Here is a 72,089-nt window from a genome sequence, read left to right on the forward strand (position 1 = left end):
CTATGGTAAAACACAAACTTTATCAATTTTCTATAAAATATATATTTATTACATTTCGCATACTTCAGGCGCGGTTAAAGGTTTGATGGTAGGGATGGGTGCTCTGGAGAATTATAATTAGCGAAGACCTTATTTTGACGCAAAATTGGCTGTTAATTTACTTTTATTACGTTTTTTTTTCAGAGTGTCGGAGCGAGTAACGTGCACCCCGCTGTAATTGTTTACTTTGAACGAGAAAGAATGAATCTAATCTTGCAACTAGAGGTGTATAAAAGTGTTAAATAACTTGTCTATTTTTATCAAAAAACTTACGAAATATCTATAATTCTAATATATTATCACTTACATGTAATCGACTGGCGATCTCAGATCCCATTATTATAGCTTTGAATAATTATCACGTGTTATGTATGTGTATACTTGTGTACAGAGAATTAGGTATAATGAACTATGTATGTATATTTCTTTCTATCTTGTTCACCATTGTAAATTATTACTTGTATTACTTGTCTGCCTCTTGTTACAGTGTAAACTGTCTAGAGTGTTAATAAAAGTTGAAGTTGAAGTTGAAAATTTGATTCCTAATAAGATGCAAAAAAATTATGAAAACAGGAAACTTTATTCATATATGAAGCTTAAACCAAATTTATGTTTTGAAGACTATTTAAGAACATCAAACTTTACTTATAGAAAATTAATAACAAAACTAAAAATTAATAACCATCAATTAAATTTAGAAAAAAGAAGACATTCTAATATGCCTAGAGATCATTCAGAGATTATGCATTAAATGTAACATATTAGAAGATGAAAAACATTTTTTTTTAGATTTTAAATCAAATAGGGAACTGAGAAACAACTTTTTTTATTATTTGGAAATAAACTTTACTGTTTAAGATTTGTCTGATGAAGAAAAGGTGATGTTTATGCTCAAGCCATCATTACAATCGCAAGTAAATAAATTGAGGTCCTATATTGAAAAGTCATTAGAACTGAGGACAGGGGACACTGGACTATTTATTGTTATTAAATAATTGTGTATATACTTATTTCGTATTTGTCAAAAAGATATTGTTTAAAGTTAAAATGGCAATAAACATTTGAATTTGAATTTGATTTTTTTATAAAAATTAGAAGATGTGGTATGATTGTCAATGAGACAAATTTCCACCAGATACATAATGGCGAAGAAGTTACTTAAGGATGTTTGCTTGTCATGTTTTGGATTTTTTGTCAAGATTTTCGAAATCCTCTGGTTTTATCCATTTGAATGCCTTAAAAAAATTTGTTTGCCCATGAACCCCCATTTTTCTCTTTAAATTTTTTTTACATGTTCAATTATAAGCCATTTGTAAAAGTTTTATAAAATTTCATTTATTTTTTAGTAGTTTTTGAGAACTGTAAGTGATCAATGATAAAGCTATGAAAAATCAAGAGAAAACGTTTTTCCCGCCAAAATTCCAATGGCTAATATCTGACACATTGACCCCTATATTTTTTTTGATTTTTTGATTCCTCAATTGATCCCCTATCAATATATACTAGTTTTATGGAAAGTTATTTATTTTGATACTGAGCAGCAAACATCCTTAACTGTATGTGTTGTTATACTACTGTCTCATGTTAGAGGGATCATTGTTTATGTTAGGCACGTCACATACATTTTTTGTATCAATCCAAAGCCGATAGAATGCAGTACAGTAGTAGTCTAATGCTGTTCGATAAGATTCGGTAGTAAGTTTCCTCTATTGACCTGTTTTACATTTTGTTATTCCGGAGCCGTTTATAGTTATATATATGGTATGGGTTTTGCTCATTGTTGAAGGGCGTACGGTGTACTGTAGTTGTATGAGGATTGGTCAGTGTTGAAGAGCGTACGGTTATCTGTAGTTGTATGAGGATTGGTCATTGTTGAAGAACGTACGGTGTACTGTAGTTGTATGAGGATTGGTCAGTGTTGAAGAGCGTACGGTGTACTGTAGTTGTATGAGGATTGGTCAGTGTTGAAGAGCGTACGGTTATCTGTAGTTGTATGAGTTTTGCTCATTGTTTGAGGACGCACGATGATCTTTAGTTGTGTGGGATTTGCTCATCGATGAAGGGCGTACAATGATCTGTAGCTGTATGGGTTTTGCTCATTGTTGGAGGGCGTACGGTGATCTGTAGTTGTACATGTTCTTGTCATTTGCAATTAGTCTTTTGTTGATAGTTGTCTCAATTTCAATCATACGACATCTACTGGTTTTAATATCGAAAACTGCGCATTCACAATTCCGGTGAAAATAAATTTTCGCGCGGAAAAAAATAAGCATGCAAACCAACAGCTGAAAATAAGTAGCCAATCCGCAAAATATCATCCTGTTCCCCACTTAAATCATATGGTCGTCCCCTAATATACTTTATATCGACAAGAAATATTTTATATATATCTGCAATTAGGTGAAAAAACATACATTTATTTGAAATATTGAAAACTAAACAGATATTTTTATGCCACATCTGTCAGGAGCTTATTGTTCAGTTGTTGTCGTTGGTTCATGTCTGCCATATTTGTTTTTCGTAAATTGTTTTTGTTATGAACTAGAGGACGTTATTTTTTTCGTTTGAATTGTTTCACATTTTTCATGTCGGGACCTTTTATAATCGACTATACCGGCGGTTATAGGTTTCTCATGGTTGAAGACAGTACGGTAACATTTTATTGCTTACTCTGGTGGATAGTTGTTTCATTTAAAATTTCCACATTTTCTTTTTTTTTTTTACATAAGTCGGTATACGGGTTCGATCTCGATCCTTCAAAAATTACTTTTTTTGGTCATCAAAGAATTTAGTGTAAAAGAACTATGGACAGATTAAACTAAGAGTCTCCACATCTGTTTATTATAGCTTAAACATATTTTTTCTAGTTTATTTATAAGTAAACTGGGACGCTGGCTATAAAAACACCTTTCGGACTTTTATTCAGTTTGTGGATGAATCGACTTACACTTATCACAGTGAAATCGGTATATTGTTTACATATGAGATACGAAAGTAGTTTTACGAAAGTAGTTTCGGCAACATGGTCTATCGATGTGTCAACCAAAACACGGCTGGTAATCTACACACGCAGAACATTTGGTTCTGCAATGAAAACCGTGAGAGGATTTTCCGGTTGTGCTTGAGTGGAGTAATTGTCACCGCTTCAAAAGGTATGTACATTTCTAAATCTCAATTTTCTTATTCAACTGATCAAAATATTGAAAATCAGAGAATGCTATATGCTGTGGTGAATACTTTAACGAAGAGATACATGTATCATTCACTGTTGTACGTAGAGTTGAACTCTTACAAAATCAGTTGCCCCACGAGAAATTGCCTAAAAAAGTGACATTTCAATTTTGAAATGGTTCTATTTACAGACCTACAAGTTCACATTTAGTTTTTTTTTCGGGCAATGGGTATAAATATTGTTTTTGGCGGCATGTACCGTGTCCGGTGTTGATAGACGTCTTAATAATTCCAAAAACTACATTTTTTCATTAAGTCATGCGTGAGGGGATCGGTTCTGATTGAGGACATCGTGAATGCGTGAGGGGAAGGACACACATTTTTTTAATCTTTGGCTTTGTGACTTTTGTTGACTCAATAAATGTGATAAATGCTGATTAAAAAGCACAGATTTATCCTTATACTTTAATAGATGTAAACTGATCACTGATTCAATGAAATCAAACTATTAATTGCTTGTTCAATTTCAGAAAATGCCATTGTTCAAAGGTAAAAGGAAAAGAGGACTAAAATTGACTCTCTACAAATAGCCATGGAGATACAAGTTATCCCCGACCTCGAAGCGAACTAAACCCTCTGGGAGTAATCCTGTCGTCAAATATACGTCACAGAGACCACCACATTTATTTAAGAAAAGTATATCGCCGATCAAAACTTCAACACCGATATATATTAGACGTAATCTGCTCACCCAAAATCACGAAATTTTCGAAAAAAAAGGCAGATATACAATATTTATTATTCACGAACATCGATGAAAGCAAAGATAATCTCGAGGAGGACCATAAGGAAGTGCATGTATTAGACAAAGAAGAAGACCACGTAGTAGACCACGAGAAAGACCACATGGAAGACCTTGAGGAAGAATATAAAGTTTTTTAAAGTGCTTTAGATAAACTCTCAGACGTAGGGAAAAGGGAAAGATTCTGGATTTTTTTTTCATAAGTACAGATTGGACGTTTTCCTTTAAACAACAATGCAGTCGACCTGTTTTTGGACATTGTTTAATGGTTTGAAAAGGACGAAATAAGACGAATGAGATACTCCCCATTATTAAACCTAGGTTCCCACAATTTATTTCATAGTTCAATCTCATAAACTTTTCTAAGCACACATAATAATTACATAATAATTATTATGTGTTTTTTAATGAACAATGTAGCCTATTTTAGGTAAATTTCTACGACTCATAGCTTGAATATAAAGATATAATTTGTACATCCCCTCACGCATTTACGATGTCCTCAATCAGAACCGATCCCCTCACGCATGACTTAATGAAAAAATGTAGTTTTTGGAAATATTAAGACGTCTATCAACACCGGACAGCGTTCACGCCGCCAAAAACAACATTCATACCCATTGCTCTTAAAAAAACTAAATTTGAACTTGTAGGTCTGTAAATAGAACCATTTCAAAATTGAAATGTCACTTTTTTAGGCAATTTTTCGTGGGGCAACTGATTTTGTAAGAGTTCAACTCTACGTACAACAGTAAATGATACATGCATCTCTTCGTTAAAGTATTCACCACATCATAGCATTCTCTGATTTTCAATATTTTGATCAGTTGAATAAGAAAATTGAGATTTAGAAATGTACATTCCGTTTGAAGCGGTGAGAATTACTCCACTCAAGCACAACCGGAAAATCCTCTCACGGTTTTCATTGCAGAACCAAATGTTCTGCGTGTGTAGATTACCAGCCGTGCAAAAGAGAAAAAAAAGATTCCAACGGACCAATCACATTCACGTATTTGTAAATATGCAAATTATATATAAACCCTTAAATTTTATAACTTTGATCTATACATTGAACATTTATTTACATTGACATCAAAATACTGTGACGCACATAGAAACTCTTGACTTCTCCCGTCCTACCGACATTAAGCCTCGTTCTGAGGACGCGTCCGTTCGTCTGCGTGAGGTGTATGTATAAACAGCAACGTCAGCAATACTTTAGTTTAAACAGTATTTATTAATGAAAAATGTCAAGACAAATATTACAATGTTACATAAAGTTCAAATATGGGATTCGGAAACAAATTTGGAAAAACTTTTATAAACCCGTCTCCCTAAAAAAAACCAAAAAAAAAAATCTATTTAACATACAATATTACGTGCCAACAGTATATTCATTTTATGGTAGCATATGATACATTGAATAAATAAACACACACACACACGCAAAAAAAAAATAATAATACAAAAAATACAAAAAATACAAAACAAATAAAATAAAGGAAAACAATAAAAAGTGAGGGAAAAAAACAAAAAAAACAAAAAAAAAAACAAAAAACGACTAAAACAGTCAACTCTTATTTACTTTTCTAGACAGTCACTGGAACCAACACACACGTTCGACCACAATCAATTACAACGGACAATCCACTCGATTTTACATCATATTTAAAAAAAAAAGTATAAATATATAATATATACATGTATACATATACTAGATTAACTTTCAAAACGTTTTGTTTTATTTATGTATTCAGAAACTTTATGAAATATTTGCATATTGTCCTCGTCAGCTTTTAGACCATCCCCATATAAGATAATCTTAAGATTAAAACAAGAGATCGTCCCGATAGTATCCCTTCGAATTTCATTATATTTTGGACATTTGAAGAAATAATGAGAAGTAGTTTCTACTCGACCACAGGAACACAGTGCGTTCTCGATTAGATTTTTTTTAAATAGATGGTCCTTTGGAACACTACTCTGGAGCCTTATTCTTGCTAAGCATATCTGTTCTCTTCTACAGCCGAAGTGAAAATACAATGATATTTTATTAATATTTTGAGAGAGATAAGTCTTAAAACCCGATTTTGATTGATTTATACGGATGTCGTCAGGAATATTGTTCCAAAGGTTTACTACGGCTGGTAGAAATGACTTTTGATAATAGCTTGTTCTGCATAATACAGTTTGTAAATTTGAAGACCCCCTGGTCCTGTGGCCGTGTAGATCTAGTCTCTGATTTGGGACTAACACTGTCTATATTAACGGGACTGGTCACTTATAACAATGTCTATACAAATTTGCCGTCGCTGATGTCACTTGATTTCATAGCAAATCATTTTACATTTACGAAGTATTTTTCATAACTATATGTTCAAGTTTGATGAAGTAACATTTTTATGAAATTTTATACATTTTGTCATTGCAAAATGCTTTTTTTGAAAAAGATTTCTCGGATAGTTTTTAAAATATTGACCTTTGAACTTTGAGGTATTTTGTTGGTAAAGGAGTAGGTCCGGTAAGGCCCATTTTTGGCCCAAAAATATAACAGTTTTACAAAATTGTTAAAATGTAAACTTTTAGTTATTTATTGGACAGTTGAATGCTTCTGCTACATAAATATTGGCTGTTTTTGACAATACAATGCACATACATCGGGTGGTAGCACCATTAAGTCATGCTAAATTACTGAAATCTTCAAAATTCTATCATTTTAGTTAAATTTTAGACGGTTTCCGTGTAAAACGAAAGTGGCCGCATTCGTGTTCATCCTTAATATTGCAATGTAAGTTGTATTTTATGATAATACATAACATATATCATAAGGTTGTGGATGAACACGGATGCGGCCACTTTCATTTTTGACAAAAACAATCTGAAAAGTGACGTTTTTTGGCATATTTGAGAGATTTTTCATATCAGTTAAAATCTTTCACATTAACTAATTGAATCAAGTGAAATGGACACTTAAGTGTTTAAAAAGTGGTCAAAATCTTTCGTAAGATGAAACTGAAATTTGAGGCCAAAATGAGTCCTTACCGGACCTACTCCTTTCGAGTGGCCGCCATCTTGTTCAATATGTAACCCCTTTTGCACGACTGGAGTGTTCTTCAAAACGATATGTCTCAGTTTAATAATTTAACATCATGGGAGGTGTAGTTATTTAATTAAAATCAATAGAGACGAGTCCCGTTAGTATAGAAAGTCCCTGGTCCTTATCAAGCATTGTAGAACCTATAACATAATTGTATTATTTTAGTTCCTGACCAATTCCAAATAATTATGATGTCTTGAAAGGCTGTTTTATTTTATTTTTTTCAGTGACGCATTCCTGCGTCACAGAAAAAATAATATTCAAATAGCCTTTCAAGACGTCATAATTAATTGGACTATTCCTGACCTGGCAGCGTAGGCATATTTCAAAATGGGCGTAACCTTAGTATGAATATTTATAAGTGCTACCGACACTTGTCAAAAATCTGCTGCTCATCCTGGTCAGAAATCTTAAAAACAAAGATTGTATTGAATAGGCATGCAATATTAGCCTGTTGACGTTAAGCAAATTAGAATCATTTAAAACTAAATGAAGATTTGCAATCTCAATAATATCCTCATTTGTCACATTTAAGTAACAATAAGTTTTGACAAATATTCCAGAGTTTGCATTTGTATCAAACTGTTCATTGTTGTACCCTCAAATAAAATAAGAAAAACTTTTTGTCAATGGATTTATGAGTTTGAACAGCGGTATACTACTGTTGCCTTTATTTAGCCTGTTTAACTTAAAAGGGGGGAAAATATTCATATTTTCGGACAACTTTTCTAAAAGAGAGGTCCTCTTATTTTCGATAATAAAGAAGACTGATGTCCACGAATATTCCAAAATTCATCTTAAATACAATATAATTGTTATTACACAGGAAAATTCCTAGAGATTTAAGGCTATATACACATTGTGATGTATTAGATGACAAATTCCATTTTTTTAAAGTTAAATTAAAACAAATTCTTAATCCTGAAACCAAACAGTATAGTAACAAATCATGATTCTTTTTTTTTTTCATTCACTAAGACTGAGGGCAGGGAGTCCTAGAAAATATTTCAATCTGTGTAATTTTATATATATGTAGAGAGATAAAAAAAGAACATGATAATTGTAAGATGATATGTATTGTTTGTGTTCCTTGTTTGCTATATGTGTTTTTGTAAGCCACTGGCCCATATGGGCGTATAGTACTTTGTAAATACAGTAAAGTTATAAATTATATTAGATTGTTATGTTTTTAAACTTTGTTTGCAAGAGAAAAGAGCCACCAAATCTATATTGGAGTTTTGCCTTTTAAATTCAAAGGAATACAGTAAAGAAATACTTTCAATTCGGACGAGCATGGCAAGGGAGAATTTAATGTTCCTTTAAAAAAAAATTGTGTTGTTCTCAAAGTTTCAAACATATATTGTAAACAGACAGCCTGTAATTTAGTGGTTGTCGTTTGTTGCTGTATATCTTATTTGTTTTCGTTCATTATATTGTACATAAATCAGGACGTTAGTTTTCACGTAAAGAGAAAAATGACTTTAAAATTTAAAGAATACAGAATTGAAGGAACCCCCAAAACCCCACCCCGTCCCACTCCACCCTCCAATCCAGACCCTCTTTATTCCTAAAATCAATTTAGAGTTATGATAATTATTACATTTATATGAATTTGACATTCAAAGGTGAGGGCCCTCATGGGGTTTTTGATTATGTGATTACTTGGCCGTTTTTTTAATGATTATTTGATTATTAAGCCAAATATTTCATGATTATTTGATTACCTAGGACTGTATTTTTAGTTTATGATTATTTGATTACTAAAGATAAGCAAATATTTAATGATTATGTGGTTATATTGGCAAAAAAATGGTGATTATGTGATTACTAGGACCCCCCCCCATGAGGGGCCTCAAAGGTCTGTTATGTATTATCTATCCAGTTCATACCGCAAAATGATACCGGGCCAGTTATGTTTTGTTGTCGATGTTTACGTTTTTCGTAGACTAAAATTATATTGTCAACAGCCTGACATGTGTCTTGAATAATTACGTCATAATCAAAGATTCTTTTTAAGAAGTCATTAATAATACATGTAAGCTGACCTATAGTTGTTAATTTCTATGTCATTTGGTCTCTGGTGGAAAGTTGTATCATTGGCAATTATACCACATCTTCGTTTTACTTATCAAAGTTCTGGGTTCTTTAAGTTTAATTTAGAAAAGATGCCGAAATAAGTGGAATTTTTGCGCAGTTTTGAGAAATTCTAAAATTTTGTACAAATAACCGTCAAATACCAAAGAATTCCTGAAAATAGTTATAAGTCCATTCCAGTCTTCTAATTTCTTAGTTTTTTAATTGACTTTCTGGTTTTTGTGTTAATCGATAGACACTTTATAGTAGGTTTTCGTTCAAGTAAATTTATGTTCAACCATCTTTTAAGTTTTAATTCTTCTATCCACCCGCGTGGGGAGTCAATGTAATTTAACAATATGCAGTATAGAACCTAGACTACTCACAATTTCACATAGTTATTCTCCGAAACTCCACATATTTTAGCAAGAAAATGAAAAGTGCACTTCACATGGGTAATTTCAACCGTTTCGGAAATTTCTCAAACCTAGCATACATGTATATCGCATTATGTGATCATATTTAATGAATCAAAAGAGTTGTGTGATAACAAAATAACGTCAGCCAATTAGAAGACGCGTTACATCCAAAATTAAATATCAATGAGACAGCAAAATAAAAACGAAATAATAAAAAGACATATAGAGGTATTTGGTCTAAGGTGATCATTTGGAGGAAAACGTATGGATTTCGCTTTTGAACTTTATAAGACTAAAAGTTTCAGTACTGAAAAGAATCGATGCGACACCAAATTGTTTAAGTAATGCATAGCCGAATGTTCTAGAAGTGACTTAAGAGAAGTATTGTGTATTGTAACTCACAGGGAACCAAATGGGAAATATGAAGATATGATGTGTTTCGTTTTTAAAGGGGCACTAGCTACGAGATATATAAAAAATCTAAAGTTTGATTTTTTTGGTTCAATCAATAATGAAAGTTATTTGAAATAGTGAAATAACAATTCGCTTTTTGCAGCCAAAAAAGTTCAATTTTGTCAAATTACGCTAAGAAACATTGATATTGATAATTAGGTTTTCACTTGCAAGTGAATGAGTCGACCTCTTTAAATCCGTATTCATGTGAACTTCAATTTAACCCCTAGCTAGAGATTGACAACGCATGCAATGTACGTGTACTGGTTATTTAAAGAAAAAGAATGTCAACAATGAAAGTGAAACTACGGCAAATCATTTGATTACTAATTCGATGCACATAAAATCATTCTTATACGGTTAAAAGCAATGAGATACATATTTTTAATCTATAAAATAAAAGCAAACAGACCTATAAAAATCCAATTGCACGTGTTGGTTTAATCTATTCATATCTTTATTTATGTTTACATCGCTTATATGGTTATCTGAGGTCAAATCGATAGTTAATTAGATGGCGTCTGGACTAAAATACACACGAAACGAACCTATATTTTATCTACCCTATGCTCTGTAAACTGTTTAATTTAGACTTTTGATAGTGTGGATAAATGTTTTACATTGTTATAAATCAAATATGAGAATTTGAGTCAAATCGGTGACCATGAAATTGACAGCTAGTGCCCCTTTAATGGTACTTAGTGTACATAATGCGACATACACTTTATACCGTCCATCATGTCCATGTGACGTTTTTCTTACTTGTTTATCAAGGCTGATACTTGTTTGGTTCAGGTAAGATTACGATTTTCAGTTAATGTTGCTTTTGAAAGAAAATTTGTCATAAAAGCTTTCATCATTTTCGTAATATATGACTTTTAAAATGTATGCATGTTTCTAACCATTGGTTTTCATAACAGCATATTAAGCATGTAAATACTATGTTCGTGTATTGTAAAAATAACTCACAAAACAAAATCAATTGCTGATTTTATAATTATATTAGAATTACTGATTTTATTTGAGTAGATAGATATGATATTATAAGATTTTTATTAACGAAACAACTGTTATGATAATTTTAAATTCTCGATCATATCGTTAAATATGTAATACGGGCAAGGTCAAAACTGCTATTTATATGTTATACTGAACTAAACAAGTATTGCACTTTTCAAGTTGTTCGATTATTTGTATTTTAATGGTGACTGTACAGTTGTATTCGCCTAACTCATGTACTTTCAAATTGTAAGCATTTACTTGTAAGTTTTCATGTTATCAGTATTTGTTTTCCATAAAAGTAAAAAGCATTATCGGTAGAAAATTGCTTTCTTTAAAAAAAAAAAAGAAAAGCAATACGTGAACCCGAGACAGCTGACGCACCAAAAACATGTTGCTCATTTTTTGTGGGTTTTTTTTTTGGCTTTAGATTTAAATAATTGACTGAATAGAATAAGGTAATGATGATGTAAGACACCTTTATTGAAATATGTAATTGTGTGTAGATTCTTACACAATTCACTTAAAAGCACGAGTACTGTTGAATATTAGTTGTAAACAGAAAAGTGTATACTATATGAATTTACATTTTAAGGCTTGACTATTTTATTTATTCTTGGGAGTGTACATCAGTTTTTCTTCGTGTTTAATAAACAAACAAAGTCCTAATCCTATTCAATTCTTAGTTTTTGCAACTGAATTTCTAAAGCAAATTACACAGAGCAATCGCAATATAAATTTAAGCACTCAGTTTGGTAAAATAATCTGGATGTATTTATTTCATCTGTCATATCTTCATATTTTGTTTCCTTGATGGCTTCAATTATTCTTATAATCATTATTGAAGCTGTCGTCTTTACTCATGGTAGATTCTGTATATAGAGAAATAGAGAGTCCAACTTCCATGTGAAGTGTAACTGTGGCATTCAAGTTATAAGACGGTTTTGAATTTTCTTTTTGAAAGTAACACACCAACTCGACTATGAACTCTTATACTGATAATTATTTTGATCTTTTAAAACATCTCAAATTTTAATGATTTCCTGAAGTTACTTTAATCAATCCAAATATTCTATAGGAAAAACTTAGTTCTGAAGAAGTTTTATGAATACCTGAATATGCTCCCAAAAAAATCAATTAGTGTAAAAAAAGATATGTACCCTATGTAGATATATAAAATTGTATAGATACCAGAATTAAAATGTTGTACGCCCGACGCGCATTTCCTCTTCAAAAGACTCACCAGTGACGCTCGAATAAAAAATGTTAAAAAAGCCAAAAAAAAAGTACGAAGTTGAAGAGCATTGAAAAAAAACATCTGCGTTAATCTATTTATTCCTTGGGAAGTAAATCTTTAGTATTTCTAATATTTCAAAGTTTATAATAGGACAGTCGCTCAAAAAAAGAAAAAGTAAAGAGAAACAGCTAGAGGTCAGAATACCTCAACTAATGATGACCATGATTCAACGTCACATGTCCAGCTTTTTCTGCCGTGTCCTGCATTTAGATAAGAAAGGCAAGACTTTACAGTACGCGAGTGAAATTTATATTTATGCATGCACGAGGTTTTCTTGCGCAGCGGAAGGAACAGTAATTGGAAAGCATACGCACTAATACTCTGGATTATAATACGCATTTGCGTCATCACGTTTATTCTATCTATGCTCAAATCTAATGCTAGTTGAATTCGGATATCAATCTACCTACCTCAAGTGTTTTGACTCCGGATTCATGGGCATTTTTAATCCGAGATTTTTGTAAACGCAAAAGGATGTTATATAAAGTAAATAAACCAAGACGGGTGATAGCTGTTCAACACAATGCATACCCAATTTTCAAAATCGCACCATTGAAAAGATTAGGATGCTATTAGATCCAACTATAAAAAAAAAACAAAAAAAGCATTGAAATTTAATCAACATACATTTCTGTTAATGAATCATTTCCGAAACTTTTTAAAGATAATATCAATAAAAATTAAAAAAGGTCTTTCCACCCGATATATTTGATATGAAAATAATAATATCCAGTTTAACATGTCATTTGATAGATTATTGTATACTGATTCCCAAAAGTTATGGTTTCTATACACTTTTGTTTGAAATACGGGAGATACTATGTTACTTCCGGTTTGAAAAATGTAGTTTCCGCTATTACTTGATAGTTTACTTGACACTGATTCCAAAATATATGGTTCTATATACTTTTACATTAAATTAGACATAGCTACTTCCGGTTAACACAAGGTCATTTCCGGTTGGATTTTTCAAAGTCATATGGCTTACAACCTAATGCAAAAGGCTTTATTATGTATACATACGAAGTAAAAGCAAAGGTCAAAATCTAGAACATCAAATTTACCTATGATCATGACCTCAATTTCAAGGTATTTAACCAAGAACCCCAAATCAAAATACTAGGTCTTTATCATATATGGTTAATGAGTTATATCACAATAGGCGTAATTTTAATATAATAGTGGTGAAAACTTAACAATTTAATGTCTGCGTACCCTTTCAACCAAAATGTATGTGTTACAACATTTCGCAACTAACAATTTAGCAAAAAATATGTTGTCGATATCCTGTACAGTTTTTGAAAAGAAGTAAAAATAAGCCCAAATCAAAATTTAGAATATGACCATGACTTTTGACCGTGACCTATTTTGTTATTTTTTTTACCAAGAACCTCAAATCAAAAGTCCCTAGGTCTCTATCACTTACGGTTTACCAGTTAGAAATGCATGTCACTTATATCAAATACATAAGGGGGAATATATTTCGGAAGATTCGGGTGTTGGGGGTTAGTGTTTTCTAATATTACAGAGGAGTCGGGTGTTGATGGTTAGTGTTCTCTAATATTTCGGAGGAGTCGGGTGTTGGTGGTTAGTGTTGTTTAATAATTCGTAGAAGTCGGGTGTTGGTGGTTAGTGTTGTCTAATATTTCGGAGGAGTCGGGTTTTAGTGGTTAGTGTTGTCTAATATTTCGGAGAAGTCGGATGTTGGAGGTTAGTGTTGTCTAATATTTCGGAGGAGTCGGGTGTTGTTTGTTAGTGTTGTTTAATATTTCGAAGGAGTCGGGTGTTGGTGGTTCCTGTTGTTTAATATTTCGGAAAAGTCGGGTGGTGGTGGTTAGTGTGGTCTCATATTTCGAAGGAGTCGGGTGTTGGTGGTAAGTGTTTTCTAATATTTCGGAGGATTTGGGTGTTGGTGGTTAGTGTTCTCTAATATTTCGGAGGAGTCGGGTGTTGGTGGTAAGTGTTGTCTCATATTTCGAAGAAGTCGGGTGTTGGTGGTTAGTGTTTTCTAATATTTCGGAGGATTTGGGTTTTAGTGGTTAGTGTTGTCTAATATTTCGGAGGAATCGGGTTTTAGTGTTGTCTAATATTTCGGAAAAGTCGAGTGTTGGTGGTTAGTGTTGTTTAATAATTCGTAGAAGTCGGGTGTTGGTGGTTAGTGTTGTCTAATATTTCGATGGAGTTGGGTGTGGTTTTGGGTGTTGGTGGTTAGTGTTGTTTAATAATTCGTAGAAGTCGGGTGTTGGTGGTTAGTGTTGTCTAATATTTCGATGGAGTTGGGTGTGGTTTTGGGTGTTGGTGGTTAGTGTTGTTTAATAATTCGTAGAAGTCGGGTGTTGGTGGTTAGTGTTGTCTAATATTTCGGAGGAATCGGGTTTTAGTGGTTAGTGTTATCTAATATTTCGGAGAAGTCGGGTGTTGGAGGTTAGTGGTGGTTCGTTTTGTCTAGTATTTCGGAAGAGTCGGGTGTTTCTGGTTAGTGTTTTCTAATATTTCGGAGAAGTCGGGTGTTGGTGGTGAGTGTTATTTAATATTATGGAGGAGTCGGGTGTTGTTTGTTAGTGTTGTTTAATATTTCGAAGGAGTCGGGTGTGTGTGGTTCGTGTTATCTAATATTTCGGAAGAGTCGGATGTTGGTGGTTAGTGTTTTCTAATAATTTGGAAGAGTCGGGTGTTGGTGGTTATTGTTGTCTAATATTTCGGAGGAGTCGGGTGTTGGTGGTTAGTGTTGTCTCATATTTCGAAGGAGTCGGGTGTTGGTCGTTAGTGTTTTCTAATGTTTTGGAGGATTTGGGTGTTGGTGGTTAGTGTTCTCTTATATTTCGGAGGAGTTGGGTGTTGGTGGTTAGTGTTGTTTAATAATTCGTAGAAGTCGGGTGTTGGTGGTTAGTGTTGTCTAATATTTCGGAGGAGTCGGGTCTAGTGGTTAGTGTTTTCTAATATTTCGGAGAAGTCGGGTGTTTGTGGTTAGTGTTGTCTAATATTTCGGAGGAGTTGGGTGTCTGTAGTTAGTGTGTTCATATTTTGAAGGAGTCGGGTATCGTTTGTTATTGTAGTCTTATATTTCGGGAAGTTGGGGTTGGTGGTTAGTGTTGTCTAATATTTCGAAGGAGTCGGGTGTTGGTGGTTCGTGTTGTCTAATATTTTGGATGAGTCGGATGTCTGTAGTTAGTGTGTTCAATATTTATGAGGAGTCGGGTGTTGGTGGTTAGTGTTGTCTAATATTTTGGAGGAGTCGGGTGTTGGTTGTTCGTGTTCTCCTGTATTTCGGAGGAGTTGGTAGTTGGTGATTTGTGTTTTCTAATATTTCGGAGGAGTCGGGTGTTGGTGGTTAGTGTTGTTTAATATTTCAAAGGAGTCGGGTGTTGGTGGTTCGTGTTGTCTAATATTTCGGAAGAGTCGAGTGTTGGTGGTTAGTGTATTCATATTTTGAAGGAGTCGGGTGTTGGTGCTTATTGTTGTCTAATATTTCGGAGGAATCGGGTGTTGGTGGTTAGTGTTGTCTCATATGTTGAAGGAGTCGGGTGTTGGTGGTTCGTGTTGTCTAGTTTTCGGAAGAGTCGGGTGTTGGGGGTTAGTGTTGTTTAATATTTCTGAGGAGTTGGGTGTTGGTGGTTAGTGTTGTTTAATATTTCTGAGGAGTCGGGTGTTGGTGGTTAGTGTTGTTTAATATTTCTGAGGAGTCGGGTGTTTGTGGTTAGTGTTGTTAAATATTTCGGAAGAGTCGGGTGTTGGTGGTTAGTGTTGTTCAATATTTCGGAAGAGTCGGATGTTGGTGGTTAGTGTTGTTCAATATTTCGCAGGAGTCGGGTGTTGATGGAGAATGTTGTCGGAGGAGACTGGTATTGGTGGTTTGTGTTGTCCTGTATTTCGAAGGAGTCGGGTGTTTGTTTTTGTGTTGTCTGATATCTCGGAGGAGTCGGGTGTTAGTGGTTAGTGTTGTTTTATATTTTGGAGGAGTCGGGTGTTGGTTGTTAATGTCGTCGGAGGAGTCAGGTGTTGGTGGTTTATGTCGTCGGAGGAGTTGGGTGTTGGTGGTTAGTGTTTTCTAATATTTTGGAGGAGTCGGGTGTGGTGGTTAGTGTCGTCGGAGGAGTCGGGTGTTGGTGGTTAGTGTTGTGTTATATTTCGAAGGAGTCGGGTGTTGGTGGTAAATGTGTTCAATATTTTGAAGGAGTCGGGTGTTTGTGGTTAGTGTCGTCGGAGGAGTCGGGTGTTGGTGGTTAGTGTTGTGTTATATTTCGGAGGAGTCGGGTGTTGGTGGTAAATGTGTCCAATATTTTGGAGGAGTCGGGTGTTGATGGTCAAGATTGTTCGATATTTCGGAGGAGTCGGGTGTTGGTGGTTAGTGTTGTCTAATATTTTGGAGGAGTCGGGTGTTGGTGGTTGGTGTTCTCCTGTATTTCGGAGGAGTTGGTAGTTGGTGGTTTGTGTTTTCTAATATTTTGGAGGAGTTGGGTGTTGGCGGTTAGTGTTGTCTAATATTTCGGAGGAGTCGGGTGTTGGTTGTGTAAGTGTTAAGTGTTGTAAATAATTCCGGTAATTATTGTTATTCATGTTATTGTAGTTTATATATCAAAGCTTGTAGCCATGGTAACGAATAAACTCGAATTGCAAATACTCATATAAACACAATATCTTAGGACAAGAATTTTTCGTGGATTACTGAAAAGTTTATAATTTAAAAGTATTTTTCCTCGTAAAATTGTTTGTGAAATTGATCACAGTGAAGCATTCTTATATATGATGTTTTGAATACAAATATGTATTAATACATATTTCAGGTATCACTATGGCTACTAATACCACTCTTTGTGAACCATGTTCAGGGCGAAAGATAACCAAACCATCAACATACTGGTGCTCAGAATGCGAAGAAGCCATTTGTGATGACTGCCAACAACATCATAAAGTATTCAAAGCCACACGAAGTCACGAACTCATACCAATTGCCAAGTACAAATCTATTCCGTCCTTCATTACTGATATACAGCATTTATGTACGTATCACAATGAAAAGTATCAACAATACTGTGTTTCGCATGCGTTACCTATTTGTTTTAAATGCATTAAAGAACACCAGAAATGCAACGTCATTCCTCTTGATGAAGTCACTAATAACGCTAAGACATCCGGACACTTTCAAGATTTAGAAACAAGACTGATGGACTTATTACAAAACATTGATATAATTAGGAAGGACCGAAAGGCTTATTTGGAAAGTATTGAAGAAAGGAAGGAGATACATCTTGCAGAAATTCAACAAATTAGAAACCAAATCAACAAACATTTAGACAAACTTGAAAAAGAAATAATACAAGATCTTGAGAAAAAAGAGTGTCAATGTAAGAAGAGTAATAAGATGATTTTATCAGCAGTTCAAGCAAAAGAAAACTTGATAACAGAATATCAGAAAAATCTCCAAAGCATCAAAGAACATGCTTCCGATCTTCAAACATTTCTAGTCATGAGAGATATTGAGATGGCAGTTTTTGAAAATGAACAATATTTACAATCGTTGGGTGAAACAAACAAATTCGAACCAGTCGACCTGATTTTTAAAGTAGACCCAGGGTTGATAAATATCTTGGACATTTTGAGAAATTTCGGATCATTTGAAATAAAAACGCAGTTTCAAGTGACACCAACGAAGACCATTAATGATTTGAAGTTAAGGCTACAGCAGGAAATTACAACATGTGGTGAAACAGTGAGAGGTTGTTGCATGTCATTTAATGACGAATATCTCTTCACTGATTACTGCTGGAAAAAAAAGCTTAATGTTATCGCGTCAGATGGTACATTTAAATATAATATGTTGCTTAGGCCTAGTGATGGGTTTGACATGATATTTATCGATGAGAAAACAATCGCTATAACATCTGGAGATTCCTATAAGCACATCGGAATTGACATAATATATACCGAGAGCCGAAAGAAAATTAACTTCATCAACCTTCCTGATCGTCCATGGGGAATCACACGTGATCACAACTCATTGTTTGTATGTGTTGAAGGATGTGGTATATATAAAATAAACACTGCGGATTATACTACATCTCACGTGATCAGTTGTAAATTGCCACCATTTTCCTACGTATCTGTATTCGACACCACGATATACTACACTGACTGGTATGATCACAGTGTAGTTTGTTGTGACCGTAATGGATCACGTGTTTGGGCTTTTAAAGATTTTTCAGTTTTGAACTTCCCGAGAGGCATCGCTGTAGATAATGATGGAAACGTGTTTGTTGTCGGGGAGACTTCGTCGAATGTTGTCATGATATCAAACGATGGAAAACACTACAAACAAATTCTCACCATAGATGATGGTCTACGTGAACCGTCAGCTATTTTCTTTGATAAGCAGACCAGGAAACTTCTTGTTGCGAACAAAAAAGAAACTGCTTTCCTTTACAGTGTTACTTAAAATGATTGATATTAATAAGTTTTATATGACAATTTGCCTTCTTTTGTTCTATGAGGCATGACATCTTTCAATCTGTAAAAATGATTTTTAACAATGATCGATGGAATCAATTATGTTTGTAAATATTTTAACCTCGGTCTAAATAAAGATATGAAATTCCGATGTTAGTTGTCGAACGGCTTTGCGTATATATAAGTCTGTATTTCAAACGAAGGAAAAAAATTAAAGAACAATCATTAAAACTTTTTATACTTAAATTTTTGATAGATAATTTCAATCTTGTAAAAGTAGACAGCAAATCTAAGAAATGCATTAATCCTGAAATATTACAGTCTCTAAAATTATTCCATACTATTCCAAAAAATATTTAAGTTTATTTTGATTGATTAACAATCAATTGAAATGTATCGTGCTCTTATTTAGTCATTGTTCCTGTAAAATTCATCAAGTTTAGATCGTTAATAATATATTGACTCATGTTTGAGATCAATTCTCTCAAAAAAGAGCACAAACATCCAAACAAACTTGTGTTAGGACTCTTTTAACTTGCGGAAAGCTGTGCACTGTAGGTCTATATTCAAAGCCTCACTGGTGTTTAATAAGTGACAAAGCCAAGTTATGCAAAGATGAATGTTGTGTTTAATGGATTGACGTTTGTACTATACTTTGGGTCCTTTTTGGTTTGATTCGCTCTTTAACAGTGGCCGCGAGCATCTTCGTAGAGACTTAACATCAATTCTCTGTAATAATAGACCAAATATGAAAAATTTTGGCCAGATTAATTTTTTTCGATTACTTTTTTTTAAAGTTGAAATGGTCCAAACTAACAGTCAAATTGAAAAAAAATCTGTATAGTCTGGTTGCCATGGAAACAAAGTGACATCATATGTATATATTAGTATAGCAAGGAGAAATGGCTAACATTGTATTTTGTGGTACAAATGAGATAAAGCATAACATTTTTTGTTATTTTCATTGGTATAAGAGACCATTTCAATCATTTAAACTGCTAACTGACACATTTTTTGAATAAAAACAGTTTTTTGATACATAAGGTGGTCCACTTAACACAAAAATCGGCATGATTTTTGCCGATTTTTGGCATTTTTTACCGAAAACGCAGAAATCCTCACATAAAAGACTATAAAATATAAAATTATGGATGTTTTGTCAACAAAATGGTGCAAAAAAAATTTTGGGTAAATGTTGCAGAAAGTTGCCAATAGAGGAATTCTAGTAATTTTTAAAAAATGAGTTATTTCCCCTTTTTTAAAATCTTCGTTCAAGAGATAGAAAAAACCTATATTCCACACATAGTGACATACTAATTATAAATGTTGCCTGTCCATTTTTAAAACAATTTTCGGACATAATTTGTGACATTTATTACACTGAAATATCAAGAGCTATCTGCACAGAAATTTTCAGATGAATTGGATAACCGGTTGTTGGGTTGCTTCCCCTGAATTGGACATTTTTAGGAAATTTTGCCGTTTTTGGTTATTATCTTGAATATTATTATACATAGAGATAATCTGTAAACAGCAATAATGTTCAGCAAAGAAAGATCTACAAATAAGTCACGATGACTAAAATGGTCCGTTGACCCCTTAAGGAGTTATTGCCCTTTATAGTCATTTTTTACCAATTTTTTCGTAATTTTTTGTAATCTTATACAAAAATCTTCTCCTTCAAAACTACTGGGCTAAATTTAACCAATCTTAGCCACAATAATTATTAGGGTATCTAGTTTAAAAAAACGTGTGCGATGACCAATTCAACCAACCAAGATGGCCGCCATGGCTAAAAATAGAACATAGGGGTAAAATGTAGATTTTGGCTTGCCCTGTGATATTCAGATGAATTGGTTAACTAGTTGTTGAGTTGCCCCCCCGGCCCAATTTGTAATTTTTAAAGGAATTTTGCCGTTTGTTGTTATATTGAATACTATTATAGATAGAGGTAAACTGTAAAAAGCAATAATGCTCAGCAGAGTAAGATCTACAAATGAGTCAACATGACCAAAATGGTCAGTTGACCCCTTTAGGAGTTGTTGCCCTTTATATTCATTTTTTTTTTAACAATTTCATTAATTTGGTAAAGAGGTAAGGCCAATTTCCCCTCAATTCTTTTCATTTGATAAGATAGGTAAATCATTTTTTAAATAGCCCGATAGATGCTAATTATATTACATTAAAATACGTCACATCATCTATTTCCATACCTTGAACAGGTATTCCTACAAAAATCAAGGCCAAGACTATTGATTTTTTTTATATTGATTTTATCTAATTGTTAGCACCCTACATGCGCATAAGGTACCATACTATGTAACTTGTCAAGACGCCAAATAATATTGAACAAATTCAAATGGGATGTTGTTTTTCTCATTTTGAATATATGTATATCTGTATTTGACCTGGTCTTTTAAGGTTTAATTGTCGATAAGATAAGAGAAGATAAGATAAGATAATATATATTTTAACCGGAGAACATCTTACATCAGCTGGCCATAGAACACCTTGTGTTACTAACAAACGTTATATGGCCTTTTCTGGCATTTTAACAAATCGACCCTTCGTTGTAATACAGATGCAACAGCTTCTTGATGTTTTACCTACTGGCAATCAAGATTTGTATGTAATTGATTTGTTCTGTGGTGTTGTCGTATTTTCTGATGACTTAGGTACCAGTGTAGGGACGGTAGTAAGAATTAAAAAAGGTTATGTACAGGCACGGGTACTTCTTCAGTTTGACGGCAGTTGTTCCTTGCATATATGTTATCAATGTAAACACATGAATATAAATTAAGTCAAGAGTATGGACAGTCATAGGAATGCACGCAATAAGCGTTTTTTTTTTAATAAAATGATTTATACTCTATAGTCAAAATGAACCAGAATGCCTCTATAAATTAAACAAACATTCGAAAAAATATGAAAGAAACATTAAAATCTAATATAACAACACAAAAATGCAAAATGTCTTAACGAGATTCGAACCCTAGCTTGAAATCAATCTTTCATTTGTAGTTCTATGCTCTACTGATTGAGCCACCGCGGTTTTTGACCATAAGTTTCTTTATAAGGAGCTATATCGGTACAATTTAGAGATGTTACATTTTTTTTCCATTAAAAAGTTTGTTTTTTTTATTTTTGTGTTTTATGTTTGTTTTTATATAATAAGGACACACTAAACCAATTTCATGTTTGAGAGAAAATGTAGTATAAATTGTCACGAAAAACATAACTATTTTTGGTTTGAAATGTTCTTCTTGGGGGATTCCCTATTTTTCCAACCTAAAAACACCCTAAATTCCGCATATTGAACTCTCATTCTTTTTGAGGGTTAAACTAAATATTTATCACACATATAATATATGTAAATCGAGATATTGATCAAAAAGCATTTTTATTTTTTGTTTTTATAGTAAATTTTACTCTGTTGGCACATTTTGAAATTGGCCCTCCTGTGAAAAAAAATCCGGACAAATTGGCCCTACCTCTTTTTGTAAATTTTTACAAAGTATTTTACTCTGTAACTAAAGGGCCAAGTTTATTATAGATGGAGAAAATTGTAACTAGCAAGAATGTTCAGTAAAGTAAGATCTACAAACACATCACCATCACCAAAACACAATTTTGTCATGAATCCATCTGTGTCCTTTGTTTGATATGTACTCAAGGTGAGCGACACAGGCTCTTAAGAGTCTCTAGTTCTTATTTTTGTTTATAAAATATATTGTTTAAAAATATTTTTACAACTGTATCATGTGTATGATACATATATTGATGTGGAACTAAATGGGTATTGACTCAAACCTTCAATACAAAATGATTTAAAGTTCAAGCAATTTAAAGTTCAAGCAATTTAAAGTTAACACATTTATTAAAAATAACTTAAATACATGCGGAACTTATCATGTTTGGCCAAAGACGATAAGTACAAATGTATCTATAAAGGCAATTATCAATTGTCTATATATATGACAAACAAACAAAAAACACTTAAAAGAAAATATCAAAACCATTTTTCTTTTAAAAATTATTCAAGTATGAATACGAAAGAACACCAGTAGCAAATTAGCATCTGCCTGATGTACACTTCATCCCAAAATTACGGTTTTTCAACAAAGATGTAGTATTTTGTCCTCTTACCTTTACTTTAAATTGAATTGAAGAAAAAAAAATTAACACGTTATATGTTCAGTCTTGTTTCAAAAGAGTTTTTACTTAATTACTCAAAGTATACCCTGTAAAATAAATTGATTCTCAAAATCCCCAATTTTTAACATAAAACCCAAATTTTCCATAAATATAATGAACCTAGTAATGAACCCATTTTTTTTATCTCTGTATTTAAAGAAAATCATTTGAAGTATCCACACTAAAATTCTTTGATGTTAGTGCCTCTCTATTTCTAATTTTTTTGTGCAAATTTTTTTTTTTTTATGTCATTACCCCCCCCCCTTTTTTTAAGGTTTTCTTGAAGGTTTTTTTTATTGTCAACCATAGGCCAGTCATTTGAACAAACATATTCAACAAACACCAACATCAATATAACATGTAAGTTGGTTTATATGTTTGAAATTGTCTGGTTTGATAGCAAACATATGAAAAATTGGCCTACATGAACAGTTTACACCCCTAATATGACCCAATTTGAATTATCCGCCATCGATTTAAAATATGTTTACCCAGAGATATTTTTTCATTAATGATTAGCTAAATACCTAATCTTTAAGTGTAGTGAGTCATGTTTTGGCTATATTTCTGCAAAAAAAATGTTTCAGGGACCAAATTTGGTCGAATTTTACTCTTTTTGCTTAAGGTAGCAATAAACAGTTAGGTAAAAATACTAAAATTTGCCCTCATGAATTTTACCATCCCCTTTTCATTGCTTTCTTGCAATATCAAGCTTACTGTTTGTGTCATATATGGGCATATGCATGTAATCAGAATCTTCCATAGATTTTATATCCAGTATATAAAATGGTTAAATATAATTTCTTTTCGGTGTATCCATGGCATCAATCTGCATGTATTTGTTATAAAATTTTGCAAAAAGGGGGGAAAGATGTCACATATTTCCCCAAAATTTGGCTAAAAGTAGAATTTCAATCACTTGAAGTAATACCTTTTCTGAAACTGTGTACATGTATCATTCAGCAAATCCAATGAAAATCATATGTCTTTCGTCTCATTTTTTTGTAAAATTGCGTCAAAAACTTCGTGTAGAAAAAGAGTGTTTGTAAACAGTACATTAATTTCTGGACCGATGTCCGGTCTAGCTATGAAAATACGGATTGTCAAACAAAAAACAGCCCATAAAATATGTAAAAAATAATCTTGGTGCACTTATAAACCATCTTTGAAGGCTAAATTAGCACTCATCTGTCTAAAAATGAATTTTATTACACAATAACTTTCCTATTTGAAAAATCCACAGCGGCCAAAATGCGAAACTAAACTCCTAACTGTGTATTGCTACCTAAGATCCACAGTACCTAAAATAGCTATTAGCTCTGATATTTTATACTGTATTTAACCGTATATGATTTACTTAAATAAATATTTTTTTATAAAGCATATTCTGTTGTTAAAGCTATCTGCCATAATAAATGAGCTGTTCATAATTGAAATTTGGTCATTTTGTGGTACATTTTTCCTTGGTTGCAATATTTGTTCTGTCTATTCGAAATAGCATAAAAAATGAATAACATAAAAAATGTGGTGCACACTGTTAAATAACCCGCTACGCGCGTTATTCAGTGTGCACCAAATTTTTTTATGTTATTTCTTCATAGACAGAAAAAATATTACAGTCATTCCTTAAATAAAAACATACTTTTGTAAATGTAATGGTTTTAAGTATGATATAATGTGTTTCGTTTTTTATGGTACTTAGTGTACATCATATGACATACATATAAACGATATCATGTGACGTTTTGCTTCCTTGTGATGAAAGCTGATACTTATTTGAAGATTTGATTATGGTAAGAATACGATTTATTTGAAATTGTATATACATTTTTGACATATCACTTTTAAAAGGAAATTTGTCATTACAGCTTTCCTCATGTGTTAGAGATATGACTAAACTTGGTTTCAAAATTTAAAATTGTTTTAACACGGGGTTTGTTTAACATCTCAAGCATGTAATAACAAAAGCAAATGGTGATTTGATAATTATTTTCAAAATTGCTGATTTTGTTTGACTAGATAGAGATACTAATAGTATAATACATTTGTGTGTATAAAGCAACAGTTCTAATTGTGTAAATGTAATGAGGGCAAGGTCATAAAATGCTATTTGATATGTTATACTGTACTAGATAAGTATTGCACCATTTTTTCGACTGTATAATTGTGTTACAAAAAAAATGTAACCTTACTCATGTAACTTTAAATTAAAAACATTTACTTTCTTGTTATAGTAATCATCTATACTACTAAAGGAAGAGATCGATTTCATTGAGCTACAACTCCTCTGATACCATACAAAGTCGGGAATATTTGTGATATGGTTTATAAATGTAGTGTTTTGTACTTCCTAAATTTGTCTTTGAAACAATCTTTTTTCCACAGAAAACGCAAATTGTTGAGAAAATGTCCAAATTCGGAGACCGTTTTCGATGCGTGTCTTATACGCTTTCGCACATGCTCAGTCGACGTACTACACGCAAAATTTAACTTGATTATAAAAACTATAGGACAATGGTGTGGATAAAATTACACCATTCCAGGCACTTTTGTTTTCCGCATAATTAATATTACCAAAAATTAACAAGTTGCCGGTCGAATCCGATACCGATTCCAATAGTATTTGTAGCCTGCGATCCTGGCTCACTGCTCCACGAAGCATTAAATTGGGTCAGGATGCCAGGCTATAGTATATGTCACAAAATTACCTGATCCCTGTTACATAATCTGTACGTTCCGCCTCTGTCAGGCGCACAACCAAACGGTGTATTCAGGATTTGCTATAAACACGGGTAATACTCACACTTAAACTTCGTCATTATACAATGAATAACTGTGCACCTTATAATCAGCGTTACTTTACCAAATGCCAATACGAATTCTTAAAATCAAGGCTAAAATTAAGACGTAAGATCTTTAATTCAGACACAGACCCGCGATGTCGCGTGTTTGGTCTATTTTTCTGTAAAAGCAGGAAAACCATTATCGGTAGATATATCAAAAACATTATTTGATAGACGAGGGACAACATGGGGTTTACAGAATAGAGAACAATGAGTAAAATGTGCAGAACCAAGGGCAAAAACATTATTTGATAGACGAGGGACAACATGGGGTTTACAGAATAGAGAACAATGAGTAAAAGGTGCAGAATAAAAAAAAAACATAAAAGTGGAGTCAGTTTAGATTTGAGGTTTACGGGTGGCCAGTGGATGCCAGCTTGAGTCAGGTTAGATTTGAGGTTTACGGGTGGCCAGTGGATGCCAGCTTGAGTCAGGTTAGATTTGAGGTTTACGGGTGGCCAGTGGATGCCAGCTTGAGTCAGGTTGGATTTGAGGTGTACCGGTGGCCAGTGGATGCAAGCTTGAGTCAGATTAGATTTGAGGTTTACGGGTGGCCAGTGGATGCCATCTTGAGTCAGGTTAGATTTGAGGTTTACGGGTGGCCAGTGGTTGCCAGCTTGAGTCAGGTTAGATTTGAGGTTTACGGGTGGCCAGTGGATGCCATCTTGAGTCAGGTTAAATTTGAGGTTTACGGGGGGCCAGTGGATGCCAGCTTGAGTCAGGTTAGATTTGAGGTTTACGGGTGGCCAGTGGATGCCAGCTTGAGTCAGGTTAGATTTGAGGTTTACGGGTGACCAGTGGATGCCAGCTTGAGTCAGGTTAGATTTGAGGTTTACGGGTGGCCAGTGGATGCCAGCTTGAGCCAGGTTAGATTTGAGGTTTACGGGTGGCCAGTGGATGCCATCTTGAGTCAGGTTAGATTTGAGGTTTACGAGTGACCAGTGGATGCCAGGTTGGGTCAGGTTAGATTGGAGGTTTACGGGTGGCCAGTGGATTCCAGCTTGAGTCAGGTTAGATTTGAGGTTTACGGGTTGCCAATTGATATCAGATGGTGTTGGGGTGTAAAGATTTTGTAAATTAATATTCTAGCCTGGTAAAAACTAAAATAAATATATGTTTCTCATCGGAAGGATGAACATCAATTTTCTGTTTAATAATATGTAGGATAATGTTTGAAATAATTGTGTGCGTGAATGAAAACAAGTATTTGCACGACAGCGCCTCGTACAATAGATAAACCGCATTAGCAACAGCTTAATCAAGTAAAAATAAAATATTTAACCCCAAGCAAGTCCTGTCCTTACGTCCACCTATAAAATCATAACATACGTTTACTCGGAAATTGAATTTAAAGTTTTAATTCGAGTAAGAGCCTCACTGATTTTTAATTAACGTCTAGTTGGTTAACCTGTAAGTTTTTCTCATCTCTGGGCGTCCGTCGTCGTCGTGTTCAGTCGTCGTCTGTTAAATTTTACAAAAAATCTCCTCTGAAACTACTGGGTACAATTTATCTAAGCTTGGTCACAATCATCATTGGGGTTTCTTGTTTAACAATGTGTCCGATGATCCTGCATGTCAATCAAGATGGCCGACATGGCTAAAAATAGAAAATAGGGATTAAAGACAAGTTTTGCCTACTATTTTGATAACTTCTATAGATAATAAAAATCTGACTAGGGCGAAAATGTCCTGAATTTTGAGCTCTACTTACTGTTCATGTACGTCATAACTGTGAGACGACTTTTTATAGGAGTTATTGTCCTTGAATGATGAATTTTACCATTTAAAATCCTTTTTTGCCTATTATCACGGAGATCATAAAATATAAATATTACCCTTAAAGGGTGTGTTTTACTAAAAGATGGCCAGTGTTAAAGATGCAGGTGAGCGACACATGCTCTTTCATAACGCTTATTCTTACTAAATTGCATTTGAAGCTTTCAATTGATAAAAATGGATCAAAGAAACCAGGCTGGTACAAAAAATGTAATTTTGATCCCACACGCGCGTTTCGTCTTCAAAAGACACTCTAAAGTGACGCTAAAAAAAGTATATATTTTTTGTAAAACACCAAATAAAAACAAGGATGAAGGATTCCAAAGCTTTTTCGAAGAATTCAAAGTTTTGCTACCATTTCAATGATAAATCATGTCAAAATGATACTGTGGATTAATCTGTTTTCGTGAATACCAATTTTCGTGGATAATTAATTTCGTGGTTTTGCCGAAGTCTGCGTACAAGTCTATAGAATATTTGTTATTCGTTGGACATTGAATTCATAGTTCACCTGTACCCACGAAATCCACGAAAATTGGTATCCAACGAATAATAATGAATTCACAGTAATTTAACATCTAGACAAATGACATGTAAGTGGAATGTTCTTATTACATTTCCCACTCTTGAGATTTTAAAACTCCTCTGCATTGACCACGATTCAGATAATTTAGAGGTTGTCTTTAAGTTTTGGCGGTTTTTTGTTCATTCTGAAATACTTTAGGTGTCTGTTTTTCGTTATTTTGTGATGAAAGCTAGCAGACTTGTGTTTGTTTACGAAACAGTGTACCCTCGTTGTAGATTATCGTGATGTGAGTGTTTTCACGATTTGTTTCCTTTTGCGGCAGTATTCAACCAAACGAGTAGTTAGCATCCTGTAGTGGCAGCTTACACCGTTTCTATCTGGACTATGCATTGCTCGTGTTTGTTTGTTAATATGTCTAATATTACGGAGGAGTCGGGATTTGGTGGTCAATGTTGTCCAATATTTAGGATGAGTCGGGTGTTTGTGATTAGCGTTGTCCAATATTTCCAAGGAGTCGGGCGTTGGTGGTTAGTGTTGTCCAATATTTCAGAGTAGTCGGGTGTTTGTGATAAGTGTTGTCCAATATATACAAGGAGTCGGATGTTGATGGTTAGTGCTGTCCAATATTTCGGAGAAGTCGGGTGTTGGTGGTTATTGTTGTCCAATATTTCAGAGTAGTGGGTTGTTTGTGATTAGTGTTGTCCAATATATCCAAGGAGTCGAGTGTTGGTGGTTAGTGTTGTCCAATATTTCAGAGTAGTGGGTTGTTTGTGATTAGTGTTGTCCTATTTATCCAAGGAGTCGGGTGTTGATCCTTAATGTTGTCCAATATTTTAGAGGAATCGGATGTTGGTGGTAAGTGTTGTCCAATATATAAGAGGAATCGGGTGTTGGTGATAAGTGTTGTCCAATATTTCAGAGGAGTCAGGTGTTGGTGGTTAATTTTTTCCAATATTTAGAATTCGGTTGTTGGTGGTTAGTGTTGTCCAATATTTCGGAGGTGTCGGATATTGATGGCTAGTGTTGTCCAATATTTCGGAGGAGTCGGATGTTGATGGTTAGTGTTGTCCAATATTTTGGAGGAGTCGGATGTTGATGGTTAGTGTTGTCTAATATTTTGGAGGAGTCGGGAGTTTGTGGTTTGTCTTGTACAATATATCAGAGAAGTCGGATGTTGGTGGTTAATGTTGTCCAATGTATCGGAGGATCGGGTATTGATGGTTATTGTTGTACTGTCCAATATTCCCTGTAATTAGGTCTTTCCACTTTTCTGAAGAAAGACCTATTGTAGTTGTTCTGATTATTATTTAGGTCTTTCGCTTTTCTGTGGAAAGACCTATAATTGTATTTGTTCATTATTAGGTCTTTCCACTTTTCTGTGGAAAGACCTATTGTATTTGTTCTGATTATTATTATTATTATTAGGTCTTTCCACTTTTCTGTGGAAAGACCTATTGCTTTTGTTCTGATTATTATTATTATTTTCTACCGCCAAATTTTGTTCTCGCGTAACATTTTTGTTTCGCAATATGTCGCTAAGATATTTCTTATATAGTATCATACAGTTTATGCGCTTTTTATTTTCATCCATTCTAAGCAGAACAATTTTCTTTGTAAGAGTTATCTCCCCGAACACTGTTTTCCTCGTGACTACATCTACTCCGTAACCGCAAAAGAAAGCGACAAATTTATTTTATTAAATTGCTCGTTTTAACATTCGCATGATTTGTCCTATTTTGACCGAAGCGATATAAAGACTCCATATGAGAGTTATTTTCCCTTATGCATGTGTTATAAGAAATATGCATTTCTAACTGGTAAACCATAAGTGATAGAGACCTAGGGTCTTTTGATTTGAGGTCCTTGGTCCAAAAAAAATGAGAATTAGGTCAAGGTCAAAGGTCAAAGTCATATTCTAAATTTTGATTTTCATTTACCAAGTATCCAAGTATAATAAAGACCTAGGGAAATATGATGAATGGCCCTTGGTGTATGACCTTGAAATTGAGCTCAAGGTCAAAGTTAAATTTGATGTTCTAGATTTTGACCTTTGCTTTAACTTCATATTTAAACACGATAAAGCCATGGGACTTTTTTTATTAGGTTGCAATTTACATGACCTTGAAAAGCCAACCTGCAGTCACCTTGTGTAAACCAGAAATAGCTTTGTTTTGTACTTATTTGATGTAAAGTGTATTGAACAATATATTTTTGGAATCAGTGTCAAGTAAACTATCAAATAAAACCGAAAGTGACATATTCCAAACCGGAAGTAACAATTAATCTCCCTTATTTAGAAAAAATGTATAGAAACCATATATTTTTGGAATCACTTTACAATAAGCTATTATCTGACGCTGGATAAGATATTTCAAAATTAATTTTCATAGTTCTATATCAAAATTGATCTCTATGGATGGAAAGACCTTCAATTGTTCTCTGAACAAATGGTTTTGGTTTTTAATTATTTCTAAAAAAAAATTCCGCCACATCTTGAAATTTTTGTTTTGCAATATGTCGCTTAGATATTTCTTATATAGTATCGCACAGTTTATACGGTTTTAAATTTCAACCTGCTAAGACGAACAATTTTCTTTGTAAGAGTTTCCTCCCTATTCACTGTTTATCTAATGTGTGCATCTCCTTCGTAACAAAAAATGATATCAACTAAATTTCTTTTACAAGTTGTTCGTTACATCCTAAGGAATTTTTGGCTCATTTGGATCGAAGCAATCCGATGAAATTTATAGGAGTTATCTACCTTTACGAACTAAATTTGTCGGTTTTATTTTTTAACTCATAAACCGTTAACCGTATAACCCTGGAATGTTTTTATTTGAGGTTCCTAGGTACTAACGTAGAAAATGAGGTCAAGGTCAAAGGTCAAGGTCAATTTCTAAATTTTGACTTTTGCTTATTTTTGCATTTTCTCAAACACTTTTAAAGACATGTATAAAAGAACAAGTGCAAAATGTTTGTTTTATGATAATGAAGATATGTTACATTTGGTCTGATACAATGTATTGGAATCTTATAGGAGTTAGTGCCCCTGAATTGTCTAATTATAAGGTTAATTGATAATTACTTAAAATTGGTTCATTATAAACCAAATGACCTTTAACAAAAGGTTGGGTGACATATGACCTTAAAAATTGAAACCGGAAGTGACCTTGAGAAAACCGGAAGTAGCCTTTTTTGCACTTTTTTCTTATAAAAGTACTCAGAATCTATATGTTTTGTAATTTTGATACATTTTCTTATCCTTTAGGACTAGAACTGACTTTTGATCAACTGAAAGTGGCCAATTATCTACTGGTTTTCAAAGAAAAGTATTATGAACTATATATTTATGGAATTAGTGTGGAAAAAGCTATTATATGAGACCGGAAGTGACATTAACTTCAACGGAAGTAGCAAATTTGCTCCCTTATTTCACTGAAAAGTTTATGGAATACAATTATTTAGCCTATCAGTATGAAGAAACTAATCATTGGATGCCATTTTTAACTTTGAGTAAATAGGAACTACCTTCTTTTCAACAGTTTTTTTTTTAAATAATTGTGGAAAGACCTTCAATTGTTCTCTGAACAATTGGTTTTAAATTATTTTCTTTTTTTATTCCGCCAAATTTTGAATTTTTTGTTTCTCAATATGTCGCTTAGATATTTCTAGTATTGTATCGTACAGTTTATGCGCTTTTGAATTTCACCCTGCTAATCCGAACAAATTCCTTAGTAAGAGTTATCTCCCTTTTCACTGTTTATCTTGTGTGTGCATCTCCTTCGTAACAAAAAAAAAGATAACGATAAAATTCTTTTTCTGAATTGTTCGTTACATCCTCAGTAATTTTTGGCTAATTTGGATCGAAGCAATCCAGTGAAATCTTATAGGAGTAATCTACTTTTACCAAAAAAAAAATGGTCGTCTTATTTTTATAACTCACAAACCATAAGCCGTATAAACATGATCAACTTAAAGTCATTTTATTTGAGGTCCATGGGTCCTAACTTAGAAAATTATGTCAAGGTCAAAGGTCAACATGGTCAAGGTCATGTTCTCAATTTTGACTATTGCTTGTTTTTGCATTTTCTATGACACTTTTAAAGTTATATATAAAAGAACTAGTGCAAAATGTTTGTTTTATTGTGATGAAGATATGATACATTTGGTCTGAAACAATCCAATGACATCTTATAGGAGTTACGGTCCCTGAAATGATTAGATTTAAGGTTAATTTATTATTACTCCAACTTGGTACATAATAAAGCCAAAGGGTCTTATGCAAACTCTTGCTTGACATATGACCTTGAAAAATTTCAACCAGAAGTGACCTTGATTAAACCGGAAGTAGCCATTTTTGCACTTATTTCATGGAAAAATACATACAACTATATTTTTTTTAAATACGCATACAGGAACATATCATTTGAGACCGGAAGTGACCTTGAATGAACCCGAAGTACTTAATATCTCCCTTATTACAGGCAAAAGTATATAGAAACCATATATTTTTGGAATCAGTGTGAATGAAGCTATCATATGAGCCCAGAAGTGATATTTTTAAAACCGGAAGTTTACAAATATCTCCCTTATATCAGGCAAAAATGTATAGAAACCATATATTTATTGAATCAGAATGAAGCTTAGACGCCAATAGTTACTTTGAGTAAACAGGAAGTATCTTCTCATCAATAATTTCGAAAATTGATGTGGAAAGACCTTTAATCTTTCTTTTTTCTTCCACCAAATTTTGTTCTTGCGATAAATTTTTGTTTCTCAATATGTCGCTTAGAAATTTCTCATAATGTATTGTACAATTTATATGCTTTTAAATTTGACCCTGCTAAGCCGAACAATTTTCTTTGTAAGAGTTATCTCCCTATTCACTGTTTATCTTGTGTATGCATCTCCTTTGTAACAAAAAAAGATACCAACAAAAAAGTTGTTCTGAATTGTTTGTTACATTCTCAGAAATGTTTGGCTAATTTGGATCGAAGCCATCCGGTGACATTCTGATGATATCTTATAGGAGTCATTGCCCCCGACGTGACCGTGTGCAAACCGGAAGTAGCTTTTTTTTGGAGTAATTCACGGGAAAAATACTTAAAAACTACATATTTTTTTAGAATCAACATACAATAACCTTTTAATGACACCTAAAATCGCCTTTTGAAAACCAGAAATAGCTAATTATCTCCCTTATTTGAAAGAAAAATAGATAAAAACCATATATTTTCAATACCAGAGGAAAGTAAGCTATCATATGATACCGCAAATGACATTTTCGTAACCGGAAGTAGCAAATGATCTCCCAAGTTTTCGTCAAAAGTATATAGAATCTTTATATTTTTAATCAGTATGAAGAAAACCTATGATTGGATTCCTATAGTAACTTTGGATTAACCGAAAATAGCTTGTACTATTAAACCATTGAATTATGTATCATCGAAACTTTGTAACCATGGTAACGAATAAACTCGTAAAAGAATGACAAATACTCATGGAAACACTCAAAACAGTTCTGTAAATTTAAGTGAACAGGTAACGGAAGACAACGAACGACAGACGATGAGGGACGCAAAGGTATGAGAAAACCATTTTCCCTGCTGGCGATTTGAAACATGAACATGTCGTTAAAAACATGCATATTGGTGTTTGACTTTTCGCCAGTAGTATGTTTAGCTATGCCTTTGTCTGTTTTTTTTTATTATCATTATAACGATTTTTGATTGACCTTGGTATTGTCTTCCTTTTTGTGCAGATCGAAGAAAAAAAACATCAACAAATAACGACGAGTACCAACCAATCAGCGCCCTTTTTCAGATTAAATATTATGACAAAAAATAAAGTTATATTGAAATGTTCATGACTTAAAATGAGTATTTTTTCTAGTTAGATTTTTTCGTGAAATTGGTCACAGTAAAGCATTCTTTTATAAGATGTTACGAATACATATATATTTGATACATATTTCAGGTATCACAATGGATATTAGTACAACTCTTTGTGGTCCATGTTCAGTGCGACACATTACCACACCATCAACACACTGGTGCTTTGAGTGTGAAGAAGCCGTTTGTGATGACTGCCAAGAACATCATAAAGTACTCAAAGCAACACGAGGTCACGAAATCATACCAATTGACAAGTACAAGTCTCTTCCGTCCTTCATTACTGATATACAACAGTCATGTACCTATCACAATGAGAAATATCAACAATACTGCGTTGCGCATGCGTTACCTATTTGTTTCAAATGCATTAAAGAACACCAGAAATGCAACGTCATTCCTCTTGATGAGATCACGAATATTGCTAAGACATCCGGGCAATTACAAGATTTAGAAACTAGACTGATGGACTTACTACAGAACATTGATAGAATTAAGATGGACCGAAAGGCTAATTTGAAAAGTATTGAAGACAGGAAGGAGCTGCATCTTGTAGAAATACAACAAACAAGAAACCAAATAAGCAAACATTTAAATAAACTTGAAAAAGAAATAATACAAGATCTTGAGAAAAAAGAATGTCAATGTAAAAAGAATATTCAGACGATTTTATCATCCGTTAAAGAAAAGGAAAACTTGATAACAAAATATCAGACCAATCTTCAAAGCATTAAACAACATGCTTCCGATCTTCAAACTTTTTTAGTCATGAGAGATATTGAAATTAAAGTTTTGGAAAATGAACAATATTTACAATCGTTGGTTGAAACTGGCAAATTTGAACCAGTCGACCTTATTTGTAAAGTAGATCCAGGGGTGCTTAGTATCTCTAACAGTGTTATGAATTTTGGATCAATTGAAATAAAAACGACGTCGAGTAGCATTCGTTTAATCAGAGCGAAAGACAAACAAGCACAGTTACAAGTAACAACAATGACCATAAACGACTTGAAGTTAATTCTACAAAAGAAAATTTCAACAAATGGGAAGATTACTAGAGGTTGTTGCATGTCAGGTAATGGCGAATATTTCTTCACTGATCATTCCTCAAGGAAAAGCCTTTCTGTCATTGCATCTGATGGTACATTCAAATATAATATGTTGCTTGGTCCTAGTTATGGGTTTGACATAACATTTATCGATGAGAATACTATCGCTATCACATCTGGAAGATCCAATGAGCACATCGGAATTGACATAATAGACACCGAGCGCCGAAAGAAAATAAAGTTCATCAACCTTCCTGATAGTCCATATGGAATCACATGTGATCACGACTCGCTATTTGTCTGTGTTGAAAGACGTGGTATATATCAAATAAACACTGCGGATCATATTACCTCTCACGTGATCAGGTGTAACTTACCGGGAGGTTCCTTTGTATCTGTATTTACCGACAAGATATACTACACTAACTGGAGGGATCACAGCGTAGTTTGTTGTGACTATGCTGGATCACGTGTTTGGAGTTTTGAAGATACTTCAGTTTTGACAATCCCCGGTGGCATTACTGTAGATAATGACGGTAACGTGTTTGTTGTTGGACAAAGTTCGTCAAATGTGGCCATTATATCAAACGATGGAAAACTTCAAAGGAAAATTCTGACGGACAAGGACGGTCTACGTGAACCGTCTGCTATTTTCTTTGATAAACAGACCAAGAAACTGCTTGTTGCGAACAAAAAAGAAACTGCTATCCTTTACAGTGTTACTTAAAATAATTGAAATTAATATCTTTCATATGACTTCAAGTTTTGAAAATACCCGAGAGGCATCACTGTAGATAATGACGGTAACGTGTTTGATGTCGCAGAGGCGTCGTTGAATGTGGTCATTATATCAAACGATGGAAAACATTACAGACAAATTATGACAGACGAAGATGATCTACATACACCGTCAGCTATTTTCTTTGATAAACAAAACAGGAAACTTCTTGTTGCGAGCAAAGAAAAAAATGCGTTCGTTTACAGTGTTACTCAAAATGTTTGAATTAATATGTTTTATATGACAATGTGCATGCCGCCTTTCTTTGATGTATGGAATCTTTAAACTACAAAACGCTTGGTATAAATAAAGATATAAAGGTCACTAGTTTTCCAATAAATTCCAGTTGGGAAAAAGTAGAATCACAACAATACTGAACTCCGAGGAAAATTCAAAAAGAAAAGTACCTAATCAAATGAAAAAATCAAAAGCTCAAACATATTAAACGAATGGATAACAACTGTCATATTCCTGACTTGGTACAGGCATTTTCTGATGTAGAAAATGGTGGCTAAAACCTAGTTTTAAAGCTAGCTAAGCCTCTCACTTTTGTGTGAGAGCATTGGAAAACAAAATCCCAAAACAGCTTCCGAATGATCATTTTATGTCCTGGGGAGGAAGATGGGGTAGAAATCTTCTGTGTTTTGAATGATTTAAAATATTCATAAAAATTGAAACATATGAAAGACGACGATATTGATGACAAGAGCGCTGACTCTGAGTTTGTGAATACTAGTCTGATATTACAACGGAACTTTTTCTAATGACAACTTCTGTTTCGTCATTAATTCCATCTGTTACCTTTCTCTCCAACGTATCTTATTTGATTGGTTTGTACTAAGAAGTATTCTACTAAGAGTGAAAAAATATATGGCAAGCAAGATGGGCCATATTTTTCATAGAATTGTTCTATTAATCATAAAGTTAACAAAAAAGCCTCTTTTCAACAATTATAGTCGATATCATGTAAAAACTACAAGACTAAAATTAGGTACCACTTTATTACCTGGTCAACTAGGCCAATATTTCTGATCTACAAAACATATGACATTTAAAAAGATGATCTGATGTTCAGAAGTTGTCGTTTGTTGATGTGGTTCATAAGTGTTTCTCGTTTCTCGTTTTTTATATAGATAAGACCGTTGGTTTTCCTTTTCGGTCATTTTTTTTTACTCGTTATAGCTAGTTGTTCGGTTTTAGCCTAGTCTCCGTGTTAAAGACCGTACTTTGACTTATAATGATTTACTTTTACAAATAATGACTTGGATGGACTTTAATAGTAAACCGCACCATAATTGCCAAGATTAAAACGTTTTCACCAGATGTACGTTTTGTCTACTAAGACTCACTAGTTAAGCTCATATCAAACAACAAGTCTGACTTGTGTACAAAACAATAAACAATACTAATATGATTATCATTTATTATTATTATTATAGCAAGGCCTTTATAAAGTGCATGAATATAACAATACAAGTGGTCTAAGCGATATACATGTTAAAATATACACAAATTCGTACATACACGATACTGCAATTTTAAACATGTATGTAATAGCATTAAATAAAATTTTAAAAATTGAAAATCTAACTACTTCATCAAGTAGGATAAACAAAAAAAAAGATTAAAAATAACTCATTAATGAATAAGTAAACATTTTAATTTGTTTTATTTAAACTAAATTATATCAATGGAAATTAAATTTTGATTGTCATACACCTATGAAAAAAAATAAAAGATCAAAATTATTCAATTATAGGATTTTCTGATCACACTCCATCCTACTTTCTGTTCAGTGATAATACAATCAGACAATGAAATCTCAAGCTTCAATTTTGTGAAGCCACGGTGTGTATTAATCCGTAAAAGAAAGGTCTTTACAACAGAGAGTAAAACCGGTCGATTTTAAATACTTGTAAGCAAAGTTTGGACACATGGTCTGTATTATTTTCAGATTGTGTCAAATTCGGAATCTAGCAGCAGGCTCTGGTCCATCTCTGACTACACCAACCTGGACTTGTATTTCTAAAATGAGATCCTCCTCCTATCCTTACAGCGGCATAGTAGTTATTGGCGATGTTTCTACAATGTTGCCATTTGTTATGTGCCACGTGTCTACACGCATTACGCATTTCTTGAAGATATCTTCTATCGCAATGCTTCCGGTCATGGCTACAATGTGTTGCCTGAAATATATGCAGTTTCGCAATTTACTATACATTATTTGTGGGTGTGGATTTGGTTTACAGAAGACAGAATATTGGACAAAGTGTCTATACAAAAGGTTGAAAAATATAAAATACACACACAGTATAAATAATAAAAAATAATCGACAAAACAGATAGGAATAAAGGAAATTGACATTAAAAATAAAGAATTACGACACCATACTCTTTTATATTTTGTTGTCTAAATTTTGATTACTATTACGTGATTAATAGTTAAATCAATTCATTCTTTTTTAATTTCCTTTCGTAAAAATGATTGCGGTTTATATTATGATTTCCTTGAATGTGGGTTTGCTTCTTATGGAATGTTTACATTCCCTTGAGTCACGCGGTGAGGGCAATATGTGGAGCAGTAAATGAGAACCATAAGGAAGCTGAGTTCATTTCCCCCTTTTTTATTTTGTGAGGTTCGGAAGTTTTACGAATGCCTACATGATCTCTGTGATCGTTGTGATGAGTTGGTTTGTCGATATTGTTATATGTATCACGGTGATCATGGAGAATTTTCCACTTGTTGTCGAAGCAACAATCCCGTCTTGTTCTCGATTTCAAAAACAACAAAATTATATGCTTAATCTTACCTTTGAATTGTTACCTTCATTAAGCAACACAACGTGTGTCACAAGAGTATATCCGCAGTTTTTGGTATACTGTTTAATGACTTTTTTGTACTGTTAAAGTATTGTGCTATGCAAATAAGAAGAATGTTAAATGAAACATCTCAACAACAGAAATCAAATAACATTCCACATATTAAGTTTTAAAGGGAACCGAACAAAAAAGGGAAGCTATTAAAAGGAAACTAACGGCCTGATTTATGTACAAAACAAAAAACAAAAAACATAAATGATACACAGCAACGGAACACGACCACCGAATAACAAGCTCCTGACTTATAAGAGTGTGGCGGAGTTACATATGACTTTACTGATTAGATTGATTATAAAGCAAAAAAAATAAATCAAAAACATAAAAACGCAAAAGATACTCAGTTGGGAATTGAGAGTCCGCGCAATTATTGGATTCATTATTCTCGTCCTTTTTACCAGCCTTGTACTAATAATCTATTGATATAGAAGCAAATTTGCAGGGGCGGTTCTAGTCACTTTTAAAAGGGGAATTCCAATTCAGAATAAAAAATGGGTTAGTTTAAACATATTTATTTATAGTGGATTGGGAAACAAGTTTTGCAACTTATATTAATCCCTTTCCACTTTGCGGGTGCGAGTGCTGCCTTGTAGTGGCATTAGCCTACTCTTTTTCGAAATCTACAAGGGTGTCTTTAACGTGCAAGAGATATGGCTCTCTCTTAACACGGGTCAGCCATTTATCGTCCACTTCCGACGGACTATCATCGTTTCCTCAAGACCATACTCGCAGATGGTGTCAAGGGAGAGCCGAAAATTGAGTTCCTGAAATTGTCATCCCAAACGGAAATCCAACCAGGAACCTGTATGTTAGTAGTCCGATGCACAAACCACTACACCACGGCTCTAAAAAAAATGGGTTTACATCATATTTCCCAATTCAAAAGGATCCGCCACTACTGTGCTCCGGAATTTGATTCATTTCTGCATAATTTCTCAATTTGTGACAAATCTATGTAAATAAGGTTAAAAGAACAATAAAAAACAGAACATATTATCCCTATACTTTCACAATTGTATCAGTGCTGATTCATAACCATCAAATCAGTGGTATGACCATGTTTAAGCAGTATTGTCTTATTTAAACGAATTATAAGTATTTTGGCATTTTATCATTTATGTTTAACAAAACTGCTTAATTCAAATTTTGAAGGTTGGAAGTTTGTCGGCTGAACCTTTCAATACCATAAAACTACAGTCCAATATTCGATCGATGTACAAACCTTTATGAAATCTTCCAATATAACAGACACAAGGACTAAAAAGCTTTCACGAATGAAACTCTTTTACAATGATAAATTGATTGTCCTGTTGTAACCAGTTGACTTGTTTGTTGCTTTTTTTTTCACATACATTTGTACTTGACAATTTACGACAAGAAAACCTAAGCCTAACTTAAAAATAATTACAGCTGAATGTTAGTTTACCAATAACGTTGATATATTTGAATTGTATATTAAAAGCACATAAGTTGTCTATGCAATAAATTAAGAGTTAACAATCTTTTGTATCTCACCCTTCAAATTTCTAGTCGCAGTGATAAATATTTTATTAACAAATCTATGATATGTATTAATTTTGATAATGTATCATATGATCTGAGGAGATGAACCATGTCGAACTTTTATCTCATTGTACTTTGACAGCTCGTGACCACTCAGTTCAATACAGAAATAAGTAGTTATACAATGTTTGTCATCAGGTAGGCAATATATTTAAGATGCTTGGTCAATCTCTACTTAACAAAGATAAGATAGTTAATAAACTCACCATTGATACAAGGATTGAAAATTTATATTTGTACCAGACGCGCGTTTTATCTACAAAGTCACATCAGTGTTTTTTTTATCTTGAATATTGGAAAACGTAATTTAAAGATTGCCAAATTTCAAAGATTACAATCAAATTGAGTAGATGTCTAGGTCTTTCATCGAGACTATTGTCAAGTTTAATTGTCTCCGATAATGTTCTATCTTGTAACAATATCTTCATGAAAATGGCCCGAAAGAATTGTGTGCAAATCTTAAGTGAAAATCAGAGACTATAAATTCATACGCACACAAGCACACACGAGAGCAGGACATGTTTTCTTCCTTTTGATATAATCACACACCTCTCAATATGTAAAAGAGGGACGAAAGATATCAAAGGGACAGTCAAACTCATAAATCTAAAACAGACAACGCCATGGCTAAAAATGAAAAAGACAAACAGAAAAACAATAGTACACATGACACAACATAGAAAACTAAAGAATAAACAACACGAACCCCACCAAAAACTAGGGGTGATCTCAGGTGCTCCGGAAGGGTAAGCAGATCCTGCTCCACATGCGGCACCCGTCGTGTTGCTTATGTGATAACAAATCCGGTAAATAGTCTAATTCGGTAGGTCATATTCAGGAAAGGGAAGGGGATTGTAGTTACGACGTAAGGAACATATCCGATATCATTTGTGATACGGTTATTCCATAACGGTCAACCAACTCGTGATGGCATCCGTAAAATTTACGAAGGGATGATTTCAACTTCACCATTTGGAACTCTTGGTTTAATAGCTTCCTTGTGAGCAGCAACCCTCTATCAAGAAAATCATGATAGGAAATGCAAGCACGGGAATATCGTATCAATTGGGAGATATATACCCCGTATGCAGGTGCAGATGGAATGTTGCTACTTAGAAATGAAAAGTTCACAATTGGAAAGCTGAAATCATCTCTTTTGTCGTAAAGTTTTGTTTTCAACCGACCCTTATTGTCAATTTCTAGATGTAAGTCAAGATATGAGGCCGACTTAACTGTATCTGTAGTATCCTTTATCTCTAGCTCGATTGGATAGATGCGTTCCACGTAGTCACCAAATTTTGAATTATTTAGTGAAAGAACATCATCTATATAGCGAAACGTAGAGTTAAAGGATAGTGCTAACTTCTTATCTTTCTTCCTAAGAAGTTCCTGCATGAAGTCAGCCTCATAATAATAAAGAAACAAGTCGGCAAGTAGAGGGGCACAGTTTGTTCCCATTGGAATTCCGACAGTCTGTTGAAAAACACGTCCTCCGAACGTAACAAATATGTTGTCAATCAAGAAATCAAGCATCTTGATAATATCAGTTTCAGAGAATTTTTTGTTCGAATCAGAGTGATCCTTTACAAAGTAGGATTTATCCCTCCCTAAGACAAGATACTTGTATCTACGTTGGCCATTCCTTTTTATGAAGCAAAGCAATACCAACTCTTTCAATTTGTCTTTTAGTTTGGAATGTGAAATACTAGTGTACAGAGTAGAAAAGTCAAATGTTTTAATACTGTTACAACTCATGTACAAGATGAAAGAGAGTTAGATTGTATGTACTCTAAAAGATCTTTGGAATTTTTAAGTATCCACATCTGATTCACGCCCCCTCTAGAATAGGCAGTTTCGCAATAACTTTGAAGCCCGTCTTTGATTGCTGATAAAATAGATGTTAATAATTTAGAAAGAGGTTTCGTGGAGCACTTGGAAGACCCAGCAATATACCGCTGTTTGTAAGGACGCTTATGTAGTTTAGGTATCCAATACAGTGATGGCAGATCCAGTTCTTCATCTTTGGTTGAAATTCCAAAGGAACACAGAACAGACCTATGATTATCCAGGATTTCCTCTTTGGTAAGTGTCGTGAGTGTATATGTTGAGTTTCCAAGTGAATTGTCAATACCTAATTCGTTTATCAAGCAGTTAATGTAATGAGTTTTACATACAAAAACGATGTTGTTTGGGGCTTTATCTGCGGGGACAACAACATATTTGTCATGGAGGTAGGATAGGTGTTTTGCAACATTTGGGTCTTTAAAGATTGACGTAGCATGGGCATTGATAGACCCATTCAGTTTCTTAATTCTGATTTGTATCAACGACCTCACTGCCTTAATCCATTCGGAAAGAGTGTCTACGTCTTCCTTCTCGCGCTTAGCCCATTGCCTGGCATAATCCTCAACTGAATCCATCAAAATTTTAAAGTTGAATTTCCAATTGATGGATTTAGGCTCACGATATTTCGGACCTTTCGATAACACATTTCGTAGAGAAGTGTTATTAACAATGTTGAGGTCACCGGTAATAACGTGGCCAGCGGGATTATATGTGAATTGGGAACTAGCACAAGTGCAATCGGGAGGTTTAGACTAGAAGTCGTCAATATCGAGATCCTGCAAAACGTGTTTGTAATTGAAAATTTTAGTTGCAATAGGTTTGGTATAGGTATAAGAAATGATTGGTACAGACTGGTCTTTGAAATAAGGAGGTATTTTCGATTGAACTAATTTATGATGAAGGATATTGCCTAAGTTGACGCCATCGATACCTTTGTTGGCAAAGGAAAGATTAAGGAAAGATCTTTTCTCTTTTTTATCTTTGTCAATGCGGACTGGCTCGAAAAGTCTGTGACTTGCAATATCCGAAATTATAGCTGTAATTTTGTATAGGTTTGAATGAGGGTTTGTAACAGTGGATTCCAAACATAAATTGAACAGAGAATGAAGTTTTGAAAGGGGTAATGAATAAAGTTTCGTGCGAATGTGATGAATACCTAACGGCTTTTGTATAAATGGCAGCAAGTCATTAATAGATACATTATGTAGAGAAGGTGATGTATAATGACGATGACCATGACTGCGTCTACGTCGAGGAGTCGAGTTGAAAATATTCATCACATTCACCGAGTTACACAAAGGACTAGATAGAATACCTATACCATCAATTTTGTCATTGCAGCCATACGGTGTTGCAGTTCCCAATAGTCTAATTCAGTAGTCTTCTTTTTGTCTACGGAGAGTTGTTGAAAGATTAGGATTGTTAGAGCTATGGTATATCTTTTCGATAATGCGAACTGTCATAGAAACGATGGAATGATCGGGCTGATTGAAATGCTGGTATAGAATGTCGTTAGCATTGAGGTAAATGTCTGATCTATGACCGCACATACGTTTGTTTAGCCTTCCTTTCGTTTCACCGACGTATACCAATCCGCAAAGGTTGCACTCTAATCCGTAGACGACATTTATCGATTTACAATTCAGATCATCGTAACTTCTGGTAAAATATGACTTATTGGTCAAATTGCTAGTGAATTCAGCATCTGTAATTAAAATAGCACAAGTTTTGCAGCCTTTGGTCTCACATTTTGAAATGCGACAGTGTTGTACTGTGTCATCAAAAACCAAAATGTTTTAAGGAGAACTGAACATGGCTGTATATGTGTAATATTGCTATTGTCACTAGGACGATGATCTGAATGAGTCGTGTTTGAGATATTTGTCATGTCTGTAAATGTTTTGACACATCTTGATTGTTTCGCGAGAAAACTGTATGTATTTGACTGCCTAATTGAAATGAAAACTCCTACAAAGGCATCCGAACAATTACAAGATTTAGAAACAAGACTGAATGACTTATTACAAAACATTGATATGATCAAGAAGGACCGTAAGACTAATTTAGTGAGTATTGCAGAACGGAATGAGCGATATCTTACAGAAATTCAACAAATTAGAACGCTAAGAAACGAGCATTTAGACACACTTGAAAACGAAATAATACAAGATCTCGAGAAAAAAGAGTGTCAGTGTCAAGAAAATAATCAGAAGGTTTTATCATCAGTTAAAGAAAAGAAAAACTCAATCACAGAATATCAGACCATTCTCCAAAGCACAAAACAACATGCTTCAGAACTTCAAGTTTTAGTAATGAGAGATGTTGAGATGAACGTTTTTGAACATGAACAGTTTCTGCAGTCGTTGATAGAAAATAAAAAAATCGAGCAGGTCGATCTGGTTATCAAAGTAGATCCTGGGTTGCTAAGTATCTCAAACAGTTTGAAATTGTTTGGATCAAGTGAAATTAAAACGCAGTCGAGTAACATTCGTTTGTCTAGAACGAAAGACAAACAAGCCCAGTTGAAAGTAATACGAGCGAAGACCATTAACGATTTGAAATTCACCCTAAAGAAGCACATTACAACATATAGTGAAAATATTAGAGGTTAATGTATATCAGATAAAGGTGAATATTTTTTCGCTGACCATAACTTTAAAAAATGCCATAACGTTAATTATAGCTTTAGATAGTACTTTAAAATATAAAATGATGCTTACTCATAATTGCTGGTATGACATTTTATTTATCAATGACAAAACTGTAGTTCAACCATTTCAATAACAAAAATTGATTTAATTCAATGCGTAATTCATTGTCATTTTTTAAGAATGTACTGAACTCCACCATTTCAATAACACAATATGAATTAGTTCGATGTTTTTAAGAATGCTTGAAGAGAAGAATGTAGCTGCCATATGTTCTCCAGGTGAAATATAAAGATTTGAAGTGTTTGTTTTTAAAGGTACTTTGTATAATCATGTGACATACACTAAGGAAATATTCAATTACGTTTTACTTCCTTGTTCTTGAGGTTGATATTTGATTCAGGTAAGATTAAGATTTTAAATTAGTATTGTATATACATTTTTGACATATTGCATTCGAAAGTTAAATAAAAGCTGTCAACATGTTCTAAAGCTTAAATGCTTCTATTGATTTAAACTTTTTTCAAAATGTTTGTCTTGATTAGCATGTAGGGACAGGTTATGTATCGTCATGTATTGTAATGAAAAATAAACACAATATATTACCTAAAAATAGATGATTTGATATTGTTTTAGAGCAATTGAATTTATTTGAGCAGATATATATGATATAGCATTATATTTATGTTTTATAGCACATCAGATTTAATTTAAAATTATCGATCATGTCGATATACTGTAACACTGCCTCTCGGGTGCTAGAGTCGGACACCAGAGAACACAATGAACATAAAGTAAAGGGATCTTTTTATTGTGTGGATGTATATTAGGATAAAATATTAGGGTCGACGTCTAGTTGGTTTACCGTCGACCAAAACACTCTACCGATATTGATTTTATATTTGTTTTGTTATTACTGTATATTTACTAAATATTCGTGAAATAAAATACATGAAATAGAACAGTTTAGATGCTTTATTATTATTTATAAAAATGCTGGACTGATAGTGGTACAGCTCTGTTCCTGGCCTAGTCCGGTTCCTAGTATGGTTGGTCTTATCTATAACTAACCTAAACAGAGACTTTACTCTGTCACTATCTAAATATTATTAAACTACCAATGTGTAGCGCTAAACTCGATCACATTAAAGTAAATCAACCAGATTCACTAACCCACAGTTTATAATAAGTCTCAATTCCTTAAGACATAATAAATACAATCAACAATCAACAATTCTTTATAGGTAATCACAAAATCGTTCCTACCATAAAGCTTCCGTAATAAATATTAAATACTTGACTTTCTTAAAGTTTGTCACCTAGGAATTTCACCTAACAAAACAAGTTGCACAAAACTATATATTTATTTGCACCAAGCAATATTTACACCAAGGATTTTCACCTAAAACATTATTTGCTCCAAGCAATATATTTACACCCAGGAATTACACCTAAACCATCAATTGCACCAATAAATATTTGCACCAAGGATTTGCTCCCATTTGGCACCTAAAGTTTGCACCAATAAATATTTGCACCAAGGATTTGCTCTCGATTTGGCACCTAAAGTTTGCACCATCACCGACAACCTCAGCACCGTCACCGGCAACCTCAGCACCGTCACCAGCACCCTAAGCACCGTCACCGGCACACTAAGCACCGTCACCGACAAGCCTTAAATTAAAACAAAGGTAACGTGCAATGCTTGTCTGTATTTCTCAGACATATTCCAGCTTATATTAAAGTTTGTCTCTACCCATTCTTTGTTAACACAACACTCCGTCGTTTCTGTTGTTGTTTTGGTATTTATACTTTCGACTGACCAATGACAGAGCTTGTTACATATTGTTTACCTATCGGCAACCATGGATCATATTAGGGAAACTCCCGTAATGTTGATACTGTTTGTAAACAACGATTGATCTTCATCAATAAAGATGGGTTTCGACTTTAAATTTATTAGTAGATCATTAGAACAGTTTTATTTGAGTTTATTGTATAATAAGGTAACTACCGCGAAAATACGGAATCAGTACATGAACTAAAACTTCTTAACAAACTAACATACACAAATCTGTCGTATCATGAAAACAACAGCCAAAATAACAATGACAAGTTTTACACTACTTGTAACATTAGACATCTCACTAACATCTATCGTTTTATCCTCAATAATTTCGAGAAACTATACAGACATAGGTTTACTATAAAAAGGGGGGAATGTCGGCATTACAATACCATATAACATGGGCAAGGTCAAAAATGCTATTTATTTGTTATACTGAACAAAGAAAAAATTGCAATATTTTTAACGATTAATTTGTTTTTCAAAGACGAATTGTACTTATGGTTTTATAGCATTTACTCGGTATTTAAATATGTTCTCTTAAATGAAAAAAAAGTGCCGAATAAACTGCAATCATTATAAAGAATAAAGTCGATATTTGTAATTATCAAGGCAAAGTTTAAATGCTATTGATAAGTGATACTCAACCAAGCACCATTTTTTTAATGTATAATTGTAATTAATGTAAAGGTTAATGTACAATTGAATCGGACTTCCACACATGTAACTTAAAATTTTAAGCATTTACATCTTTGCCATTATAAAATTAGTAATTCATTTCATAAAAATAAAACGGTAAGATTTAAGAATAAAAAGAAAACTAAACAATATAAAAAAAACACAAAAAAACAACAAGGTAAAAAATTAAGAAGAGAGAATAATAAATAAAGTTTTGTTTCCATTCCAATGATAACTCATATCAATATGATTATCTGACATCTAGGCAATTCACAAATTAATGTCATTTTCTCAATAAATTCCCCACTGTTGTGATTGATCAGCGTTCTTAGATTGACTGTGATTGAGAGCTTGTCTTTATTAATGGTGTTTTTTTCTGTTCTATTTAGTGAGTTGCGATGTGTTTGTTTACAGTGTTCCGTCGGGAGGCAATTTATTTTTCTCGATTTTTTTTTTAGTGGCAGTCACTGTCTTCAACCAAACAAGAAGTCAGCTTGCTGTTGAGGCCAGTAGATTTTCCCCCGTTTTCCAAAACATTTGCTTTCTCTTATCTTTATTTTCTAATGTTCATCCTGTTTGAACCTTGATAAAGAAGGTTTGATGCCTCTATGTCTATATGGACTTTACATTACCTATTTTCTTGTGTTTATTCTTCTTTTTTCGGAGAGGTCGGGTGTTTGTAGTTAAAGTGGTCCAACATTTTGGAGGAGTAGGGTGTTTGTGGTTAGTGTTGTCGGAAAAGTCGGGTTTGGTTGTAAGTGTTCTATGAGGAGTTACATGTTTGTGGCTAGTGTTGTCGGGGGGGGGGGGGGTCAGGTGTTTGTTTTAAATCATGCCTGAAGAGTTTGATGTTGGTGTTTAGTGCTGTCAGAGGTGTCGGTGTGGGTTGTAATTGTTGTCGGAAGTGTCGGATATGGATTGTTACTGTCGATGGAGTAGTCGTGGTGGTTAGTGTTGTCGGAGGAGTACCCAGCTACTTTTGCATAGGTACTATTTCTGTACCAATAGTAGTACTGGAAATTTACTTTTATTATTCAGTACTATTTTGTTGATTTAAAATTAGTTTAATATCAAGGTACCTGTATTTTACAGTACTTGATTTGTACTTGAAATTTAAGTACTGCCGATTTTTGGTAGCACGGTTACCTTTTTGTCATTTTAAAATGTTTGTTTTTTTTCAAATCTCATCATGTTAGGATGTTCAAACATGGAATATTGTTATCATTGTTGGTATTATTTTTGTACCAATATTTTAAATACAAATCAAGAACTGGAAAATACAAGTGTCTAAAATTTACACTAATTGTAAAGTAAAAAATAGTACTAAGTATTGAAAGTAGTTTTCCAGTACTTCATATTTTAAGTACAGAAATAATACCTATGCAAAAGTAGCTGTGTAGGGTGTTAGTCGCTAGCGTAATCTGAAATGTCGGATATTGACTGCTAGTGTTGTCAAAGGAGTGAAATATTTGTTGTTCTTGTTGTTCTTGATGTCAGATCATTCTGGTAGTGATTTAGTTATCAAAAGTACCAGGATTATAATTTTATACGCCAGACGCGCGTTTCGTCTACAAAAGACTCATCAGTGACGCTCAGATCAAAATAGTTAAAAAACCAAATCAATACAAAGTTGAAGAGCATTAAGGATCCCAAATTCGAAAAAGTTGTGCCAAATACGGCTAAGGTAATCTACTCCTGGGGTAAGAAAATCCTTAGTTTTTCGAAAAATTCAAAGTTTTGTAAACAGAAAATTTATAAAAATGACCATATAATTGATATTCATGTCAACACCGAAGTGCTGACTACTGGGCTGGCGATACCCTCGGGGACGAAACGTCCACCAGCAGTGGCATCGACCCAGTGGTGTAAATAGTTATCAAAAGTACCAGGATTATAATTTTATACGCCAGACGCGCGTTTCGTCTACAAAAGACTCATCAGTGACGCTCAGATCAAAATAGTTAAAAAACCAAATCAATACAAAGTTGAAGAGCATTGAGGATCCCAAATTCGAAAACGTTGTGCCAAATACGGCTAAGGTAATCTACTACTGGGGTAAGAAAATCCTTAGTTTTTCGAAAAATTCAAAGTTTTGTAAACAGAAAATTTATAAAAATGACCATATAATTGATATTCATGTCAACACCGAAGTGCTGACTACTGGGCTGGCGATACCCTCGGGGACGAAACGTCCAAAAAAGTCTAATGTTGATTGTAGTGTTGTCGGAGGGGTCGGGTTTGGTGGTTTGTTTTGTCGCAGAATTTAGGTGCAGGTGTTTAGTATTGTCGGGGGATCAGGTGTTATTTGTAAGTAATGTCAGGGGAGTCGGTTTTTGGTGGTTAGTGTATTTGCAGGAATCGGATGTTGGTGGTTACTGTTGTTTAATGAGTCGGGTTTTTGATGGTTAGTGTTGTCACAGCACTTATGTGTATTTAGTAAATGTTGTCGGAGGCGTCGGTGTTGTTGGTAAAAAAAAATATATAAAAATATATACTGATACGTATTTCAGGTATCACCATGGCTGCTAGTACAACTCTTTGTTGTCCATGTTCAGAGCGACATATAACCAAAACATCAGAATACTGGTGCGCGGAGTGTGAAGAAGCCATTTGTGATGACTGCCAAGAACATCATAGAGTGCTCAAAGCCACACGAAGTCACGAACTCATACCAATTGACAAGTATAAATCTCTTCCATCCTTCATTACTGATATACAGCAGTCGTGTACCAATCACAATGAAAAGTATCAACATTACTGTGTTGCACATGCGTTACCCATTTGTTTCAAATGCATAAAAGAACACCAGAGATGTAACGTCATTCCTCTTGACGAAGTCACCAGTAACGTTAAGACATCCGGCCAATTACAAGATTTAGAAACAAGACTGGTGGACTTATTACAGAACATTGATAGAATTGGAAAAGATCGAATGTCTAGTTTGGCCAGGATTGAAGAAAGGAAAGAGATACATCTTGCAGAAATTAAACAAATCAGAAATCAAATTAACAAACATTTAGACAAACTAGAAAAAGATATAAAACAAGATCTAGAGAAAAAAGAGTGCCAATGTAAAAAGAATGTTCAGAAAGTTTTATCAGCAGTTAAAGAAAAGGAAAGGATACTTACAGATTATCAGACCAATCTCAAAAGCATCAAACAACATGCTTCCAATCTTCAAACATTTCTAGTGATGAGATATATTGAGATTAAAGTTTTAGAAAATGAACAGTTCCTTCAATCGTTGATAGAATCTAAACAAATCGATCAGGTCGATCTGAATATCAAAGTAGATCCTGGGGTGATTAGTATCTCAAACAGTTTGAAGAAGTTTGGATCAATAGATATACAAAAGACGTCGAGTAGAATTCGTTTAATCAGAGCGAATGACAACCAAGCACAGCTGCAAGTAACACCAGCGAGGAAAATAAACGATGCAAAGTTGATTCTACAAAAGAAAATTATGACAAATGGAGAGCTTATAAGGGGTTGTTGCATATCAGTAAACAACGAATCTTTCTTCACTGACTATTACTTTAAAAAAACGCTAAATGTCATTGCGTCAGATGGTAAATTTAAATTTGATATGTTGCTAGGTCCTAGTTATGGGTATGACATAACAATAATCAATGAGAAAACAATCGCTATCACATCTGGAGATTCTAGTAAGCACACCGGTATTGACATAATAGACACCCAGATCCGGCAGAAAATTAAATACATCAGCCTTCCTGGTCGTGCCTGGGGAATCACACGTGATCAAGACTGGTTGTTTGTCTGTGTTGAAGGGCAAGGTATATATAAAGTAAAAACCGTGGATTATACTATGTCTCACGTGATCAGTTGTAACTTATTCTCAGGTTCCTACGTATCTGTATTCGACAACAAGATATATTACACTGACTGGAGAGATAACAGTGTAGTTTGTTGTGACCGTAAGGGATCACGTGTTTGGGGGTTTAAAGATGAATCAGCATTGAGGTCACCGAGAGGCATCACTGTGGATAATGACGGTCACGTGTTTGTTGTTGGAGAAGAATGTTCGAATGTGGTCATTATATCAAACGATGGAAAACACCACAAACAAATTCTGACAAAAGAAGATGGTCTCTGTGAACCGTCTGCCATTTTCTTTGATAAACTGACCAAGAAACTCCTTGTTGCGAACAAAACTGAAACTGCTTTTCTTTACAATGTTGCTTTGAATAATTGAAATTGATCAGTTTTAAATGACATTTATCCTGCTTTTTTGCTGTAAGCCATGAGATCTTTCAATTAGTGACAATGTTTGAAATTCATTAATCGTTGAAAGCAATTATGTTTGCAAATATTTCATTCTTTATCATAATATATAATTTTTATAGTCACTGAACAAAGAAATTCAAGTAATGTTATATATCAATATTCATCGCATGAATCTAAGTCTGCATTTCAAACGAAGTAGGAAAACAAAGAAAACTGTCTACAATTTTTTTGTAATAGATTATTTTTAATTTTGTAATAGTAGATTTAAAATGTTTTGAATATAATATTCCTTGAATAACTAGACAGTGGCTTTTTTTATCTTATTTGTGTAAATTAACCATGTCTAAGGTTTATTATATAATTAAACATCTATTGACATAGAGTGTGCTTTTTTTTATTCATCGTTCCTGTCATGTCTGATAACTTCTTGAAATTTAGAATGTCAATAATATATTGACACATGTATCGGATTAATTCTCTAAAAAGAAGTCAAAAGCTTACAATTAAACGCTCTAACGGACTCATATAACTTTCAAGAAGCTGTGAGATGTAAGATCATGTTCAAAATGTCATTGATTTTTAAAGGGAAACTTCGCAAAAAAATCAAAAATTGATATTATGTCCATTCTGTATAAAAATTCTCAAATTTATAGATATTAAAGCTTTATTCCGCTAGATAAGAGATCACCATCGATTTTAAATTTTAAGTATCACTTCTCTGCGTTCCGCCATTTTGTCATCTTCTACGATTAATAATCACGATATGTCTATAAACCACAAAGGACCAAAACTACAGTAACCGATGTAGTCGTAATTGCGTGTCGATATCTTGTCAATCGTACGGTTGTTTTATCTGACTAACTAACTTGATACGGAAAATGTTCTTATTTTTTTTAAATAACCATAGTCTGTTATTTTTAAACTGTTAATATTGGAATTAGTGAAAAAGTCAAAGTTAAAATCTTAAATAAGTGTTCCGTGAAAATTGTTTTCGAAAATCTAATTCGTTCATAATTCTTTAAAGTAATAAACTTTATTCAAATAAATTCGGATCTTCGCTCATCTGATCACCAGCATGGCTAAAGGTATTACTCCCAAAGGCATTGTGAGGGGTGTGAGGTGACACGTCCAGGTATTCAATCGATTTCCTGTCGGGCTTGCAAGTTCATGCATCGTTTCACTTCTGTAGGTATTGGTCAGTGTACACGGCCGATAACTTATAACATTCTATTTTTAACTATCAGGTGTATAATATACATCTCTGTCTTTCGTGTCCGAAAGTGATATAATATACTAGTTATTACTTAACTCATACGCTTGTTTATAAATAACATTTCTGGTGTAAAGAATATTATTTATAAAATATAAATAATACCCCCAAAAAAAAAAGATTTGAAGAAATAAAAATCTATTTACATATTTTTTCCAAGGGTGAATTTGGGAAAATGTAATATATACTCGTTGTCAATAGTAAAGGACAATTTGGAACATACCAGAAATATTGATTTAAAAAATGTACGCACTTGTCGACGATTCGTTTATACGCCTGGATAGAAAGTTACGGAACTATAGCGCAATTTAAAATATATACATATATACATTGAACATAAGAAAGAAACATACATTTTGTGTAAATTGGGGTAAAAGATTTGTAAATAGACTAGTCCACGTATGCCAACAGTATTTAATCAACGAATTCGATAGACTATTTCACTGGACTAGTATATATGTTTAGGGGCCAGCTGAAGGACGCCTCCGGGTGCGGGAATTTCTCGCTACATTGGAGACCTGTTGGTGACCCTTTGCTGTTGTTTTTTATTTGGTCGGGTTGTTGTCTCTTTGACACATTCCCCATTTCCATTCTCAATTTTATATTGTATACCAAAAGAAGAAGAAGAAGAAGAGAACCAATTTGATTTAAATAAGGTCGATATATAACTTGCTTTGGTTCATCGAAGTTATGAACATAGTAAAATCACAGATTTATATATCAATTAGATTGTTCTCGAATAAAGGAAGAAATTCGTCATTATCACAATTGTTCCAACATTCATGTAATATATATGCAACTGGACATACATTAATAATCCCCAAGGGATGTGAATATTTTCTAGGAAAACTATTGAGTATTAAAGTTTCAAATAAATTTCGGGATTTATTTTCTTTCTTGATATTCATTGACAGCAATTTAAAGATTAAACTGCTTGTCCGCTTTAGGGGCATTCTTGCCAGTTGAACAGACTTATCATTACATTCAAAAATAGGGAAAGATGACATTAAATTCGTTGTCTTTTGTTTTTAAACATCGTTGGTCAAATAGCTAAAGTATTATACGTTGTGAGACGAAGACTATTTTAATAAGGACGTTCCCGATTATGAATAAATTTGGTTGACGTTTTTCACACTTGAAAAGAATATCTATTCGTAATTTTTCCATTCCATTCCAAGAAGATCCTTAAATTTCCTGTCAATTTTTTAAAATATCTTTTTTTTCAAATAGCTAAAGTATTCATGCGTTGTGAGATTTAAAATATTTTGATGAGAACATTAAGTAAATAATGTATCAAACGTTCAAGAACACGCATGTAATATGTGTCACTGGATATAAAAAAAAAATCATTCTCAACACCTACTTCCGTATGGGACTTCCCCTTTCAGTGACCTGCAAACTTAACAGATGATACACTTTCTAAGATTTATATTTCAAACAACGACCCACTGCTCTACATGTGTTACTAACAGCATAAGTTAGCAGTTATTTTGTTAGGTCAATTCTCTTTCGTACAATACCAGAAAACATGGAAAATAATTTCTTTCAATTTTGACTCTGGAATTAATACAATTTTTTCGTGCGAGAAACTTTATTTCTAGCGATGAGCAGACGGCATAGGCGGAAAACAATAAAAAGATAAGTTTATTATTTGTTCATTCATTTAACATGTATAATATGAATATCATTTAGTACACTTCGGTGACGGGTCTATACAAAAGCAGAATATACCATGATGGTTTGATTTCGTCAAAAGATTTAAGAGATCTGACAAATAGATTATCACTTCGATATTGCAAGACACCCATTTATAACTTTGTACTTTTGCATACCAAACTTTCGCAAAAAGATGAGTCCTTTGATTAAATAAGAAGTTGTGGTATGTTTCCTTGGGAGACACGTACCCAAATGAAGTGGACTTAAGCAGCTATATAAGTCACGGTATGGCCTTCAACAGTGAACAATAGTAAAAGTATATTGTATAATTCAACTAAATGTGAACATGAAAGAATTAAAGCAGACATATATATTTTATCTATACATATACAAAAGAATATTTTGAGCCTCAAATCTAGCATATGTCTATTTTACAACTATTCTGCGTCTGACGTGTCACTTTCACATTCTTTGAAGCCTTCATAAACACCATCTTGTGACGGAAATGCTTTCCTAATAATGTTAACAACACAAGCTGGAATAGTCACTCTGTTTCTCTTGCCAAGTGGTTGCCCTTTTCTGACCCAACAAACAAACTGACGATAAGCCATCAGTCGGCTTTGGCTGTGAGTTAGTACGTCTGGAGCTCTCCCTCTATGGCGCTTGTACCTCAAAAAAATTATATAGCTGCCTTTTGTCCAATCCCTTTGTTTAAATGTACATTTGATACTTGAACGATAAAATATTTTGAATTGAATATACCTGGTTTCAAGAACAACTGGGTTCAGGCAAACTGTTCGGAAATCGGTATTGTCACTAATGCATTCACCCAATTCGATATTACCATCAAAGAGAGTAAATTCGTGGCAACAAAGACATTCCGTCAATAACGGCATAACTATGCATTTAGTACACGAACACAAATCTGTCTGTTAAAATGGCGAGGGTTGCTAAGGATATCTTGATTTCGGGAATTTTCTGCAGCTTCCATTTCATGGAGCTCTTCTTCGGTATACTCTGGCTCTAGTGCGTACCCAAATTGACCATACTCGTCAAAAGCTACCTCTCTTGACGGACTGGAACCACTGTTAGTACTATCATTCTCCGAACAAGACATTTTTAGTTATGATTTTATTTTTTGGACCATATATACACTGTCTATAGAAACAAGCACGCACAAATCATAAGAGAAAAATATGTGAATAAGTTAATTGAATTATCAAAGTTAATATCCTTTGGTCTCGAATGTATGTTAACTAATTAATGTGTTTTTATAGGCTAGAATTTTATAAATGACTTTGCACATTTTACATCAAAATCAATAGAGGTATTTCTGGAATCAATTGGGGTAAATACTGGGCAATAGAGGTATTTCTGGAATCAATTGGGGTAAATACTGGGCAATACAGCTATTGTACAATAGATTTCTTTGGTCTAATTACAGTGTCATACCGAAATGAAGCTGCGGAACCGTAACTCTTATGGTCCTTTTTACATCTTTTTGAGTTTGCGGACCTCTATGGGCCGCAAATGGTCAAATAATATCAGAAGGACCTAAGAGCTATGGTTCCGCAGCTAACCGAAATGAAAAGAGAAAGCATCTACATAGTTACTGTTTACATAAATAAAGATCTTATTATTGTAGACTCCCAATGTGACTATGTTGCATGCATATGGGCCCAACAGCTCGTTGTTTACAGTTTAACATGTTTGTCCACTTCTCTTTTGCATGACACAGCTTTCCTGTTTCCTGGAGTTGAGTCAGTCAGAAAGCAAGTAACCATTAAATGTGAAATATTTGTGTCAGAGTCACTTCCTTTTCTTGCTACTTCATCAGGTGGATTTATAGAAAACAATACAGTTTTAGCAACCATATGCCCATATAAATCCCGAAATGAACTATTAACACCTAAATATGTTCCTTACTTGTCTAAGGTAAACAGGGAATTAGTGATTATTACTTTTAATTATAATGACACATGTTTTGCATTGGAAAACAAACACATGACATCTTTGTTCATACATTTTAAGATCACAAATTATTACAACTGTAATAATTCGAGGCAAATAAAGAAGTTTAAACTTCTTTTTACTAAAAATATTTCAAACAGGTAGTTCTTGACAAATATCATAAAATATAAGATTATTTATTTAATTATTATTTATAAATACGAATTATTGAATATTCCACTTTAATTTTCATTTGTCAAAATTTGAAATTGATGTATGATCACTCATAAAAAATGAAGATCATAACTAGCTGTCCATTCGTGTAGTCCTAAAATATATGCATTTGCATTATATTGTCATTATTTAACATTTTTATGCTGAAATTTTTTAATGCGAAACTTGGGTGGCACATTGAAAGTAAAATAACAAATAAAAGAGGGACGAAAGATATCAGTGGGACAGTAAAACTCATAGATCGAAAACAAATGAAAATTAGCAAAATAAGTGAAAAGAAAATATCAGAAATAAACAGAAATAGAAAATAATTCCCACATGTCATATGTTATAGGATTATTCATTCTATGTGTTTTTCCTTTTTTTTGTTCTTTCCTTTTTATTGCAATTGTCCATTCCTTTTTTTTAAATTCCCATCCCTTAGAAACAATTATGTCCACATCTATTAGAACATCCAGGTACACAACAAAAGTTTAAGGGCATTTAGTATATACAAACTTCTTAGTATAATTTGTAAACAAATATCACCACACTAGATTTATATTGGTTATAGATAAGAGATGCTGTGTGTTGGACCTGATCTACTGCAGTGCCACATGTGTTGTCATTAAAGGGGAATAATTGACCAATGTCTCTCATTACATTCCCGTCGCGGAGGGGGCATTAAGTTTTACCCTTGTCTGTCTTGTCCATCTGTACGTACGAACGTACGTCCCGAAATTGGTTTCCGTTCTCTAACTTGAGTTTGCCTCAACCAAATGCTATGAAACTTATGCACATGCTAATTACCACAAAACACAGATCAATTTTGAATTTTGATTTTGACTGCCCCTTTATAAATGGAATAATTGCAAAATTTTTAGTTTCCGTGTTCTAATTTAAGTTTGCTTCAACCAAATGTTATAAAACCTATACACAATGCTTATTATCACAAAATACAGACCAAGTTTGAATTTTGATAGCATCACTCTTACCGTTCTAGAGTTATGCCCCTTTATAAAAGGAAAATTAAAAACAAATTAGTTTCCGTTCTCTAACTTAAGTTTGCCTCAACCAAATGTTATGAAACTTATGCACAATGCTTATTACCACAAAATACAGATCAAGTTTGAATTTTGGTGGTGTCACTTTGACTGTTCTAAAGTTATGCCCCTTTATAAATGGAAAAATTGCAAAATTTTAGTTTCCTTTCTCTAAATTGAGTTTGCCTCAACTAAATGTTATGAAACTTATACACAATGCTTTTTACCTCAAAATACAGATCAAGTTGAATTTTGGTTGCGTCACTTTAATCATAATCGAGTTATGCTTCTTTAGAAATCGAAAATTGCAAAATGTTTAGTTTCTGTTCTGTAATTTAAGTTTGTATCAACCAAACATTATGAGACCTATATACACAATACTTATTACGACAAAACTCAGATAAAGTACAAATTTGGGTAGTGTCACTTTTATCGTTCTTGACTAATGTCCCTTTATAATGTTGTATGCAAGCGGGGGGCGTCATCTGTGTCCATGAGGACACATTCTCCATTTATTTGTTTCTGTTCTGAAATCATTTAGGTATCTGTTTTCGATATTTAGTGGTGATGGTTAACTGTCTTGTGTTTGTTTAATGAACCGTGTACCGTCTGGTTTCAAGATGTTTAGCTTTATTCAACAAACAAGTAGTAAGCATCCTGTAGTATAAAGTAAAATAACAAAAATATTGAACTTCGAGGAAAATTAAGAACGGAAAGTCACTAATCAAATGGCAAAATGAAAAGCCTAAACACATCAAACGAATGGATAACAACCCCGTTTCACAAAACATTGTCTATACCACTAATGTTCATTTTCTATAAATCGATCATCCCGTTTGAACCAGGATAGACGTTTTTGTGCCTTTAAGTCTATCTGGACTTTGCATTGCTCGGTTTTGTTTGTTTATGCTTCTCTGATTTTTCGGGGAAGTCGGGTGTAGGTAGTTAGTGTGTTTCGATGTTTTGAAGGAGTCGGGTGTTGGTTGTAAGGGCTGTCGCAAGAGTCGGGAGATGGGGGTTAGTAATTTCGGAGGGTCGGATATTTGTGGTTAGTTTTGTCGAATGAGTGGGATTTTAGTGGTTGTTGAAGTTGTCTAATATTTCGGAGGAGTCCGGTGATAATGGTTGTTGTAGTTGGTAGTAGTGTGGTTGGTGTATTCTTATATATGATGTTATGAATATAAATATATATATATATATATATGTTGATACATTTTTCAGGTATCACCATGGCCACCAATACAACTCTTTGTGGTCCATGTTCAGAGCGACATATAACCAAACCATCATCACACTGGTGCTCGGAGTGTGAAGAAGTCATTTGTGATGACTGCAAAGAACATCACAAAGTATTCAAAGCCACACGAAGTCACGAACTCATACCAATTGACAAGTACAAATCTCTTCCGTCCATCATTACTGATATTCAGCAGTCATGTACCTACCACAATGAAAAGTATCAACAATACTGCGTTGCGCATGCGTTACCTATTTGTTTTAAATGCATTAAAGAATATCAAAAATGCAACGTCATTCCTCTTGATGAAGTCACTAATAACGCAAAGACACCCGGGACTTTTCAAGATTTAGAAACACGTCTGATGGACTTATTACAAAACATTGATAGAATTAAGAAAGACCGGAAGGCTAATTTAGCCAGTATTGCAGAACAGAAGGAGCGACATATTACAGAAATCCAACAAATAAGAACTCAAATAAACGAACATTTAGACAAACTTGAAAAAGAGATACTACAAGATCTTCAGAAAAAAGAGTGTCAATGTAAGACGAATATTCAGAAGATTTTATCATCAGTTAATGAAAAGGAAAACTTGATAACAGAATATCAGACCAATCTCGAAAGCATCAAACAACATGCTTCCGATCTTCAAACATTCCTGGTAATGAGAGATATTGAGATGAAAGTTTTTGACAATGAACAATATGTACAATCGTTGTTTGAAACTAATCAATTCGAACCAGTCGACCTCCTTTGTAAAGTACACCCAGGGGTGCTTAGCATCTTGAACAGTTTAAAACATTTTGGATCAATTGAGATAAAAACGACCTCCAGCAATTTTTGTTTTAAAAGAGCAAAGGATAAACAAGCACAGCTGCAGGTGACACCATCGCAGACCATAAATGATTTGAAGCTAGTTCTACAGAAGGAAATTATAACAGGTGGTGAGAATGTTAGAGGCTGTTGCATGTCAGTTAATGCCGAGTATTTGTTTAATGACTATCAAGAAAGAACGACGCTCACTGTTGTTGCGTCAGATGGTACTTTTAAATATGACATGATTCTTGATCATTGGTTTGACATAGCATTTATCGACGAGAAAACCGTCGCTATCACATCATGTACATCTGGATGGTCTCACGAGAAGACAGGAATTGACATTTTCGACATTGAGATCCGAAAGAAAATTCATGTCATCAACCTTCCTGGTACAACATGGGGAATCACACATGATCAAGACTCGCTGTTTGTCTGTGTTGATGGGCTTGGTATATATAAGGTAAACACCTTGAATTATACTACCTCTCACGTGGTTAGATGTAATTTAGCGTGTGCGTCCTACGTATCTGTATTCGGCGACAAGATATACTACACTGACGACAATGATGAAAGTGTTGTCTGTTGTGATCGTAATGGAAGACATGTTTGGACTTTTGAAGATGATTCAGTTTTAACCATCCCGAGAGGCATCACTGTAGATAATGAAGGAAACGTGTTTGTTGTCGGCCAGACGTCGTCAAATGTGGTTATTATATCAAATGATGGAAAACACCATAGACAAATTCTGACCTGTGATGATGGTCTCTGGTCACCGTCAGCTATTTTCTTCGATAAACATACCAGAAAACTTCTTGTTGCGAACACTGATAAAACTGCGTTCCTTTATAGTGTTACTCAAAATGATTAAAATAATATAAAGTAACGAAGATCACAAATCATCTGCATTTTTCGTTGAAACAGTCAGTGTTATACTGCTTTTCAATAGTCATAAATTGATTAAGCAAAACCAATGTCAGTTAACAAACTAGGAAAAGAAAAACAGATGAACTATAAGAGGAAAACAACGAAACACCATAATCCCTGAACTACTACAAAAGCAAACAAAAACATACATAGAAATTAACTGTAGATAACAACTGACATAAACAAAGATAACGTCTTTCTTCCTATATCAGAAAATAACACTATCTCGTTACACTATTGGAGATAGGTAGATTACTCTAGTTAGGCATTTTTCAACTATTTGAAGAACGGTCACAATCATTATATGAATTTTACTGATTTGTAAAGAAACTCAAGTAACGTTTGGTATGGATAAGTATTGCGTGAATATAATTCTGTTTGTAAAGAAAAGTGAGACATTTAATAATTGTTTACACTTCCGACATATGCTTATAAATATTTTAAATAGTATACAAATTACAAGGTATACTATCTCTGAATCTGCTTTTTTCACGAATGTGACCTATCGAACTAGATTAATTACCGGGAATGTACTAACATGAGCAACCCAACCAGTGCCACATGTAGAACAGCATCTGCTTACCCTTCCGGGGCGCACGAAATCACAATGCCAGATTTTGATGGGGTTCGTGTTGCTAAGTTTTAATTGTTCTATGTTTTTCAGGTAAACGTAAGATTTTACTCTCAATCAGACGTTGTTCCAGTAGAAATACATCGTTTTCTTGTCTAGGTTTGATAAAATATATTGCAGCCTTGTCTATTTTTTGTTCTGGTAAACTTAGTTTGTACTTTTTTTCAAAACTATGTTCCTTTAGAAAAAGATTATAAACTGACCGAGCCTTTGTTCCGTTGGAAGTGGAATGTACCCTTGTTCAGTCATTATTCCAGGAAAAAAGATATTGTTCTCTTGTTCAGTCATTATTCCAGGAAAAAAGATATTGTTCTCTTGTTCAGTCATTATTCCAGGTAAAAAAGATATTGTTCTCTTGTTCAGTTATAGTTTTGATAAACATATATTATACTTTTGTCAAAATCTTTGTTCAAGTAAAAATAGATTGTACTCTTGTCCAAACATTTTTTCGGTAAACTGTATTGTTGTTTTATTTAGTCGTTAATCCGATAAACCCTCTTGTTTATTGTACCATATAATATTTGTGATTCAATTTACATAAAGCACATGAAAAAAACGAGGCGAAAAACACTCTTTCTTGTCATTTGCTGGATTGATGACACTAGTTCCATAAAAGGTACCACTCTAAAGGAATGGCAGTTCAGGTTTACAATATATATTTATGATGAAAATGGGATAAAAGGAAGGCCCATTTTGCAACAATATATGGTAAATAAATGCAGTAAGTGGCATTGGATACAAAATTATATTTCACCAATTTGACTGTTTAAAAGTTAATCTATGAAACATACCTAGAACAAACATATGTCTATTCATGATACAAACAGTTTGATTTTTTGTTGGTTAACTTCTACATATATGTCATTTGGTACGGGGTCCAGAGTTGTATCCTTGACAATTATACCACTTCTTATTATTTATATATTGATTCATTCCATTGATAATTACATATCTTTATATAATTGTTTTCACTGATTCAGATATGGGTTCATTATGTTTAATGTAGTTATGCCTCTGAAATGAATGGAATTTTTGCACAGTTTTAAGATTTCTATAATAACTCACTTATGTCAAATACCAATTATTTCTTGTAAATGTTAAAAGACCAATCACAATCTTCTTTTTTATTTACTCTCTTAATTTGTTATTTTGTTATTCTTGTTTGTTTACAGAACAGCGTACGCTAGGGTGTAGATAAACGTGTTTGAGAGTCGTTTTTTTTTCTTTCGCGGCAGTATTTAACCAAACAAATAGTATGCAGTAGTAGAAAATAGAGTTTACCAAGTTTGTCATTTTAGCGACGTTTTAAACATTGTTATTTGAGCAGGCGGTTTTGGTAGCCATAAAACCAGGTCTGCTTCACAATTTGTTTTCCTGAAAATGTCCTGTAACAAGTGAAGAATATGGCAGTTAGTATCAAATAATTTGTTTCTATGTATGGTATACTAATGTTGCCTTTATTGACATACAGTTGTCATGGCTAATGTTCGTGTTTTACATCGGTCATCTTGTTTAAACCTTGATAATGACTGTTTTCGCCTATGTGTTTATTTGAAATCTATATTTTTCGTTTTTTTGTTTTCTTATATGAATTGAAAGGCGATTTGTGTTGGTTAATTTTGACGTGTGTTGGTGGTTGATGTTGTGCATTATTTTGGGGAGTCTTGGTTTATGATTAGAGTCCTGTATTTCGGTGTAGTGTGTTGGGGGTTAATAGATTCCGATGTTTCGATGAAGTCAGGTGTTGGTGGAGAGAGTGTCCTTTTCCGGAGGAGTCGGATGTTGGTGGTTTATAATGTCTAATGGTATAAAGGGGTCGTATGTTGATGGTATGTTGTTATATTATACTTCGTAGGAGTCGTTTTTCAACAGTAAGTGCTTTCCTATAATTGAAGGAATCGGGAGTTGGCATTTGGTGTTGTCGGATTAGTCTGGTATTGGTGGTTATAATTGTCTGATATTTCGGAATAGTTGGTTGTTGTTCGTAAGCGTTTTCTTATATTGGTTTTTCTTATAGTTTGTGGTTAGTACTGTCACAGGAGTCGAATGTTGCCCAACTATTCGCAGGAGTATACTGCTGGCGGTAAGTGCTGTCTTACATTATAGAGGATAAGGTGTTGGTGGTTAGTGGTGTCCAATATTTTGGAGGAGTCAGTGTTTGAATTAAGTGTTTTCCTATGGTTTGTAGTGTTGATAATTAGTGTTATTGGAGGAATAATTGTTGGTGATAAGTATCATGCAATATTACGGAGTAATCAGAAGTTGGTGTTAAGAACTGTTGGAAGAGTCGGGGTTCATCGTAAGTTATACTGAAATGAACATCAAGTGTGAATAACATTTTGAGAGATGTTTAATGACAAATATGTCATAAAGGCATTCTTATATAATTATGAAAAGAATCCACATATATTTGATAGTACATTTTCAGGTATCACCATGGCTACAAATACAACACTTTGTGGATTATGTTCAGAGCGACATGTAACCAAACCATCAAAACACTGGTGTTTGGAGTGTGAAGAAGCCATTTGTGATGACTGCCAAGATCATCATTCAGTTCTAAAAGACACACGAGTTCACGAATTTATACCAATTACCAAGTACAAATCTCGTTCGTCCTTCATTTCTAATTTCACTGGGGTAAAGCTGATGACCGTAACTGCATTCACGGTCATCCCAAGATGTCGGATGAAAAATTAGGTCAGTTTCTGTATTGTCTGTTAAAGTGTTTCTATATCATTTTCTTTACAAATCATACATTGAAACGATGTAAATTTATAAAAGAATCACTCGAAAATCACTAATTACTTCCGAGAAATGTGCATGAAACGGGAAATTCGATTTGAAAAAATCGTTTAGATGACCGTAAATCATAATCAAAATATTTTCAAGATGACCGTAACATAAAACAAGGATGACCGTGATTGGTAAAAAGATGACCGTAACTTGAAAAGGATGACCGTAATTTGTAAAGACTGACTGTAATTTATATAGGACGACCGTAACTTTTATAGGATGACCATCAATTCTAAGAAATATCCGTATTGTATTCAAAGCTTTTTTGTTGAGTTTGTCGATCTCAATAGGGGCTCGGTTAGCGGATATAAATATGTTTCATAAATTTCTTTTTTTAAACTATAATATAATTGGCCATATTTAGGATTTATAACAATGATAGTAAATTGCATATTTCTCGTAAACAATGAAATATTTATTGATTTCGACGTGAAAATTTTAACACAAATTGACAGCGATACGACGAAAATTTGAAGAAACATGAATGTGTCCCTAGTACACGGATGCCTCATCTACACTATCATTTTCTATGTTTAGTGGACTATGAAAATGGGATAAAACTGTAATTTGGCATTAGAATTAAAAAGATCATACCATAGGGAAAATGTGTACTAAGTTTCAATTTTATTTAACTTGAAGCTTGACAAACGGACAAACAAACAGACGAACGGACGAACGTACGCACAGACCAGAAAAACATAATGCCAATAAATGGAGCATTAAAAACATTAATAATACATACGAATATTTGGCAATCGAACCCATGTGTATGGTTCCAGAGGAAGCAGATTAAAATCTTAATTTGTCTTGACTTGATATATGCAGGCGGAAACACTTTTGAAATAGAACAAAAGAATCGAAGCTCTGTGTTTATCGAGAAAGCGATACAAGTTAACTGTAATGTTTAATATAGTAACAAAATTTTAAAAAGTTAATAGAAACAAATAAGACGACAATTTTCTTATTTTAAAAACACCATTTGCATAAGTTTTCAATGTATCTATTACATAGTAATGCAAAACAATAAGATATCAAGTCGACGACATGGTTCTTATCGGGGCCTTTTATAGCTGACTATGCGGTATGAGCTTTGCTCATTGTTGAAGGCCTTACGGTTACCTATAGTTGTTAATGTTTGTGTCATTTTGGTCTTTTCTGGATAGCAATCTCATTGGCAATAATACCACATCTTCTTTTTTTTATATATAGTATCTATAAGTTGGATGTAGAACATGCATAACCTCCGATTTTTTTTTATCACGGACGGAGAACATATAAATCTTTTAGTTCAGAAATGTTCGTGTCTGCCCTTCCATTATGTGAATCAAGAAAAAATTCCCCGAAACGGGTAACGAAAAGAGAAAAATCGAGTGCACCTTTTTATGTTAGGGCATGTTTGGGGTGTGTATATTTTGTCTTTAAAACGTACAAAGCAAGAGTATTTTATATAGCATCTCGCTTCAGATTCTATCATTATTATATATCAAATCTACAGGTTGACTTTATAACGTAAAATATGACAGTACGAAAAGATGAAATATATGGGTCAATTGAGATACCTATCTAATGAATCACAAAAACAGAGTAGGTGTGTTCGAATAGCTAATTTTTCTAAAAGTACATGACGACAGTCTTTTAATTTGGATGATGAAAATGGATATCTTCGAAAAAATATGATTTTCTTTTGTGTGATAACTAGGGTTTATAATCTTCAACCACTGAAAATGTTTAGTCTGCCCTTCCACGAAATATTTAATTCGAATTTTTTTAAATGCTTAAGAATTTTCAAAAATTCCATCTGACATCCAAACAGACAATATTTTTAAGTTGAATCAATGCAGACAAGATCATTAACTAATGATCATTAGCTAGTAGATACATTTGTCTTTTAGTTTAAACATATTTTATTTACTCAAAGTAAATTTTGTCTTTTAAAATATAACTGACATATAACGATCGATCGTAATGGTGCTATGTGGATAAATTTATCAGTTTTCAAGAGCATAATTGGCAGAGCGTCATCCCTACAATGGCTTCCATTTCTACGATTGTGAGCATGAACTGGCGTAATGGGGAGATAATTTGAAGAAGTAAAATCCTGACTGTATGAATAACATTTCTGTATATATACAAATTGACAACGTTCCGCCTTGTGATACGCTTTTCGTACAATACTATTTTAAGGATCTACTTTGCTGGAGCTCACCTTCACTAGTTTATTCGAATGATATTTTCAAAATATTTCTGTTATTTTATTTGCACGACAAAATGAAAGACGATATAATATCAATGGGTGTACATGCAATTTTTTGGCATTTTTAAAAATGTGTATTTATTATATGTCATTAAAAGGAATCCCAGAAACAAAACAAAATCATTGTCGAGCAGTTGAAGGCTGTGCACCGCATTTTTTTCATTATGCTTGTAAGGTGTCATTTTATCGCGCTTTTGTAGCATGTGTTCCCTTCCTGTTCTTTTGCATGTCATTTGGCAAATTCATTTTAAAAATTGAACCCTCTACTGTAAAAAAGATACATATGGTAATCTTTGCATTTGAAGCACGTCTTATTTTCTTCTACCTATAGGATAAAACTTTCATATTAATATGTGTATACCAACACGATTAATCATTTGATACAAAAAGATAGTTATATAAATACGGATATTTCTTATATTTGAGGGTCATCCTTTAAAAGTTACGGTCATCATTTACAAATTACGGTCATCTTAAAAGCAGTTACGGTCAGCCTTGTTATGAATCGCTGATTCTGTTACGGTCATCTCGATTGTGATTTACGGTCATCTTGGCGATTTTTTCAAATCGAATTTCCCGTTTCATGCACATTTCTCAGAAGTAATTAGTGATTTCCGAGTGATTCTTTTATAAATTTACATCGTTTCAATGTATGATTTGTAAAGAAAATGATATAGAAACACTTTAACAGACAATACAGAAACTGACCTAATTTTTCATCCGACATCTTGGGATGACCGTGAATGCAGTTACGGTCATCAGCTTTACCCCAGTGAATTTACAGCAGTCGTGTACCAATCACAATGAAAAGTATCAACATTACTGTATTGCACATGCGTTATTAATTTGTTTTAAGGTAGATTCATGGTATACCGCTATCTTGGATTGTACAATCACAGTACAAAATCGGTCTAGTTATTTGCCCAAATCAGCAAATTTGAAACAGATTTGCAATTTAATGGTAAGACAGTTTATTTATATAAGAAAACTTGTTAATTTATTGTATTATTCAAAATACTTTAACATATATCAACCTTTTTGGTTTTTAAAATCATTTTTTTCAAATGAGCCATTTGAGGGGAGATAACTCTTTTAGTACAAAATTTATACTGGGCTAATATTTTTTATTTTTACTTGTGGCAAGAAAACAAGTTCGGTTACACCATGTTTTCTCTTTATTTTCTTAAAACATATTATGAAACATATCTTCTCACAATTTATTTCAAAATTCTATCTCATAGATTTTTTTGTAGTCACTCTTATGTGTTTTTTCATGAACAAACCAACCAAATTTAGGCAATTTTCAACGACTCATAGCTTGAAAAATAGCACGGTGACCCATAATTTTTATTATATTTTTGAAAAAAGCATATAAAAATCTTCATTTTGGCAAATTATAAGAAAATTCTGTCTCAAAAAAACATTTACTTATGATCTACCTTAAATGCGTCAAAGAACACCAGAAATGCAGCGTCATACCTCTTGATGATGTCACCAGTAACGCTAAGACATCTTGGCAGTTAGAAGATTTGGAAACAAGACTGGTGGACTTGTTACAGAACATTGATAGAATAAAGAAGGACCGAAAAGCTAATTTAGCCAGCATTGAAGAAAAAACGGACCTTCTTTTTTCAGAAATTCAACAAATAAGATATCAAACTAACAAACATTTAGACAAACTTGAAAAAGAAATAAAACAAGATATAGATATTAAAGAGTTCAATGCAAGAAGAATATTCAGAATACTCTATCGTCTGTTGAAGAAAAGGAAAACTTAATAACAGAATATCAGACCAATCTTCAAAGCACAAAACAACATGCTTCAGATCTTCAAACATTTCTTGTGATGAGAGATATTGAAGTGAAGGTTTTTGAAAATGAAGAATATCTGCAGTCGTTAATAGAAACCAATCAAATCGAGGAGTTCGATTTTGTAATTAAAGTAGATCCAAGGGTGGTTAGTATCTCAAATAGTTTGGAGAATTTCGGATCAGTAGAAATAAAAACGCGGCCGAGTTGCATTCGTTTAATCAAAGCGAAAGCCAAACAAGCACAGTTACAAGTTAAACCAACGAAGACCATTAACAATTAAAATTTGATTCTTCAGAAGAAAATAACAACAAAAGGTGAAAATATAAGGGGTTGTTGCATGTCAGTAAATGGTGATTACTTTTTCACTGATCATTACTATGAAAAAAACGCGCTTTCTGTCTTTGAATCGGATGGTACATTCAAATACGAGATAATGCTTGATCCTAGTTATGGGTTTGACATACTAGTAACCTTAATCGATAAAAAAACATGTGATATTACATCCGAAGCATCCCGTAAGCACCTCGGAATCGACATAATAGACACCGATTACAGAATGGAAAATAAAATTTATCAAACTTCCTGCTTGCCACTGGGGAATCACATGTGATCAAGACTCATATTTTTCTGTCTTGAAGGACGTGGTATATTTAAGGTAAACATTGAAAATTATACAATGTCTCACGTGATCAGTTGTAACTTACCGGGAAGTTCCTATGTATCTGTATTCGACAACAAGATATATTACACTAACCACGATGATAACAGTGTAGTTTGTCATGACCATACTGGATCACTTGTTTGGACTTTTAAATATACTTCAGCGTTGCTACTTCCTAGAGGCATCACTGTTGATAATGACGGTCACGTGTTTTTTGTCGGAGAGGAATCGTCGAATGTGGTCATTATATCAAACGATGGAAAATACCACAGGCAAATTCTAACAGACAAAGATTGTCTTTGTGGTCCGTCAGCTATTTTTTTTGAAAAACAGACCAGACAAATTCTTGTGGCGAACACAAATGAAACTGCCTTTCTTTACAATGTCACTTAAAATCAATATGTTTTATATGACTTCAAGTTTTGAAATACAATAAAGGCATCACTCTTGATAATGACGGTCACATGTTTGTCGGAGGGGAATCTTCGAATGTGGTCATTATATCAAACGATGGAAAACACCACAGAACAAATTCGAACCACAGCCGTTAACATGTCCATTCCAGTCCTCTGATGTCTTGGTCTGGTTATTGTCTGGTTTAAGTGTTAATTGATGTTTCAAATTCCGCTCACCATAGACAGAAATTTATATATAAAGAAGTTTTGTAGGTTTTCTCACTCAGATGTAAAATGTGTGAATGAGGTTCATTGACCGTCCTTTAATTCTGTAGATTCTTTATCATTTTTACTCCATTTTCTATCAGCCAACTGTTTTCCATTTTTTTAATATTTGGACAATTTAACTCTATTCTGTAAATTGTTTGCACTTAATGTCTATAACTCTCTAAACTCAACCAAGATCCTTTAATATGTTAAAACTTTTAATAAGAATTGAGACCTGCATCGGCAGACAAGGTCATACAACAATCGGTAGTGGTAAATAACGCAAAACACATTTCACAAGACGGCTAAAACGAAAATCACAATTCGCATTGAACATTTCAACCGTTAAAGTAATAACACAACAAACATTATAAAAGTTTTGCCTTGTATGATGGATTTTCATAAATTAAATGAGTTATATGATAATCGTGAATTGGACAGCAAACAAACATTACAGTGAAAAGATGAAATGCAGTGGTACATGTATTAGGTCAATTGTAATATTTTGCGGGAAAACGTTTCGCTTTTAAACTTAAGACTACAAATCTCAGTACTGAATACTTACCAGGTACCAGGATTATAATTTAATACGCCAGACGCCCGTTTCGTCTACATAAGACTCTTTAGTGACGCTCAGATCAAAATAGTTATAAAGCTAAACAAGTACAAAGTTGAAGAGCATTGAGGACCCAAAATTCCAAAAAGTTGTTGCCAAATACGGCTAAGGTAATATATTCCTGGGATAAGAAAATCCTTAGTTTTCAAAAAATTCAAAGTTTGGTAAACAGAAAATACATAAAAACATCCACTTCCAATTCAATAACAAAATATGATTTAAATAAATGAGTAATTATTTGTCATTTTTTAAGAATTACTCAAGAGAAGTATGTAACTCACAAATGTTCTTCAGGTGAAATATAAAAGTTTGAAGTGTTTCGTTTTTAAAGGTACTTAGTATAATCATGTGACATACACTAAGGAGATATTAAATTACGTTTTATTTCCTTGTTATGAAGGTTGATATTGGTTTCAGGTAAGATGATCTAAGATTAAGATTTCCATTTCATATTGTATATACATTTTTGACATATTGCATTCGAAAGTTTAATAAAAGCTGTTATGTTCTAGAGATAATAGGATTCTATTGATATAAACTTTTTTCAAAATGTTTGTCTGGTTAAGTATGTAGGGACAATTTTTGCATGGTCATATATTAAAATGAAAAATAACACAAAATATTACCTTAAAATAGATGATTTGATAATTGTTTGAAAGCAATTGAATTTATTTGAGCAGATAGATATGGTATCATTAAATTTTTGTTTTATAGTACAGCAGATTTGATTTAAAATTATCGATCGTGTCGATACAACATGTAATACGGGCAAGGTCAAATATGCTATTTATCTGTTATACTGAACTAAGCAAGTCTTGCACTGTTTTTTACGATTAGGTGAATTGGACTTATATTTTTTAGCATTATACTCGGTATTTATTTGTTTCTAAAACAAAGGGTATAAAGTGTGGAATAAACTGCAATCAACATAAAGAATAAAGCCGATGTCTCAGGTTATAACGGCAAAGTTAAAATGCTATTGATAAACTATACTTAACTAAGCAAGTATTGTACATTTAATAAACATCTGATTGTAATTTATGTTACTTCTAAGCCGTAAGAGAATTAATCACTCGTTTTCCTCAAAAATATAACGTAAAGATTCTAGAATTTAATGAATATCGACAAATAGGAAATAAATTAGGAATAAAGAATAATGATGTGCTAAAATGTAAAGGATAGTGAAAAAATAAAGACATAGGAGAGAAAATGAGAAAAAAACATAAACATAAAGAAATGAAGGACCCCATCACGACCCTCAAGGACTGACTGACGGAAAGTGTGGCAAACTTTAAATTATCTGATAAAAGTAACTGTTAGCTTGAGTATAGTGCCAACAAATCAAATTATGAAATCTTTTAGGTGTGTGTCTGTTTTCGTAATTCTGTGATTGAAATTAGCACTTTTTTTATTGTGTAGGCCAGACACGTTTTTGTCTACAAAATACAAAAACCAGTGACGTTATAAAAAGTTAAAAAAAAAGAAACAAACAGAATTGAAGTGCAAAGAGGACCAAAAAAGGTCAATAGTTTTCACTAGCTAAAGAAAGTTTGAACACAGAATCAGTATTTAAATCATATTAAGGAAACTATTTCCAGAGTCGAATATTTTAGCATTTTATTGGTTTCAAATTTGAAATTTTGAGATGTCACTTCAATCGTTCTAGAGTTATGACCCTTTACAAATGGAAAAAAATGCTGATTTTGTTTTTATTTCGTTCTCTTTTATTAGTTTGTAGCAAATAAATATTATGAAACTTATATATGCTTATTACCACAAAACACTGATCCTGTTTTAATTTTGGAGGTGTCACTCTAAACGTTCTAAAGTTATGCTCCTAGAATTATGCACATTTACAAATGGAAAAATTGTTGAATGTTTCGTTTTAGTTCGTTAACTTTAGTTTGCCTTTGTCTAATGTTATAACACTTATACACAATGCTTATTACAACAATACACAGATCAAGATGGAATGTTGTTGGTATCACT

General features: G+C 33.4%; 3 long non-coding RNA genes across 3 annotated transcripts in view; all 3 read left to right on the forward strand.

The window, feature by feature from the left end:
- The first annotated feature begins 10,419 nt into the window (after positions 1-10,419).
- Positions 10,420-18,943, forward strand: LOC143058639 (uncharacterized). Its single transcript, XR_012973162.1, has 2 exons — positions 10,420-10,849; positions 17,135-18,943. It is a non-coding gene; the product is annotated as an uncharacterized LOC143058639 (long non-coding RNA).
- A 5,684-nt stretch (positions 18,944-24,627) lies between these two features.
- LOC143058430 (uncharacterized) lies at positions 24,628-36,175 on the forward strand. The gene is made up of 2 exons (XR_012973059.1): positions 24,628-24,781; positions 34,110-36,175. It is a non-coding gene; the product is annotated as an uncharacterized LOC143058430 (long non-coding RNA).
- Positions 36,176-70,454: 34,279 nt separating this feature from the next.
- The window catches only part of LOC143058642 (uncharacterized), a 3,996-nt gene continuing 2,361 nt past the window's right edge, over positions 70,455-72,089 (forward strand). The window contains exon 1 of the long non-coding RNA XR_012973165.1: positions 70,455-70,517. This is a non-coding gene — a long non-coding RNA (uncharacterized LOC143058642). The remainder of the gene's footprint in view (positions 70,518-72,089) is intronic.

Source organism: Mytilus galloprovincialis, chromosome 14 (assembly GCF_965363235.1).
Source record: "Mytilus galloprovincialis chromosome 14, xbMytGall1.hap1.1, whole genome shotgun sequence".
In the NCBI taxonomy this organism is placed as follows: Eukaryota; Metazoa; Mollusca; class Bivalvia; order Mytilida; family Mytilidae; genus Mytilus; species Mytilus galloprovincialis.